This window comes from Hemitrygon akajei, chromosome 1, assembly GCF_048418815.1.
Source record: "Hemitrygon akajei chromosome 1, sHemAka1.3, whole genome shotgun sequence".
Classification (NCBI taxonomy): domain Eukaryota; kingdom Metazoa; phylum Chordata; class Chondrichthyes; order Myliobatiformes; family Dasyatidae; genus Hemitrygon; species Hemitrygon akajei.
In genome coordinates, this window is record NC_133124.1 from 174,793,585 (window position 1) to 174,865,673 (window position 72,089).

The window sequence follows — 72,089 nt, forward strand, 5'->3', positions numbered from 1 at the left end:
GAACTCTTTTAAGCTCCAACCAATCACCATCTTTAAAGGCCCTCTTCTTCTGGTTTAGGAGGCCTTTGATGTGACTAGTGATCCAGGGCTTATTATTGGGATAGCAGCGAACAGTTCTAACAGGGACAACGGCATCCACACAAAAGTTAATATAGTCCGTTGTGCATTCAGTGACCTCCTCAACGCCCCCACAGAGCCCCCCTTGCAGTACATCCCAGTTAGTAGTACCGAAGCAGTCTCTCAGGGCCTGTTCAGCTTCAGGAGTCCACTTTCTAAAAGAGCGTGTGGTAGTGGGATGCCTCATCACAATTGATTTATATCTGGGCTGTAACAAAACCAGGTTGTGATCAGCTTTCCCCAATGAAGGCAGTGGGGATGCACTATATGCCTCCTCTACGTTTGCATACAGTAGGTCAATAGTCCTATTACCCCTGGTGTAGCAATCCACGTAGTGGGAGAAAGCAGGTAGTGTCTTGTCCAAAGTCACATGGTTGAAGTCCCCTGTAATTATCACCAGTGCCTCAGGGTGCTGTGTCTGAAGCCTAGCAACAGCGGAGCTGATGACGTCACACGCTACCGTTGCGTCGGCACGCGGCGGGACGTACACATCCACCACAATGACGCTTGCGAATTCTCGAGGCAGGTAATATGGCCTCATACTCACGGCGATCAGCTCAATATCTCTTTCACAAACGGAGATCTTTGTACTCACATGCCCGGGGTTACACCATCTTTCGTTAATGTAGAGAGCGAGTCCCCCTCCTTTCTTCTTCCCACACTTTTTGGCATCTCTGTCAAATCTTACCGTAGTAAAACCAGGTAATTCTACATTTACATCCGGGATGTTAGCCGTCAGCCATGTTTCGGAAAAACACATTAAACTACATTCCTTGTATGCTTTAACATTCCTTACTAGTGAGGCGAGCTCATCCAATTTATTTGGCAGCGAGTTCACGTTCCCCATAATGACCGAAGGAACAGCGGGTTTATAACGCTTCTTCATCTCCGTCCACTTATCCCTGCGCAGTTTTCCAGCCCTGGAGCCACGGAACCTCCGTTTAATTTCGTTTGGGATCTGGATCTGGTGCGCAACACTGACTTGCGCCTTTCTCAGCGCAAGTAGCTGGTTTCAAAGCAGCCAGCATTGTCAAAACCCCCACACACCCCGGACACTCTCACCTCTCCCCACCCCATCAAGCCAAGTCAAGTTTATTGTCATTTAATTGGATACATGTTTACCATCAAACGATACGTTCCGCTGGACCAAGGTGTAAAGCACAGTAGTACAAATAACACACATGCACAATAACCAAAAGGTTAAAATCTACAGATGAATTAAGCATAAATAAACAAAGTAAATTTGAAATATTAAATATTATAAGGCACAGACAGATTTGCCGGTGACACTTTGAATACGATACGTCAGGGAGTTCAGAAGCCTCTCTGTACTCCAACTCATCATCACTGCTGATGAAGATAACCAATGTTGTCTCATCTGCAAACTAGAGGACACGGTTTGAGTCACAGGTCAGGAGTGTGAATTCCAGTGGACTGGGCATACAGCCCTGGAGAGTACCCGAGCTCAGAGTAATGGGACTAGAGACATTGCTGCCTACATGGACTGATTGTGGCCTTTCTGTTAAGAAGTCCAGGATCCAGTTACGGAAGAAGGAGTTAAGACCTGGTGAAAATAGCTTCCCCGCTATTTCCTGAGGTATGATGGTGTTAAATGCCAAAATGAATTCTATAACAGCAGCCTGACATAGGAGACCCCTTTTTCCAATCGGGGCAGCACAGAGTGGAGGGCAGAGGTCAGTGGATCAATTCAAGGGAAAGGCAAACTGGAAAGGGTCCAATGTGGCCGGGATTAAGGCTTTAATGCGTTTCATGACCAGCCACTCCAAGCATTTCATAATGGTTGATGTTAATGGCACCGGACAATGGTCATTTTGACAGGTTACCATCACCTTCTTTAGAACTGGACTGAACGTTGCCATCTTGAAAACTGAGGGGACAATGAGCATTTCCAGAGAGATGTTGAATATATTCATCAGCACCTCAGTTGTCTAGGCTGCGCAGTCTTTTGGAACCTGACCTGGTCTATTATTGGGCCCGGCAGCTTTGCGTGAGTTGACTTGGCCAGGGTCTTCCTCACCTCAGCTTCTGCCAGATGGAGTGTCTGTTCCACTGGTGGGAGGGTGCCTTCCTCACCTGCACTTTCCTCTGTGCGTCAACCTGGGTGTAAAAGATATTCAGCCTGTCAGGGAGTGAGGTGTCCTGGTCACTGATGCAGAGTGTAGACTTGTGGTTTGTAATCCTCAGAATTCCATGAAACCACAGACCATAAATTACAGGAGTAGTATTAGGCCTTTTGGCCCAGCAAATCTGCTCTGACAATCAATCATGGCTGATACTTTTTTCCCCTCCTCAGCCCCACTCCCTGATGCTCTCCCCGTAACCACTGATGTCGTGTCCAATCGAGAACCAATTAAACTCTGCCTGAAATACACCCGTCAACCTGGTCTCCACAGCTGCCTGTGGTAACAAAGTCTAATCATTCACCACCATCTGGCTAAAGAAATTTCTCCACATCTCTGTTTGAAATGGACTTCCCTCTATCCTGGTGCTGTGCCTTCTTGTCCTCGACTACCTCACCATAGGAAACATCCTTTCCACAGCTACTCTGCTTAGGCCTTTCAAAGTTCAAAAGGTTTCTAAGTGATGCCCCCTCATCCTTCTAAATTTTAATGAGTACAGATGCCCCCTCATCCTTCTAAATTTTAATGAGTACAGACCCAGAGCTGTCAAATGTTCCTTGTACGATAACCCTTTCATTCATAGTATCATACTTGTGAACCTCCTCCAAACCCTCTCTAATGCTGGCACATCTTTTCTCAGATCAGGAGCACAAAACTGTTCACAGTACTGAAGGTGAGGTCTCACCGGTGCCCTATAAAGTCTCAGCATCACATCCCTGCTCTTATGTTCTAGACGTCTTGAAATGAATGTGAACATTGCATTTGCCTTCCTCACCACCAACTCTACCTGCAAGTAAATCTGTGGGTATTCTACACAAGGATTCCCAATTTACTTGGCATCTCAGGTTTTGGATTTTGTCCAAGTTTAGAAAATAGTCTGTACGTTCATTTCTACTACCAATGTACATGACCATACATTTTCCAACATTGTATTTCATTTGAAACTTTCTTGCCATTTCTCCTAATCTGTCTAATGCCTTCTGTAGCCTCTTGACTTCCTCAAAATTACCTGCTCCTCCACGTATCGTCACATCACCTGCAAACTTTGCAAGAACTCTATCAATTCCATCATTCATATCATTGACATATAATGTACAAAGCATCGGTCCCAACACAAACCCTAATGGAAGACCACTTGAACCAGCAGCCAACCAGGAAAGGTTCCTTTATTCCTAGTCTTTGCCTCCTGCCTATCAATCACTGCTTTATCCATCTCCAATCTTTCCTGCAATACCATGGATTCATAGCTTGTTAAGAGGCTTCATGTGTGGCTCCTTGTTAAAGGCCTTCTGAAAATCTAAGTGCACAATATCAACTGATTCTCCTTTGTCCATCCTGCTTGCTTATTCTGCATTCTGCATTCTGTTATTGCTTTACCTTGTTCTACTTCAATGCACTGTGTAATAATCTGATCTGTAGAAACAGTATGCAACACAAGCTTTTCAGTGTGTTGGTATATGAGACAGTACTAAATGATTTCAGTACCAATGTTAATTTTTAAATAGTTATGGATAAAGACAGTGCAGGATCACAGGTTCAAATCTGGAACTGGAGCAGTGTTCACTTGGAGGGTATTATGCAGGATCTAGCTGGGGTTGACTGGAATGTGGAAGGCTTTTATCAGGGTCATAACAAGAGTAAAGGGCAGCAAGTTCCTCTTAGGGTGAAGGGTAAACATACCAAGTTCAAATCTGAATCAGAATTATGCTTATTATCACTGACATATATCATCAGATGTGTTGTTTTGTGCAACAGTACAGTGTAAAACAGAAGAAATATAGTAAAAATTAACAGATATGGTGGGATAGTGTTCATGGGTTCATGGACTATTCAGAAACCTGACATCAAAGGAGAAGAGGATCTGACTAAAACATTGAATGTGGGTCTATTCAGTCTCCTGTACCTCCTCCTCGAAGGTAGCAATGAGAAGAGGGCATGTCCTGAATGGTGAGGTTCCTTCATGATGGATGCTGCCCTCTTGAGGCATCACCTTTTGAAGATTCAGATTCAGATTCAGTTTATTGTCATTTAGAAATCACAAATGCAATGCAGTTAAAAAATGAGACAACGTTCCTCCAGAATGATATCACCAAAACACATGACAAAACAGACTACACCAGAAAATCCACATAACGTTTGGCAATCCCCAATCCAGAGTCCGAAGAGGCTGCTGCGTATTAATATCGCGCTACCATCATAGCGCATTCCCCGGAAAGGAGCTCCAAATCCACCAGACAAACAAGACCAAAAACTATAGCTACAAGAACTGCACAAAACCACATAGTTATAACATATAGTTACAACAGTGCAAACAATAGCATAATTGATTAAAAAAAACAGACCATGGGCACAGTAAAAATAGTCCAAAGATGTTAAAAGACCATAAGTTCAAAAGAAACCACCACACAGTTTCCACAAGTCCCCAGGTTCCTGACAGACTCGCCATCCCATGCCGGCGGCAGAAGGGAATACCTCCGCTATGGACTTCCACGGCACCGCCCGACTCAGCCTCACAGACGCAGCACACACCGAAAGCGACCTGACCGCAGCGGACTCCGAGTCCGTCAAACCTCCGAGCCTCCGACCATCCCTCCGGCACAGCTTCTCCGAGAACCATCCTCTGCCGAGCGTATTAAGTCACCCCTGCCAACGGCCATCGGCAACGCGACCCTGAGGACTGGGGGCCTGTTTATTCCAGCAGAGTCCCGGACCTCACAGCAGCAGCAGCAATAAAGAAGGTCTTCCTGGAGATTTCCAGATGTTCCTCCGTGCTCCCACGTCTGTTTTTCATCCGATTATGATTGCGCACGGCACCCCGCTTCACAAGTAACAGATAAACAGCTCCGGAGTCCTCGATGCCCTTGATAGTGGGGATGCTTGTGCTGTGATGGAGCTGGCTGAGTCTAGAACCCTCTGCAGCTTTTTACAACTTTGTGCATACCAGACGGTGATGCAACCAGTCAGAATGTTCTCCACGGTACATCTGTAGAAACTTGCTCGAGTGGTTGGTGACACTCCAACTCTCCTCAAACTCCTATTGAAGTATTTCTGTTCATCAACATCTCAGAGCTTTGTGTGAGGGAGCTGAGAAGAAAGTGAAAACTCCAGTTATCCTCTGACTTTGTTCCCATGGATTGTCGTGAGGCAAATATCATGCCGCTCTGTAAGCTGGGAGAGATAAAACAGGGAACTATAGAGCTCTCAGCCTAATGTGATGAACAATTTATGTAGCCAAGCTGTCATAATGTAATTAATATGGCTCTCTGAGGTGGGTGGCTCTCTAACACGGGATATCAGACACCAAGGAAGATCTAAGCTACTCACACAAAATGCTGGAGGAACTCAGCAGGTCAGACAGCATCTGTGGAAATTAATAAACGTTTCAGACAAGACCCTTAATTAGGACTGTGAAGGAAGGGGTCAGAAGCTGAGGGGGAGGTTTGCAATCTGTCAGGTGATAGGTAAGTCCAAGTGAGGGGGTAGATGGGTGAGTGGGGAAGGGTGAATAAAGTAAGAAGCTGGGACGTGATCGGTGGAAGAGATGAAGGGCAGAAGATGGAATCTAATAGAAGAAGAGAGTGGGCCTCGGAAGAAAGGAAAGGTGGTGGGGAACGATATCAAGGTATTGGACAGGTCATGTGGGTGGGGGAGGGAAAGAGAAGTGGCTTAGAGGGCCACCAGTATGTGTAATGAGGAATACAACTAAAAAGCAGAGGTGGGGGGAGACAGAGGGGAATGGTTACCAGAAGTTAGAGAAGGGCAACACGGTATCATAGTGTCAGCATAGCATATTACAGCACCAGCACCTGGGGGTCAGTCTGTGCTGCTGTCTGTAAGGAGTCTGTATGTCCACTCTGTGACCTCATGGGTTTCCTCTGAGAGCTCTGGTTTCCTCCCACAAAGACATTCAGGTGAGGGTGAGTAAGTTGTGGGCATGCAATGTTGGTGACTCTCGCGGGCTGCCCCCAGCACAATCCTTGGACTGTGTTGGTCATTGACACAATGGAATATTTTGATGTTTTGATGTACAAGTGACAAATAATCTTCATTTTGAGAAAGTTATGCTCAAGCCATCAGATTGGAATATGAGGTGTTGCTCCTGCAACCTGAATTTGGCCTCGAGCCATGGACAGACATGTCGGTGTGGAATGGGAAGTATGAAAAGGAGGATACAAAGAAGGCAAACACTTCTCCATCACTATCCACCACCTCAGGATGCCCTAAAACCTGACAGCCAGTGACGAATGCTTGATGTGTGGTCACTGGGAACCACAGAAGCCAGTGTGCACACACCTCAGTCACCACCTGAACAGCAGCAGTTCATGGTACTGGGACAACTCTACCTTCCTGTTAGGTCAGAACCCACATAATGAATAAGAAGAGAACACATCGGCGTTTGTGGTTCCAATTGATTTCAGTGGCCTCTATTTCCCTGTGCTCTGATTGGTCAGAAACACACTCAGGGGTACCTCCTGTATCAAATAGAGTGACCACTGAGTGTATGTCCATCGTCTCCTGCTGCTGTAGCCCATACACACAAGGTTTTACGTGTCGTGCATTCAGAGATGCTCTTCCCCAAGCCACAGTTGTAATTTCTCTCATTAAGAAGACATTTTACCCACAGAACGGCCGCTCACTGGATTTTTTTGTTTTGTTTTTCACACCTTCTCCGTAAACTGGAGCGTCTGTTGTACTTGAATATCCCAAGAGATCACAGTTTCTGAGATACTCAAACCACCCCATCTGGCAACAACAATCATTCCACGGTCAGAGTCACTTAGATCACATTTGAATTGAACCACACATTGCTCTGCGATGAACCCGATCACAAGCTGTATCGGCCCTTGCCCTTCCCTTGGACAACATCGGTAGCATGGAGAAGGGAGATTTGCAGCATGGGCAGCTGCCGGTCTCCCATACAACCCTGCTTGGAAACTGTCCAAGGTGCAAATCCATTGTATCTCGAGACTAATGGATGCCTACACAAGTGTTGTTTACACTTGAAAGCTGTGATCTCGCAGACTGTATTCTTTACTGTGATCTCACAGACTGTATTCTTTACTGTGACCTCACAGACTGTATTCCTTACTGTGATCTCACAGACTGTATTCTTTCCTGTGATTGCACAGACTGTATTCTTTACTGCAATCTCACAAACTGTATTCTTTACTGTGACCTCACAGACTGTATTCTTTCCTGTGATCTCACAGACTGCATTCTTTACTATGATCTCGCAGACTGTATTCTTTACTGTGATCTCACAGACTGTATTCTTTACTGTGATCTCGCAGACTGTATTCTTTACTGTAATCTCTCAGACTGTATTCTTTACTGTGACCTCACAGACTGTATTCCTTAATGTGATCTCACAGAACGTATTCTTTCCTGTGATCTCACAGACTGTATTCTTTACTGTGATTGCACAGACTGTATTCTTTACTGCAATCTCACAGACTGTATTCTTTACTGTGACCTCAAAGACTGTATTCTTTCCTGTGACCTCACAGACTGTATTCTTTCCTGTGATCTCACAGACTGCATTCTTTACTATGATCTCGCAGACTGTATTCTTTACTGTGATCTCACAGACTGTATTCTTTACTGTGATCTCGCAGACTGTATTCTTTACTGTGACCTCAGAGACTGTATTCCTTACTGTGATCTCACAGACTGTATTCTTTCCTGTGATCTCACAGACTGTATTCTTTACTGTGATTGCACAGACTGTATTCTTTACTGCAATCTCACAGACTGTATTCTTTCCTGTGACCTCACAGACTGTATTCTTTCCTGTGATCTCACAGACTGCATTCTTTACTATGGTCTTGCAGACTGTATTCTTTACTGTGATCTCACAGACTGTATTCCTTACTGTGATCTCACAGACTGTATTCTTTCCTGTGACCTCACAGACTGTATTCTTTACTGTGATCTCACAGACTGTATTCTTTACTGCGATCTCACAGACTGTATTCTTTACTGCGATCTCACAGTCTGTATTCTTTCCTGTGATCTCACAGACTGCATTCTTTACTATGATCTCACAGACTGTATTCTTTCCTGTGATCTCACAGACTGTATTCTTTACTGTGACCTCAAAGACTGTATTCTTTCCTGTGACCTCACAGACTGTATTCTTTCCTGTGATCTCACAGACTGTATTCTTTACTGTGATCTCACAGACTGTATTCTTTACTGCGATCTCACAGACTGTATTCTTTACTGCGATCTCACAGTCTGTATTCTTTCCTGTGATCTCACAGACTGCATTCTTTACTATGATCTCACAGACTGTATTCTTTACTGCAATCTCACAGACTGTATTCTTTACTGTGACCTCAAAGACTGTATTCTTTCCTGTGACCTCACAGACTGTATTCTTTCCTGTGATCTCACAGACTGCATTCTTTACTATGATCTCGCAGACTGTATTCTTTACTGTGATCTCACAGACTGTATTCTTTACTGTGATCTCGCAGACTGTATTCTTTACTGTGACCTCACAGACTGTATTCCTTACTGTGATCTCACAGACTGTATTCTTTCCTGTGATCTCACAGACTGTATTCTTTACTGTGATTGCACAGACTGTATTCTTTACTGCAATCTCACAGACTGTATTCTTTCCTGTGACCTCACAGACTGTATTCTTTCCTGTGATCTCACAGACTGCATTCTTTACTATGGTCTTGCAGACTGTATTCTTTACTGTGATCTCACAGACTGTATTCCTTACTGTGATCTCACAGACTGTATTCTTTCCTGTGATCTCACAGACTGTATTCTTTACTGCAATCTCACAGACTGTATTCTTTCCTGTGACCTCACAGACTGTATTCTTTACTGTGATCTCACAGACTGTATTCTTTACTGTGATCTCACAGACTGCATTCTTTACTGTGATCTCACAGACTGTATTCTTTACTGCGATCTCATAGTCTGTATTCTTTCCTGTGATCTCACAGACTGTATTCTTTCCTGTGACCTCACAGACTGTATTCTTTCCTGTGATCTCACAGACTGCATTCTTTACTATGATCTCACAGACTGTATTCTTTCCTGTGACCTCACAGACTGTATTCTTTCCTGTGATCTCACAGACTGCATTCTTTACTATGATCTCACAGACTGTATTCTTTACTGTGACCTCACAGACTGTATTCTTTACTGTGATCTCACAGACTGTATACTTTACTGCAATCTCACAGACTATTATTTACTGTGATCTCACAGACTGTATTCTTACTGCGATCTCACAGACTGTATTCTTTACTGTGATCTCACAGACTATTATTTACTGTGATCTCACAGACTGTATTCTTACTGCGATCTCACAGACTGTATTCTTTACTGTGATCTCACAGACTGTATTCTTTACTGTGATTGCACAGACTGTATTCTTTACTGCAATCTCACAGACTGTATTCTTTCCTGTGACCTCACAGACTGTATTCTTTCCTGTGATCTCACAGACTGCATTCTTTACTATGATCTTGCAGACTGTATTCTTTACTGTGATCTCACAGACTGTATTCCTTACTGTGATCTCACAGACTGTATTCTTTCCTGTGATCTCACAGACTGTATTCTTTACTGCAATCTCACAGACTGTATTCTTCCCTGTGACCTCACAGACTGTATTCTTTACTGCGATCTCACAGACTGTATTCTTTACTGTGGTCTCACAGTCTGTATTCTTTCCTGTGATCTCACAGACTGCATTCTTTACTATGATCTCACAGACTGTATTCTTTACTGTGATCTCACAGACTGCATTCTTTACTATGATCTCACAGACTGTATTCTTTACTGTGACCTCACAGACTGTATTCTTTACTGTGATCTCACAGACTGTATACTTTACTGCAATCTCACAGACTATTATTTACTGTGATCTCACAGACTGTATTCTTACTGCGATCTCACAGACTGTATTCTTTACTGTGATCTCACAGACTATTATTTACTGTGATCTCACAGACTGTATTCTTTACTGTCATCAGACTGTATTCTTTACTGTATTCTTTACTGTGGTCTCACAGACTGTATTCTTTACTGCGATCTCACAGACTGTATTCTTTACTGCGGTCTCACAGCCTGTATTCTTTACTGCAATCTCACAGACTGTATTCTTTACTGTGACCTCACAGACTGTATTCTTTCCTGTGATCTCACAGACTGTATTCTTTACTGTGGTCTCACAGACTGTATTCTTTACTGTGACCTCACAGACTGTATTCTTTCCTGTGATCTCACAGACTGTATTCTTTACTGTGGTCTCACAGACTGTATTCTTTACTGCAATCTCACAGACTGTATTCTTTACTGCGGTCTCACAGCCTGTATTCTTTACTGCAATCTCACAGACTGTATTCTTTACTGTGACTTCACAGACTGTATTCTTTCCTGTGATCTCACAGACTGCATTCTTTCCTGTGATCTCACAGACTGTATTCTTCACTGTGACCTTACAGACTGTATACTTTACTGCAATCTCACAGACTGTATTCTTTACTGTCATCTCACAGACTATTATTTACTGTGATCTCATAGACTGTATTCTTTACTGCGATCTCACAGACTGTATTCTTTACTGCGATCTCACAGACTGTATTCTTTACTGCGATCTCACAGACTGTATTCTTTACTGTGATCTCACAGACTGTATTATATACTGCGATCTCACAGACTGTATTCTTTACTGTGGTCTCACAGACTGTATTCTTTACTGCAATCTCACAGACTGTATTCTTTACTGTGGTCTCACAGCCTGTATTCTTTACTGCGATCTCACAGACTGTATTCTTTACTGTGATCTCACAGACTGTATTCTTTACTGTGATCTCACAGAGTGTATTCTTTACTGTGATCTCACAGACTGTATTCTTTACTGTGATCTTACAGACTGTATTCTTTACTGTGATCTCACAGACTGTATTCTTTACTGCGATCTCACAGACTGTATTCTTTACTGTGATCTCACAGACTGTATTATATACTGCGATCTCACAGACTATTATTTACTGTGATCTCATAGACTGTATTCTTTACTGTGATCTCTTCAGTGGTTTGAACAGGGCATGACTGTGCAAGCGCGTAGAGGTTGGCCAGTTAGATCAGCGGGAAGAGTCTAAAACAAGCAGCCTTACAGAGCAGGCAACAGAGTAGAGGGAGATAGAGTGGTAGGGCTTTGACTCAACAGGGCTTCGGCGGTAATGGGTCGAGGTGATGTAGGTTATCAGTCTGGACAGTAAGTATGTGTGTGAAGCTAGTTTTCTGTGCTTGGTGTCAGATGTGGGAGGTTCTGGAGACTCCCAGCCTCCCGGACGGCCACATCTGCACACGGTGTTTTGAGTTGCAGCTCCTTCAAGACCATGTTAGGAAACTGGAGCTCGATGACCTTGGTCTGGTCAGGGAGAGTGAGCAGGTGATAGAGAGGAGCTATAGACAGGTAGTCACTTCGGGGCCACAGGGGACAGAAGAATGAGTAATAGTCAGGAGAGGGAAGGGCAAGAAGCAGATGCTAGAGGCTACCCCACTGGCTGTCTCTCTTAACAAGAAGTACTCCTGTTTGAGTACTGTTAGAGGGGGCTACCTGGGGGAAGCAACAGTGGTTGTGCCTCTGGCACAGAGTCTGGCCTGTGACTCAGAAGGGTAGGGAAAGGAAGAGGATGGCAGCAGTGATAGGGGACTCTATAGTCAGGGGATCAGACAGGTGATTCTGTGGACGCAGGAAAGAAACACGGATGGTAGTTTGCCTCCCAGGTCCCAGGGTCCAGGATGTTTCTGATCACATCCACAATATCTTGAAGTGGGAAGGAGAACAGCCAGAGGTCGTGGTACATATTGGTACCAATGACATAGGTAGCAAAGGGGAGGAGGTCCTGAAAACAGTCTACAGGGAGTTAGGAAAGACGTTGAGAAGCAGTACCTCAAAGGTAGTAATCTCAGGGATATTGCCTGTGCCACGTGACAGTGAGTAAAGGAATAGAATGTGGAGGATAAATGTGTGGCTAAGAGATTGGAACAGGGGGCTGGGATTCAGATTTCTGAATCATTGGGACCTCTTCTGGGGGCAGGTGTGACTTGTATAAGAAGGACATGTTGCACTTGAATTCTGAAGAGACCAATATCCTGGTGGGGAGATTTGCAAAGGCTATTGGGGAGAGCTTAAACCAGAGTTTCTGGGGGTTGAGAACTGAACTGAAGTGACGGAGGAAAGGGAGGTTGGCTCACAAATAGAGAAACCTTGGAGACAGTGTGAAACGGAGGGTAGAGAATGGACGCACTCAGACCGAATGTTTGATTTGTATCTACTTTAATGCAAGGAGCATTATATAACAATATAACAATTTCAGCACGGAAACAGGCCATCTCGGCCCTTCTAGTCTGTACCGAACACTTACTCTCACCTAGTCCCACCGACCTGCACTCCGGCCATAACCCTCCATTCCTTTCCTGTCCATATACCTACCGAATTTTACTTTAAATGTCAATATCGAACCTGCCTCTACCACTTCTACTGGAAGCTCGTTCCACACAGCTACCACTCTCTGAGTAAAGAAATTCCCTCTCGTGTTACCTCTAAACTTTTGCCCCTTAACTCTCAACTCATGTCCTCTTGTTTGAATCTCCCCTACTCTCAATGGAAAAAGCCTATCAATGTCAACTCTATCTATCCCCCTCATAATTTTAAATACCTCTGTCAAGTCCCCCCTCAACCTTCTATGCTCCAAAGAATAAATACCTAACTTGTTCAACCTTTCTCTGTAACTTAGGTGCTGAAACCCAGGTACCATTCTAATAAATCTCCTTTGTACTCTCTGTATTTTGTTGACATCTTTCCTATAATTCAGTGACCAGAACTGTACACAATACTCCAAATTTGGCCTTACTAATGCCTTGTACAATTTTAACATTACATCCCAACTCCTATACTCAATGCTCTGATTTATAAAGGCCAGCATACCAAAAGCTTTCTTCACCACCCTATCCACATGAGATTCCACCTTCAGGGAGCTATGCACCATTATTCCTAGATCACTCTGTTCTACTTCAATGCCCTGCCATTTACCCTGTATGAATAAAGTGAATGAGGTTAGAGCATGGATCAGCACTTGGAGCTGTGATGTTGTGGTCTTTACAGAGAACTGGATGGTGCAGGGGCAGGAATACCTACTTCAAGTGCCAAGCTTTAGATGTTTCAGAAAGGAAAGGGAGGGAGGCAAATTAAGTGGGAGTTTGGCACTGCTGATCAAAGATAGTGTCACAGCTGCAGAAAAGGAGGAGGTCATGGAGGGGTTGTCTACGGAGTCTCTGTGGGTGGACGTAAGGAATAGGAAGGGGTCAATATCTACTGCGTGTTTTTTATAGACCACCCAATAGTAACAGAGACATTGAAGATAAGGTAGGAAAACAGGTTCTGGAAAGGAGTAACAATAACAGGGTTGTTGTGGAGGGAGATTTTAATTTCCCAAATATTGATTGGCATTTACCTAGAGTGAGTGGTTTACATGGGATGGAGTTTGTTAGGTGTGTTCAGGAAGGTTTCTTGACACAATATGTAGATAAGCCTACAAGAGGAGAGGCTGTACTTGATTTGCTATTGGGAAATGAACCTGGTGAGGTGTCAGATCTCTCAGTGGGAGAGCATTTTGGAGATATTGATCACAATTCTATCTCCTTTACCAAGGCATTGGAGAGAGATAGCAACAGACAAGTTAGGGAAACGTTTAATTGGAGTAAGGGGAAATATGAGGCTATCAGGCAGGAACCTGGAAGCATAAATTGGAAGTAAATTAGCTCAGGGAAACGTACGGCAGAAATGTGGCAAATGTTCAGGGGATATTTGCATGGGGTTCTGCACAGGGACATTCCAATGAGACAGGTTAAGGATGATAGGGTACAGGAACCATGGTTTACAAAGGCTGTTTAAAATCTAGTCAAGAAGAAAAGAAGAGCTTACAAAGGGTTCAAAAAACTAGGTAATGATAGAGATCTAGAAGAATAATAAGGCAAGCAGGAAGGAGCTTAAGAATGGAAGTGGGAGAACCAGAAGGGCCATGGGAAGACCTTGGCGGACAGGATTAAGGAAAACCCCAAGGCATTATACAAGTATGTGAAGAGCAAAAAGATAAGACGTGAGAGAATTGGACCAATCAAGCGTGACAGTTGAAAAGTGTGTATGAAACCAAAGGAGATAGCAGAGGTACTTAATGAATACTTTGCTTCAGTATTCACTAAGGAAAAGGATCTTGGCAATTGTTGGGATGACTTGCAGCGGACTGAAAAACTTGAGCATGTAGATATTAAGGAAAAGGATGTGCTTTTAGAAAGCACCAAGTTGGATAAGTCACCAGGACCAGACGGGATGTACCCCAGGCTACTCTGGGAAGCGAGGGAGGAGATTGCTGAGCATCTGGCGTTGCACTTTGCATCATCAGTGAAGATGGGAGAGGTTCCGGAGGATTGGGGGGGGGGGTTACAGATGTTGCTCCCTTATTCAGGAAAAGGAGTCGGGATAGCCCAGGATATTATAAACCAGTGAGTCTTACTTCAGTGTTTGGTAAGTTGATGGAGATGATCCTGAGAGGCAAGATTTAGGAACATTTGGAGAGGCATAATATGATCAGGAATGGTCAGCATGGCTTTGTCGAAGGCAGGTCGTGCCTTACAAGCCTGATTGATTTTTTTAAGGATGTGACTAAACACATTGATGAAGGTAGAGCCATAGATGTAGTGTATATGGATTTTAGCAAGATATTTGATAAGGTACCCCATGCAAGGTTTATTGAGAAAGTAAGGAGACATGGGATCCAAGGAGACATTGCTTTGTGGATCCAGAACTGGGTTACCCACAGAAGGCAAAATGTGGTTGTACACACATTGTCTCCCGTACCATCACTGCCCTTAACAACTCCGGACATTGTCTCCCATACCATCACTGCCCTTATCAACTGGAGACCTTCCATCCTCAGCCAAAAAAACTCATAATTCCCACACCCCGCACTGCTCGCTTTTACCTCCTCCCCAAGATCCATAAGCCTGACTGTCCTGGTAGGCCTATAGTTTCGGCCTTCTCCTGTCCCACCAAACTTGTATCTGCCTACCTCGACTCCATTTTGTCACCCATAGTTCAGTCCCTCCCTACCTACATCCGGGATACATCCCATGCCCTCCAGCTCTTCAATAACTTCCAGTTCCCCGGTCCCGGCCGCTTCATTTTCACAATGGATGTCCAATCCTTATACACTTTAATTCCCCACCCAGAAGGCCTCAAAGCCCTCCGCTACTTTCTGGACAATAGACCTCACCAGTTCCCCAACACCACCACACTCCTCAGGTTGGCGGAACTGGTACTCATATTTAATAACTTCTCTTTCGCTCTTCCCACTTTCTCCAGACCAAGGGTGTAGCTATGGGCACTCGCATGGGCCCTAGCTATGCCTGCCTCTTCGTGGGTTATGTGGAACAGTCTATGCTCCAAATCTATACTGGTACTGCTCCCCAACTTTTCCTTCGCTACATTGACGACTACATTGGTGCTGCTTCCTGCACCCATGCTGAGCTCGTCAATTTCATCAACTTTGCCTCTAACTTTCACCCAGCCCTCAAATTCACTTGGTCCATCTTGGACACTTCTCTCCCCTTTCTCGATCTCTCGGTCTCCATCTCTGGAGGTAGACTGTCCACTGACATCTTCTATAAACCCACTGACTTTCATAACTACCTTGATTATACCTCTTCCCACGCTGCCAAATGTAAAAATTCTATTCCCTATTCCCAGTTCCTCCGTCTCCGCCGCATCTGCTCCAAGGATGAGGCTTTCCATTCCAGGACATCCCAAATGTCCTCTTTCTTTAAGAATCGTGGTTTCCCTTCTGCCGTCATCAATGATGCCCTCACCCGCATCTCCTCCATTTCCCGCACTTTAGCCCTCACCCTGTCCTCCCGTCACCACAACAGGGACCGTGTCCCCCTTCTCCTCACCTATCACCCCACCAGCCTCCGGATCCAGCATATTATCCTCCGCAACTTCCGCCACCTTCAACAGGACCCCACCACTAAGGACATCTTTCCCTCTCTACCCCTCTCTGCTTTTCGCAGGGATCCTTCCCTCCGCGACTGCCTCGTCCACACGTCCCTCCCCACAGATCTCCCACCTGGCACTTAACCCTGCAAGCGTAAGTTCTACACCTGTCCCTACATCTCATCTCTTACCACCATTCAGGGCCCCAAACAGTCCTTCCAGGTGAGGTAACACTTCACTTGTGAGTCTGTTGGGGTAATCTATTGCATCCGGTGCTCCCGGTGCGGCCTCCTCTACATCAGCGAGACCCGACACAGATTGGGGGAACACTTCGTCGAGCACCTACGCTCCGTCCGCCACAACAGACAGGATCTCCCGGTTGCCACTCACTTCAACTCTCCTTCACATTCCCATTCGGATATGTCCATACAAGGCCTCCTCTACTGCCATGATGAGGCCAAACTTCGGTTGGAGGAGTAACACCTCATCTACCGTCTGGGTAGTCTCCAGCCCTTTAGTATGAACATCGAATTCTCCAACTTCCAGTAATTCCCTCCCTCTCCCTTCCCCCATCCCACCTTCACTCTGTCTCCTCTTCTAGCTGCCTATCACCTCTCTCATGAATCTGCCTTCTTCTACTACCCATAGTGCTTTCCTCTTAGATTCCTTCTTCACCTCTCCTGCTTATCCCCTCCCTGCTTCCCCTCTCCTACCCCTTGATCTTTCCTCTGATTGGTCTTCCACCCTCCCCCCACCTTCTTTATAGGGCCCCTGCCCCCTCCTTCTTTAGTCCTAATGAAGGGTCTTGACCCGAAATGTTGACTGCTTCTTTCAGCAGATGCTGCCTGACCTGCTGAGTTCATCCAGCTTTTTTGTACGTATTAAAATGTGGTTGTAGATAGGTCATGTTCAGCATGGAGGCTGGTGACCAGTGGTGTACCTTAGGGATCTGTTCTGGGACCCTTACTCTCTGTGATTTTTATAAATGACCTGGATGAGGAAGTGAAGGGATGGGTTAGAATTTTGCTGATGACACAAAGGTTGGGGTGTTGTGGACAGCGTGGAGAGCAGTCAGAGGTTACAGCAGGACATTGGTAGGATGCAAAACTGGGCTGAGATGTGACAGATAGAGTTCAACCCAAGTAAATGCAAGGTGGTTCATTTTCAAATATGATGGCAGAATATAGTACTTATGGTAAGATTCTTGGCAATGTGGAGGATCAGAGGGATATTGGGGTCTGACTCCATAGGACACTCAGACTCCGTGGTTAAGAAGGCACATGGAGCATTGGTCTTCATCAATCGTGGGATTGAGTTTAGGAGCTGGGAGGTAATGTTGCAGCTATATAGGACCCCGGTTGGACCACACTTGGAGTACTGTGCTCAATTCTGGTCGCCTCACTACGGGAAGTACATGCAAACAATAGGAAGAATGCAGAAGAGATTTACAAAAATGTTGCCTGGATTGGGGTGCATGCCTTATGAGAATCGGTTGAGTGAACTCGGCCTTTTCTCCTTGGAGTGACAGTGGATGAGAGGTGACCTGATAGAGGTGTACAAGTTAATGAGAGGCACAGATCGTGTGGATAGTCAGAGGCTTTTTCCCAGGGCTAAAATGGCTAACATGAGAGGGCATAGTTTTAAGGTGCTTGGAAGTAGGTATAGAAGAGAAGTCAGGGTTAAATTTTTTAAGCAGAGAGTGGTGAGTGCATGGAATGGACTGCCGGCAGCAGTGGTGGAGGTGGAAACAATAGGGTCTTTTAAGAGACTCTGGATGGGCACATGAAGCTTAGAAAAATAGAGGGCTATGGGTGAGCCTAGGTAGTTCTAAGGTAAGGAGAAGTTCGGCACAGCTTTGTGGACCGAAGGGCCTGTATTGTGCTGTAGGTTTTCTATCTTGCTATGTACTCTTTACTGCAGTCTCACAGACTGAATTCTTTATTGCAATTTCACAGATTGTATTCTTTATTTTGTGATTTCACAGTAGGAAAATCCCAATAACTGGACACCCTGTTTCATATTTGGACAAGGTAAGAAAGTTAGCAGGTCCCTGTCAAACCCTACAAAATTTATTGATGCACAGATAAACCATTCTAATGGATACATCATGGCTTGGAATGGCAACGGTTTGGTTTGGCCCATGAGCCAAGAGTTGTGGACATACGTAGCTCAGCACATCTCCGAAACTACTTTTCCCTCCATGGATTCTGTCTACACTTCCCACTGTCTCAGTAATCAAGGACCCCACCCTCCTTGGACATACTCTTTTATAGCCCCTTCCATTGGGTGGGAGAGATGAAAGCTTTAAACACGTACAGTATCAAAAGCTTCAAAGGCAGATCCTATCTCACCTTTGTAATAAGATTAAATAGTTCCTCAGCTGTTACACTTTATTCTGAATTGTTATTGTTTTACCTTGTTTTACCTCAATGCACTGTGACAATAGTAAACCAATACCAATACACGTGGATCCCATTCTATTCTCCCACTTTCCCAACGACTACCCCCACCCTCAGATTCTACCGCTCACACACACTCTGTCCAATCCCAATTGCAACTCCACAGTGAACTGAGCAGTCCATTCGTAAACAGAGCAAGACCAGACAATATTCAGATACCAGAGACGGCAGACGCTGGGATATGGAGCACTCGCCATCTGCTGGAGAATTTAGCGAGTCCAGCAACATGTGTGGTGGGGAAGGAATGGTCAACGTCTCACGTCCAGACCCTGTATCAGAACTCAGAGTGGACGGAGAGAGAGTACTCAGGGTGAATGGGGTGGTCGGGTCCAGAGGTGGTTAAGAAGATTGGCTTTATTTGTCAAATGTACATTGAAACATGCAGTGAAATGCGTCATTTGCGTCAACGAGTAACATTGTCCGAGGATGTACTGGGTCAGCCCGCAAGAGTCGCCATGCTTCTACCGTCAGCATAAAAAGCCCACAACTTACAAACCCGAACTCGTGAGTCTTTGGAATGTTCCAGCAAAACTGGAGCACACGGAGGAAGCCCACCCGGTTACGGGGAGAACATAAAAATTACCTTCCGCGGCGGAAATTGAACCCCCTTCCAATTCCGTCTCCTGTCTCTGTATTTCTGCTCTCTTCCCTCTCCACCAGGCAGTCAGCCCTGTCAGAACCCCCACTGTACGTCTCCAAGACTCATGGATAGGTATCTTAGCCAACCTCAGGAGTAGAATAACGAGGACATCCTCCTCCCTCCCTACTCCCCTCTTTACTGGATGACCAAAGATAACGATGTCGGAGTAAAATGCGACCACAAAGCGAGAAACAGCCCCTACAGATGTTTGAATAGGGACTGCAGCCTTGCACACTCCCTGTTTATATGGTACACGGTCTCTTCCAGCCTGTGGAATCAACGGGTGGCCGGGAGATCCTTGTAGAAAGTGATGAACTTGTTGCAGAGCACAGCTCTATGGAGCACCCTGTACCCCAGGTCCCTGGTGTACATGGGAAGGACACCCTCGTAAATAAATGTCCACTGGGGACATGGCCACTCACCGCACCCGCCTCAACTCCCACGTGGAAAAACTGACCGCGCTACGTGTTAGGTCGCCACATTTTTTTTTTGGTTTATTCTTGTGTAAAATGTTTATTACAAAGTTCGTTCGACAATACGACAACAAACACAATAACTAGTGTAACATAAAAACTCACACCGATTAAGTTAAACAAACTGGTCCTACAAATTACATTCTACGTTACTACAATAAATATCATTATTTAGATAAACACAACCACAGACTAAATTAAACTAAGATATTCCCATCCTGATCTAGGATGACATTTACCCCCTACAGTTCCCAATGGCCCCGGAACACCTCAGTGGTACCCGTGGACACCACGTGATACCTCTCCACAGTTGGCGGATCTTGGGTAGGAGGTAGAAATGGGAAGTGCAGGGTGTGGGAACTATGAGGTTGGTGAAACCCACTGAAATCCACAAACCTGCCTGTCCAGGTCTCAGCTTGCTCCTGCCCCACCAAAGTCATTTCTGCATACCTTGACAATGTTTTATCCCCCCTCATTCAATCCCTTCCCACCTATGTTTGTGACACTTCTCATGCTTTGAATTTTTTCAATGATTTTAAGTTCCCTGGCCCCCACCGTCTTATTTTCACCATGGACGTCCAGTCCCTATATACCTCCATTTCCCACCGAGATGGTCTCGAAGCTCTTCGCTTTTTTTTGGATTCCAGACCTAACCAATTCCCCTCTACCACCACTCTCCTCCGTCTAGCGGAATTAGTTCTTACTCTCAATCATTTCTCCTTTGGCTCCTCCCACTTCCTCCAAACCAAGGGTGCAGCCATGGGCACCCGCATGGGTCCCAGCTATGCTTGCCTTTTTGTTGGCTTTGTGGAACAGTCCATGTTCCAAGTCTATACCGGTATCCATCCCCCTCTTTTCCTTCGCTAAATCGACGGCGGCATTGGCGCTGCCTCCTGCACGCATGCTGAGCTCGTTGACTTCATTAACCTTGCCTCCAACTTTTACCCTGCCCTCAAATTTACCTGGTCCTTTTCTGACACCTCCCTCCCCTTTCTTGATCTTTCTGTCTCCATCTCGGGAGATGGCTTATCTGCTGATATCTACTATATAAGGCAGATAGATCCCCAGGGCCAGATGGTCTGCATCCCAGAGTGCTTAAGGAAGTAGCCCAAGAAATAGTGGATGCATTAGTGATAATTTTTCAAAACTCTTTAGATTCTGGTTTAGTTCCTGAGGATTGGAGGCTGGCTAATGTAACCCCACTTTTTAAAAAAGGAGGAAGAGAGAAACCAGGGAATTATAGACCGGTTAGCCTGACATCGGTGGTGGGGAAAATGCAAGAGTCGGTTATCGAAGATGAGATAACAGCACATTTGGAAAGAGGTGAAATCATCGGACAAAGTCAGCATGGATTTGCGAAAGGAAAATCATGTCTGACGAATCTTATAGAATTTTTTGAGGATGTAACTAGTAGATGTTACTAATCTACTAGTAACATTAGTAGATGTTACTAGTAATGTAATTTACTACATTACTACTAAATGTAGTAAATGTAACTACATTTACTAGTTACTAGTAAATGTAACTAGTTACATTTGGATGTAACTAGCCAAATCCGGCCCGCGGTGGAATTATCTTTGGCCCGCGAGATAATATCAAATTACTATTAAAGCTGGCCCCAGTAATCGAAGCGCCTATGGCGTATGATATGGCTAATGCTGAGTTTATTCAGTTACCAGGTTTTCAGGGTTTTTAGTGTTTATTTGGCAGTCTTGCTCAGCAGTCTTCTTCATAAGAAACAGAATTTGTAAAGTGAAACACTTTGTAGTTATAGCAGAGACTGAGACACATGAGAGCAGGCTGAAAAAACGGAGGCAACGAAAGCTGCGTTCGCACGCGTCCGACTGATCCGGCCCGCATGAAGCTGCATTTTGCTCAATCCGGCCCGTGACCTAAAATGAGTTTGACACCCCTGGGATAAAGAATTGGTTGGCAAACAGGAAGCAAAGAGTGGGAATAAACAGGACCTTTTCAGATTGGCAGGCGGTGACTAGTGGGGTACCGCAAGGCTCAGTGCTGGGACCTCAGCTGTTTACAATATATATTAATGATTTAGATGAGGAAATTAAATCTAAGTTTGCAGATGACACGAAACTGGGCGGCGGTGTTAGCTGTGAGGAGGATGCTAAGAGGATGCAGGGTGACTTAGATAGATTAGGTGAGTGGGCAAATTCATGGCAGATGCAATTTAATGTGGATAAATGTGAGGTTATCCACTTTGGTTGCAAGAACAGGAAAACAGATTATTATCTGCATAGTGGCCGATTAGGAGAAGGGGAGGTGCAACGAGACCTGGGTGTCATTGTACACCAGTCATTGAAGGTGGGCATGCGGGTACAGCAGGCAGTGAAAAAGACAAATGGTATGTTGACATTCATAGCAAGAGGATTTGAGTACAGGAGCAGGGAGGTTCTACTGCAGTTGTACAAGGCCTTGGTGAGACCACATCTGGAGTATTGTGTGCAGTTTTGGTCCCCTAGTCTGAGGAAAGACATTCTTGCCATAGAGGGAGTACAAAGAAGGTTCACCAGATTGATTCCTGGGATGGTAGGACTTTAAAATGATGAAAGACTGGATCGACTAGGCTTATACTCACTGGAATTTACAAGATTGAGGGTGGATCTTATTGAAACATATAAAATTTTAAAGGGATTGGACAGGCTAGATGCAGGAAGATTGTTTCCAATGTTGGGGGAGTCCAGGACAAGGGGTCACAGTTTAAGGATAAAGGGGAAGCCTTTTAGGACCGAGATGAGGAAAAAACTTCTTCACACAGAGAGTGGTGAATCTGTGGAATTCTCTGCCACAGGAAACAGTTGAGGCCGGTTCATTGGCTATATTTAAGAGGGAGTTACATATGGCCCTTGTGGCTAAAGGGATTGGGGGTATGGAGAGAAAGCAGGTACAGGGTTCTGATTTGGATGGTCAGCCATGATCATACTGAATGGCGGTGCAGGCTCGAAGGGCCGAATGGCCTACTCCTACACCTATTTTCTATGTTTCTATAAGCCTGCAGACTCTCTCAGCTACCTGGACTCTTCCTCTTCCCGCCCGGTCTCTTGAAAAAATGCCATCCCCTTCTCACAATTTCTCCGTCTCCGCTGCATCTGCTCTCAGGATGAGGCTTTTCATTCCTGGACGAAGCGGATGTCTTCCTTTTTTAAACAAAGAGGCTTCCCTTCTTCCACCATTAACTCTGCTCTCAAACACATCTCTCCCATTTCCCGCACATCTGCCCTCACCCCATCCGCCCGCCACCTCACTCAGGATAGGGTTCCCCTTGTCCTCACTTACCACCCCACCAGCCTCCAGGTCCCACGTATAATTCTCCGTAACTTCTGCCACCTCCAACGGGATCCCACTACCAAACACATCTTTCCCTCCCCCCTTTTCTGCTTTCCGCAGGGATCTCTCCCTATGTGACTCCTTTGTCCATTCATCCCCCCCCATCCCTTCCTTCCCACCGATCTCCCTCCTGCCACTTATCTTTGTAAGCGGAACAAGTGCTACACCTGCCCTTACGCTTCCTCCCTCACCACCATTCAGGGCCCCAGACAGTCCTTCCAGGTGAGGCAACACTTCACCTGTGAGTCGGCTGGTGTGGTATACTGCGTCCGGTGCTCCCGGTGTGGCCTTTTATATATTGGTGAGACCTGACACAGACTGGGAGACCATTTCGCTGAACACCTACACTCTGTCCGCCAGAGAAAGCAGGATCTCCCAGTGGCCACACATTTTACTTCCACATCCCATTCCCATTCTGATATGTCTATCCATGGCCTCCTCTACTGTAAAGATGAATCCACACTCAGGTTGGAGGAACAACACCTTATACACCGGCTGGGTAGCCTCCAACCTGATGGCATGAACACTGACCTCTAACTTCCATTAATGCCCCTCCTCCCCTTCTTACCCCATCCCTGATATATGTAGATTCCCCCCCCCCTCCTTTTTTTCTCTCTTTCTGTCCATCACTCTGCCTGTTTTCCATTTCCCTCTGGTGCTCCCCTCCCCCTTTCCTTCTCCCGCGGCCTCCCGTCCCATGATCCTTTCCCTTCTCCAGCTCTGTATCCCTTTCACCAATCACCTTTCTGGCTCTCAGCTTCACCCCACCCCCTCCGGTCTTCTCCTACCATTTTACTTTTTCCCCTCCCCCTCCTACTTTCAAATTTCTTACTAGCTTTCCTTTCAGTTAGTCCTGACGAAGGGTTTCGGCCCAAAACGTCGACAGTTCTTCTCCCTATAGATGCTGCCTGGCCTGCTGTGTTCCACCAGCATTTTGTGTGTGTTGTTGTTTGAATTTCCAGCATCTGCAGATTTCCTCGTGTTTATTTTCATATATCTGAGAGTCATTTAAATGTCACTCATGAATCTACTTCTACCCCTGTCAGCGTGTTCCACGCACCCAACACCTGGACATTTCGTAAAATAAATTATCTGTGGTAGTAAAGGTAGTGTCAGGGGAATACCTAGTTTGAAATGGGGTATATAATAGACCCTATGAACTGTGCTGCTATTATGAGAGAGAGAGGGAGGGAGAGAGAGAGAGACAGACAGAAACTGCTCAAAAGATTGATGTTATGGTTTCTCTGCCGATTGTTTACCTTTTCCCCAAGGTCACTTGCCAGCTTGTAGAGTTCCTGCAGAAAGTGGAAGGCGGAGCAGGTTTTTGGACAGTTGGTGTCCGACATGGAGAGATAAAAGCCAGGTCCGCTGTTACACAGACACACCACGAGCCACACAGTGCGGACACTGAACAAGCTTTGTTGCACCCACACGAAGGTGGGAGTTTGGAGGATCGATTCGGGGAAAGGTGAAAAGGTGAAGTGTGAAAAGGTGTGACCGGTGGGGAATTATTTGTGTGTCCATCCTTGGCCTGGGTGATAATTCCACCACTGAAGAACAGTCGTACGTATCATGGTCATAGCCAGTGACCACAACAGGACTTCAGAAGACAATGGGAAGATTGACAGCATCACCTCTCTCTCTCCAACGTTACTCAACTAACTACCTCGAACTGAACTGAACTCTCTTCATCATATCGTAAGACTACCCATTTACCCCTACATTTGCAAGAGCCTAGTTTTATTCCTAATTATATATATCAATCATTGCTAAGCTGTACATTATATTTGCATTTATATTACTGCATTGCTTATTTACTAATAAACACTATTAGTTTATAGTAATACCAGACTCCTAACTGTTTTCCACTTCTGCTGGTTCTTTAACCCGGTCACGGGGTATGTGACAAAATTGGGGGCTCATCCAAAACTCCCACCTTCGTGTGGGTGCAACAAAGCTTGTTCAGTGTCCGCACTGTGTGGCTCGTGGTGTGTCTGTCTGTGTAACAGCGGACCTGGCTTTTATCTCTCCATGTCGGACACCAGCTGTCCATCAACCTGCTCCGCCTTCCACTTTCTGCAGGAACTCTACAAGCAGGCAAGTGACCTTGGGGAAAAGGTAAACAATCGGCAGAGAAACCATAACATCGATCTTCCCAGCAGTTTCTGCCTCTCTCTCTCTCTCTCTCTCTCTGAATAGAAGCACAGTTCATAGGGTCTATTCTGGACGCCGCTTCAAACTAGGTTTTTCCCTGACAATATAAACATACATTGTAGCGACGTACTACATACAGAGCTAGAAACAAATACACGCAGTCGGTAAATCGTTTGGAGACTAGTTTATTCAAATTTCGCGGAGCTGGTTTTTAATCCCTAGCGCCCGCCCTCTCCGGGCGGAAATGACGTCAGAGATGCATTACCAAAGGCTATTTGCATTACCAAACTGGCTATTTGTGAGCCGGTTCGCCTGCGCAGAAAGTGGGTCGCCACATTAACCCCCCCAGAACCGGCGATACACCCCCCAATGTCCTCAGTCTGGGTCGGACTCTGTTTGGGAGGTCTGCCTCTGCGCCGCGGTGCCTGAACCTCGACCGGCTGCGCCAAGTCCACATGGGCTGGTTTGAGTCGGTCCACCGTGAAAACCTCCTCTTCCCCCCCAGTGTCCAGACGTACGTGGACCCGTTGTTGCTGATCACCTTGAACAGCCCCTCGTACGGCCGCTGTAGCGGTGCCCGGCGTCCGCCCCTTCGTACAAACACAAACTTACAGTTCTGCAGGTCTTTGGGTACATGGGTCGGGGTCCGTCCGTGCTGTGAAGTTGGTACGGGGGCCAGGTTGCCGAGCCTTTCGCGTAGTCTGTCCAGGACTGCTGCGGGTTCTTCCTCTTGCCCCCTTGGGGCTGGTATAACGCCCCTGGGACGACCAGGGGTCCGCCGTACACAAACTCGGCCGACGAGGCGTGCAGATCCTCTTTGGGCACCGTGCAGATTCCGAGCAGGACCCAGGGAAGCTCGTCCACCCAGTTAGGCCCTTTGAGGCGGGCCATGAGAGCCGACTTCAAGTGACGGTGGAAGCGTTCCACTAGTCCGTTCGACTGTGGGTGGTAGGCAGTTGTGTGGTGTAGCTGCGTTCCCAGCAGGCTGGCCACAGCCGACCACAGGCTGGAGGTGAACTGGGCGCCTCTGTCGGAGGTAATGTGGGCCGGTACCCCGAAGCGTGCTACCCAGGTTGCAATTAGCGCTCGGACGCAGGAATCGGCAGATTTGTCGGTGAGCGGGACCGCCTCTGGCCACCTCGAGAACCGGTCTACCATAGTTGGGAGGTACCGCGCTCAACGTGACACTGGTAGGGGGCCCACGATATCCACATGAGTGTGGTCGAACCTCCTGCGGGTGGGTTCGAACTGCTGCGGCGGGGCTTTAGTGTGCCGCTGCACCTTGGCTGTTTGACACAGAGTGCACGTTCTGGCCCATTCGCTGACCTGTTTGCGAAGACCAGCCGGACGGTTGTCCTGATAGATGGGTGCGCCAAACCGTGTATGGAGTCGAAAACTCGCCGCCTCCAGGCTGCCGGGACGATGGGGCGAGGTTGGCCGGTAGCCACGTCGCACAACAGGGTCCTCTCACCTGGGCCTACGAGAAAGTCTTGCAGCTGCAAACCCGAGACTGCGGTCCTGTAGCTGGGCATCTCGTCGTCTGCCTGCTGCGCCTCCGCCAGTGCTGCATAGTCCACCCCTAGGGACAGGGCATGGACAGCTGGTCTGGAGAGTGCGTCCGCCACGATGTTGTCCTTTCCCGAGACATGCCGGATGTCCGTCGTGTACTCGGAGATGTAGGACAGATGTCGCTGCTGGCGAGCCGACCAGGGATCGGACACCTTCGTGAACGCGAAGGTCAACGGTTTGTGGTCCGTGAACGCGGTGAACTTCTAAGAAGTACCTGAAATGCTGGATTGCCAGATACAGTGCCAACAGCTCCCGGTCGAAGGCACTGTACTTGAGTTCGGGTGGTCGTAGGTGCTTGCTGAAGAACGCTAGGGGTTGCCAGCGCCCCTCGATGAGCTGCTCCAGCACCCCACCGACTGCTGTGTCGGATGCGTCCACCCTAAGGGCGGTCGGAACGTCCATTCTGGGGTGCACCAGCATCGCGGCATCTGCCAAGGCTTCCTTGGCTTTAACGAAAGCGGTTGCGGCCTCTTCGTCCCAAGTAATGTTCTTGCCTTTACCGGACATCAGGGTGTATAAAGGGTGCATGATACGGGCTGCTGAGGGGAGGAAACGGTGGTAGAAGTTCACCATAGCAACGAACTCCTGCAGACCTTTGACCGTGTTGGGCCAGGCAAAGTGGCGGATCGCGTCTACCTTGGCGGACAGAGGTGTTGTCCCGTCTTTGGTAATCCTGTGACCCAGGAAGTCAATAGTATCGAGACCGAACTAGCATTTGGCTGGGTTGATCGTGAGGCCGAAATCACTCAGGCGGGAGTAGAGCTGGCGGAGGTGGGACAGATGCTCCTGACGACTACTGCTGTCTATGAGGATGTTGTCCAAATAGATGAACGCAAAGTCCAGGTCGCGTCCCACCGCGTCAATCAACCGCTGGAACGTCTGTGCGGCATTCTTCAGGCCGAACGGCATTCGGAGAAATTCGAAAAGGCCGAACGGGGTGATGTGCTGTTTTGGGGATGTCTTCAGGGTGCACCGGGATTTGATGGTATCCCCGGACGAGGTCTACTTTGGAAAAGATTCTTGCCCCGTGCAGGTTTGCTGCAAAGTCCTGTATGTGCGGCACGGGGTAGCGGTCTGGAGTTGTAGCCTCGTTCAGTCTGTGGTAGTCACCGCATGGTCTCCAACCCCCGGCTGCTTTGGGCACCATGTGCAGGGGGGAGACCCATGGGCTGTCAGACCTCCGTACGATCCCCAATTCCTCTATCCTCTTGAACTCCTCCTTCACCAGGCGGAGCTTTTCCGGGGGGAGCCTTCGTGCGCGGGCGTAGAGGGGTGGTCCCTGGGTCGGGATGTGATGCTGTACCCCGTGTCTGGGCATGGCTGCCGTGAACTGCGGTGCCAGAATCGATGGAAAGTCCGCCAGGATTCTGGTGAATTCGTTGTCCGACAGCGTGATGGAGTCCAGGTGTGGGGCCGGCAACTTGGCTTCACCCAGGGAGAACGTCTGGAAAGTCTCGGCATGTACCAGTCTTTTCCCTTGCAAGTCGACCAGCAGGCTGTGAGCTCTCAAGAAGTCCACCCCCAGGAGTGGTTGGGCCACCGCGGCCAGTGTGAAGTCCCACGTGAACCGGCTGGTGCCGAACTGCAGCTGTACTGTGCGGGTGTTGTAGGTCCGTATCGTGCTGCCGTTTGCGGCCCTCAGGGTGGGTCCTGGCTTCCTGGTGCGGGTGTCGTACCCCGTCAGGGGCAAGACGCTGATCTCCGCTCCGGTGTCGACCAAGAAGCGGCGTCCCGACTATTTGTCCCAGACGTACAAGAGGCTGTCCTGGTGGCCAGCCGCCATAGTCATTAGCGGCAGCTGGCCCTTGCAGGGCGGGCGACAACGGCGGGCTTCTGTGTCCCACCGCTGGTGGTAGAAACACCACTGTTCATTGGCCTCCTCACTCCTGCCTCTGTGTTGTGTGCGCTCCGTTGCCGGGCCTGGTCTGGTCTGCCGTGGGGCGCGTGGCTCGGTAATCTGACCGACGGACGCCACGTTCTCCGTCTTGGCTTTCCACAGCACGTCTGCACGGGCCGTCACCTTCCGGGGGTCACTGAAATCTGCGTCGGCCAGCAGAAGGCGTATGTCCTCGGGCAGTTGCTCCAGGAACGCTTGCTCAAACATAAGGCAGGGCTTGTGTCCGTCAGCCAGGGCCAGCATCTCGTTCATTAATGCTGACGGCGGCCTGTCTCCCAAACCGTCCAGGTGAAGCAGGCGGGCACCTCGCTCACGCCGTGAGAGGCCAAAGGTCCCAATGAACAGCGCTTTGAATGCTTCATATTTGCCTTCTTCCGGGGGCGACTGTATAAAATCTGCAACCTGGCCGGCCGTCTCCTGGTCAAGGGCGCTCACCACGTGGTAGTAACGCGTGGAATCAGAGGATATCTGCCGAATCTGGAACTGGGCTTCTGCTTGGCTAAACCACACGCGTGGTCGCAGCGTCCAGAAAGTCGGCAGTTTTAGCAAAACTGCGTGAACAGATGAAGAGTCAGTCATCTTTGGTCCAAATCCCGTTTGGACCGTCGGGGTCACCAACGTAGCGATGTACTACATACAGAGCTAGAGACAACGACACGCAGTCGGTAGGTCGTTTCGAGACTAGTTTATTCAAAATTTCGCGGTGCTGGCTTTTAATCCCTAGTGCCCGCCCTCTCCGGGCGGAAATGACGTCAGAGGTCCAGTATCAAAGTCTCTCCCCACGAGCGGGCTATTTGTGAGCCGGTTCGCCTGCGCAGAAAGTGGGTCGCCACAACATCACATTTCTTTGTGTCATCACACGTGTGTGAGTGGGACCGGTGAATACCTGCTCCTCCCATGTGCAATGATACATCTGTGTTTAGAGACGAGTGCTGGGCAATGTCCACTTACACTCCACACTGAGGGTGATGGCCCTCTCCGCTGTCCCGTGTTTATTCTCTGCCACACACTGATAGTCTCCGGCCTGCTGGGGTGTCACTTGAGGAAACACCAGCCACAGCTTGTTGCTGGAACTTGTTGTGTTCAGTGTCACCCCGAGATGTCTCCACCTCAGGTTCGATGCTGGGAAACTCTGGACGGAGCAGAGGATCGATGTAGGAATCCCTTCCTTCATATTCATCCAGGAATTGTTCACGCTGTTGGTAGAAGTGATTGAGAAATTCTGTGGGGCGTCTAAAGTCAAACAGATGGTGAACAGTGCAACAGTTTTGAGGCAATAAAAGATCGTACAACACACACAAAATGCTGGAGGAGCTCAGTCGGCCAGGCAGCATCTATGGGAAAAAGTACAGTCGATGTTTCGGGCTGAAACCCTTCAGCAGGCCTGGCTGAAACATCGATTACTGTCTTCCATTGATACTGCCTGCCCTGCTGAGCTCTTCCAAAATTGTGTGTGTGTTGTTCAGATTTGCAGCGTCTTCAGATTTTCTCTTGTTTGTGATAAAAGATCATAAATCAGTTTTAAATAATGAGTGGGGCCTGTTGAGACATATCTGCGGAGCACGAGAGAGTTGAAGATAGTTCTTTGTGGATTTGCGTGGATAAGGAGTATTTGATGGCTTTAGGCTGATACTTTTCAAGAATGAGGAGGAATCTAATTGAAACTATCGAACACTGTAAGCCTATGTCGAGAGGATGTGGAGATAATGTTTCCCATAGTGTGTAGGCTGTGGACCAGAAGGAACAGCCACAGAACAGACGGATGTCCATGTAGAAAGCAGATGAGGAGGCATTTCTTTATCCAGAGGGTGATGAATCTGTGTAATTCATTGCGAATGATGGCGGTCGAAGCCAAGTCACTGGGTGTATTAAAAACCAGACGGATATCCCAGCCTATCAACTCCTATTTTCCCTCCCTCTCTGAACTGTTGCTTTTTGAGAGATTAGTTGCTGGCGCCCCGTTGGGTTCAGAGTTGTGTAGCTGTCGAATTTCAGACTGAATAGTGACCGTCATGTCAGACTGCAGCTCCGAGATGTTGGTCACAGTCGAATGCAGAGGATGCGGGCTCTGAAGGTACATCTCGCGAAGTGGGTCACCCTTTCAAATTAATGGCTCTGAAAACAGGGGTGTCAAACTCAAATACACAGTGGGCCAAAATTTTAAAAATCAGTACAAGTCGAGGGCCGGTCTGGTTCAGCGTTTATTGCAAAACTTATTGAAATGAATTTATTACACATATTAACCTGGAACTAATAAAGCTTAGGTTATTGCCTACAAAAACAACATTGAACATTAAATAAATAAAACATCAGTTGCATTTATTTCTTATGGCTTTATCTGCAGCTTTTCCGGAGTAATTTCTAATGAAAACATTTTTCCACAGGCCAACACTCTGTGATTCACACTAGTCTAAGCCAGATTCTTGGCATCTCATCTTGGATGCAAGTTCATCAATGTTTGGAGTTAGGCTCTGAGCTGAGGAAATCCTCAGAATTGAGTGAAGGTGGTCATCAGAAAGACGACTCCTGTGTGATGTTTTGTTTATCTTCATCAAAGAGAACAGTTGTTCACACAGATATGTGCTGCCAAACATAGAGAGCATTTGAGCAGCTTGGGTACGCAGCTGGGGCATTGTGTCGGGAATGAAACGTAGAAACTGTGCAGCGCCCACCGAGTCATACTTTGCCTTGAGTGTGTCACTACATTGGAATTCAATCAGCTCCATTTGTATGTTGGTTGGTGCGCTTTCCACGTCAGCTGCAAATGGATTATTGAGCAGTTCAAGCCTGCTTTTTTGGGGTTCAAAGTCGGCAAATCGCCGTGTGAAGTCGGCACCAAGTATGCTAAGTTTTTCCAGCAAATTTTGCAAGTGGGAACACTGCGGTAGAATCCTGCTCTTTCATAGTTTGGCAACACGGAAAATGGCTCAAGTTTTCTTGCTACATCTGCGTCTCCCACAGGCGCAGCTTGGTTTTAAAAGCCCTCACTGCAGCGTACATGTCTGTGATCACACGACCCCGCCCCTGAAGCTGCAGGTTGAGCGCATTGAGATGGCTCGTGATGTCACACAGAAACGCCATTTCACAAAGCAACTTTTTATCCCGGAGCTCTGTTGTGTCTTTCCCTTTGCTTTCCATGAACTGACAGATCTCCTCAAGCAACTCGAAACATCTTTTCAGCACTTTTCCTTGACTTAACCATCGCACCTCTGTGTGATAGGGCAAATCATTATATTCTGAACCCAACTCCTCCAGAAACGACTTGAACTCGCGGTGGTGCATGCAATATACCAGCTCTAATAGAAAAATTTATTCATTAATGATATTCAGGAAATAAACCAGGGAAACCGAATAAACACTAAAAACCCTGAAAACCTGGTACCTGAATAAACTCAGCATTAGCCATATCATACGCCATAGGCGCTTCGATTACTGGGGCCAGCTTTAATAGTAATTAGATATTATCTCGCGGGCCAAAGATAATTCCACCGCGGGCCGGATTTGGCCCGCGGGCCTTGAGTTTGACATATATGCTGTACAATGTACTGTACCGACTTCAGTCAGTAGGAATGACGCTGAGAATATGGCTGAGATGCCGGGGGAGGGGGTAGGACTTCAATACATTGTTGCATCTGAGAAATTGAACAGGAATTCCATTTTCGATATGTTTAGACTAATTTGTAAACAGCAGGCTGCTAACTCGATCACGAAGGCATAAACTGATGTGGCTGGGCCTTCCCCCGCTGCATCATCATTCTGTTCCTCCTGTCGCCCCCACCCCCACTTCTTTTCCCCGTGCCTGTGGCGATGGAGGTCGGTGATGGGCGCAGCACGGATGAAGGTGAGGAGTGGGTTTAGGAAGGAAGATAAAGAGAAACAAGAAAAATCTCGAGACTTCTTCCCCTGCAAAAGGGCGGGCAGTTGCTGTCAAAACCCGACCCGGAGGGCCCAAGGCATCGGAGCTCCAGTTACGGTCGGGAAAGGGGAGGTGGTGCCGGAGGCAGCGGACGCATCCGAAATGGAGGTCAGCGTACCACTGCACATTTGTGGTCTGAAGGCGACCAGGGATCACACGAAAGGACAGATTTACCCTCCGATTAAGGCCGTGTGCTCAGACTATGTCTCCCCAAAGCTGGAGGACAGTCCTACCATCCAGGAGCCCGCAGCTGCGGCGGCCTCCGGGCTGGTGAGTGGCGCCTCAGTGCCGGGGCCGTGCGGGGAGACAGACTTTCCTCCGGTTGAGGCTGCGCGACCAGAGCGCGTATCCTCCGGGAAGGGGAAAAACCCTGAAGAGCAGGGATTGCCTGTGGGTGAAATGTTTAGTTTCCCAAATGAAGTCTCAATGGAGGCCAAGCACCCTGCCGAGGAGCGTCCAGCTCTGCCGCTTCATCCCGCGCAATTATTCAAAAGCAGGGTGTTCAGACAGGTGTGAGGAGGTAGGGGACTCTCCTAGTGCAGCTTCCAGGGAAGATAACAAAAGGGTGTACAGATGGTCACTGCGCGCACGGCCCGTGTCCTCTGCTCAAACTCCAGAAGCTGCCTACTCCGAGTTCGGGCTGTATGGTACTGGGTGGTGGCGGTGAGCGGGGAACAAGCTCTGCCGGACGTCGGGAGGGGGGTAGGGTGGGGGCACTGCTTTGATAAAGCTGCAGCTTCTTCTACCTCAGGCCACGAACTTATCAATCACCCCTGCTGTGGACACTTCCTGGAGGTCCAAGTTCCGTACACTCCACGACCGCTGGACTAAGTGTGTAAATGTAGGAGTAAATGTATGTTGAAAAATAAATGTGCTAGGTTTTCTAAAACTGACTCATACTACCTTGGGCCACAAACTTATCGATCACCCCTAGTACATGAACCAGAGGTGATCAGGGAGCTAAGGTAAAGGACCACTTAAGATGGAGTGATAACAATATGATAGAGTCCAACTTGAAATTTGATAGGGAGAAAATAAAGTCTGACAGAGCAGTATTTCTCTAAAGGAAATTACAGTGGTATGAGAGAGGAGTTGGCCAAAGTAAATTGGAATGAGATGCTGGCACACATGACAGCAGAGCAACAATGGTTTGAGTTTCTGGGAAAATGAAGAAGGTGCAGGATTGGTGTATTCCAAAAACAAAGAAATACTCAAATGGCAAAATAGTACAATCATGGCTGACAAGGGAAGTCAGAGCTAATTTAAAAGCTAAAAAGAGGGCATACAACAAAACAAAAATTAGTGGGAAGATAGAGGATTGGGAATCTTTTAAAAACCTACAGAAGCAACTAAAAGAATCATTAGGAGGAAAACTATGAAATATGAAGGAAAGCTAGCAAACGGTATCAAGGTGGATAGAGAAAGCATTGTCAAGTAGAAAGCATTTTCAAAGAGAGATGAGATTGGATATAGAACTGTTAGAAAATGAGGCTGGAGAAATAATAGGGGACAAGCAGATGGCAGATGAACTAAATGAGTATTTTGCATTAGTCTTCATTGCAGAAGACTCTAGCAGTGTGGCAGGTGTTTACGGGTGTGAGGGAAGAGAAATGAGTGCAGTTACTATTCCAAGAGAGAAGGTGCTCAAAAAGCTGAAAGACCTAAAGTCACGTAAGGCACCCGGATCAGATGAACTGCAACCTAGGGGTCTGAAAGAGGTAGCAGTACAGATCGTGGAAGCATTAGTAATGATCTTTCAATAATCATTGGGATCTGACATGGCTCCAGAGGACTGAAAATTTGTAAATGTCACTCCACTCTTTAAGAAAGGAGGGAGGCGGCAGCAGAAAGGAAATTGTAGAGCAGTTAGCCTAACCTCAATGGTTGGGAAGATGTCGGTGTCAATTGTTAATGATGAAGTTATAGAGTACTTGGTGACTCAGGACAACATAGGACAAAGTCAGCATGGTTTTCTTCAGGGATATTCTTACATGATGAAGCTGTTGGGATTCTTTTGAGGAGAATATAAGTAGGATATATAAAGGGGAAGCAGTGGATGTTGTACATTGGATTTTCAAAAGTCCTTTGACAAGGTGCCACACATGAGGCTGTTTACCAAGTTAAAAGCCCATAGTATTAAGAGCCCAAGTTACTAGCATGGTTAGAGCATTGGCTGATTGGTAGGAGGCAGCGAGTGGGAATAAAAGGATCATTTTCTGGTTGACTGGCAGTGACTAGTGGTGTTCTGCAGGGGTCAGTGTTGGGATTGTTTCTTTTTATGCCGTAAATCAATGATTTAGATAATAGAATAGATGGCTTTGTTGCCAAGTTTGCAAATGATATGAATATTGTTGGAGGCACAGGTAGCGTTTGTGAAACAAGAAGGCTGCAGAAGGAACGAGACAGATTGGAAGAACGGGCAAGAAAGTGGCAAATGAAATATAATGTTGGAAAATGCATTGTCATGCACTTTAGTAGAAGCAACTATCTGCAGATTATTTTCTAAATGGGGAAAAATTCCAAAAATCTGAGATGCAAAGGGACTTGAGAGCCCTTGTGCAGAACATCTAAAGGTTAACTTGCAGTTTGAGTCAGCAAGGCAGGCAAATGCAATGTTACCTTTCATTTCAATAAGTCTAGAACATAAGACCAGGGAATTGATGCTGAGAGTTTATAAGGCATTGGTGAGGCCTCACCTTGAGCATTGTGAACAGTTTGGGCTCCTCAGATAAGAAAAAATATGGTGGATTTGGAGAGTTTTCAGATGCGGTTAACAAGGATGATTCTGGGAATGAAAGGGTTATCATGCGAGGAATGTTTGATGGCTCTCTACATGTATTTGCTGCAATCTTTAAGAATGAGGGGGATCTCACTGAAACCTTTCGAATGTTGAAAGGTCTAGACGGAGTAGATGTGAAAAGGATATTTCCCACAGTGGGGGAGTCTAGATCAAGAGGGCACAGTCTCAGGGTAGAGGAGCCTTCATTTAAAACAGAGAGTGTTTTAGCTAGAGGGTGATGAGTTTGTTACCACGAGCAGCTATGGAGGTCAAGTCATTGGGTGTATTTAAGGCAGAGATTGAGAAGTTCTTGATTGGCCATGGCATCAAAGTTTATGGAGAGGAGGCGAGAAAGTGGGGCTAAGGAGAGGAAAAAGGATCAGCTAGGATTGAATGGTGGAGCAAACTCGATGGGCCAAATGGCCTACTTCAGTCCCTATGTCTTATAGTCTTGTCATGGATATTCAGGGCAACGGTTGTTACTAAATAAATTATTTGGTTATCCTCACACTGAAATTTGCAGAATATTTCTGTGTACTCTGCAGGGTATTGCTGTACCTGTATGATAACTGATCCCCATACTTACACTGCACAGTTAGTGTGAGGCTCTGCTCCGATGAAACAGATGGGTATCTGACTCTGCAGGTGAGATTTTGCCCGTGGTGTTTGAGCGCTGGTGTCATGGTCAGGACAGAAGTATATGTCAGAGTGTTGTGCCACCGAGTTACACTGCTTGAGACTGATGGTGGTACATCCGTGGGGGTGACCCAGGTTAAGGTGGGTGAAGTTCCATTACACGTGGTGTTGAAGATGCAGGTTATGTTCACGGACTTTCCTTCAACAATTTCAGCAGCGAATATCGTGGGTTTATCTGTGAAATCTGACACAGAGAAATGATTCCTTGAACCTGCACATAACTCTGAAAACCTCTCATATCGATGTCATTGGTGCTACAATATGATTGGGAACATAGATTTGCTTTCATAACATAGCAACAGTAAATATGCTGAAAGTACAGAGGCTACATTGGGAATAAATTGGAAGTTTCCTGAAAATAGGTAGTTGTGCCGATGTGAATATGGACCTAATACAAGTGTATATTATTCCCTACTGACTGCTGAATGTCTGCTGTTGAATGACTACACAGAACACCTACCGGAATCATGCAGCTGTGTAGCAGGGAGATAGCTGTAATGATTCCTTTGGTCAAATTCAATCCCGAAAAAGTACAGCCCTTCATCTTCCTGATTGATGTCTATAACCAGGGAACAGTCAGCATCTTTCAAGTCTCCAGACAGATGGATTCGAGATTCCTGGGCTTTGGCGAGCTTATTCTTAGTTTTTATTTCATATCCCTCAGTATGTGATTCTGTGATCCATTCTGATTGGTATTGATCCTGTTTAAAATAATAATCACTTCCTGTTTGTTCTTCAACGTGTCACTGTCTCTGCTCCTTCCGTCCATCTACTACATTGGATCTATCAGATCTTATGGATCTAGGAATGAATGTGGATCACTTTTATCTAAGTGATCTCAGTGGCTCTCCCACAGGTACAAGGATGCTGACATCCCTGTGATCGAGTACCACAGATGCTGGTGACAGACAGACTGGAACAGGGGTCCGTACTGACTGTTCGCACCCTAACAGTGCAGCATTCTCACAGACCGTCCCATTCAACAACGCAGCAATCCCACCTCAAAACCCTGCTGATACTGCAGCCAAGTTAACGTGTAATGTCACAGTATATCACACTGCAGCGATTTGAATCTGCAGGAAACCAAGAATCTATCAAGAGAATCTATCAAAATTTAAATCGCAGCAAGAGGCGGAGAGGGAAGCGGTAAAAGAAGCTCGGAGAGAAGCTGTTTTTTTAACAGATCGCGGTAAAGAGGCTAGATTGCGCAGGCGCGTGACGTAGCGCGCCAAAGGTTTAAAAAGAAAGATCGTCAGAGTGGACTGAGGCAGAGCGGGATGGCTTTGGCTCAATCAGGCTTCGGCGAGAACAGGCAGAGGTGAGGTTGAACGGGGCACGACTGCGCAAGCGTGTGAAAGTCGGCCTCTGAGATCAGCGGGGGAATATAAAAGGCGAGCAGAGGCTGAGGACGAGCTTCACTCCAGGTGAGGTAAGGCCAGGTAAGCTCCTTTAATTAATCTAATTAGCTTATGAGTAGGTAATGGAGGCAGCAGTTAAAGCAGTTGAGTGCTCCGTTTGCAGTATTTGGGAAGTCAGGGCGAGCACAGTTGTCCCTGATGACTACACCTGCAAAAGGTGCATCCAGCTGCAGCTCTTGACAAACCGTGTTAGGGAACTGGAGCTAGAGCTGGATGAACTTCGGATTATTCGGGAGGCAGAGGCAGGGAGATAGTCACCCCTAGGAGTCAGCAGACAGGTAGTTGGGTGACTGCCAGGAGAGGGAAGGGGAATAGACAGGAAGAGCAGAGCACCCCTATGGCCGTTCCCATCAACAATAAGTATACCGATTTGAATACTGTTGGTGGGGACGATTTACCAGGGACAAGTTGCAGTGGTTGCGTCTCTGGCACTGAGACTGGACCCTCAGCTCAGAAGGGAAGGAGGGAAAAGAGGAGAGCAGTAGTGATGGGGATTCGATAGTTAGGGGGACAGATAGGAGGTTCTGTGGAAGAGATCGAGAATCCCGGATGGTCTGTTACCTCCCTGGTGCCAGGGTCCACGATATCTTGGATCGAGTTCTCAGTATTCTCAAGAGGGAGGGTGAGCAGCCGGATGTCGTGGTCCATGTAGGGACCAATGACGTGGGTAGGAAGAGTGAGGAGGTCCTGAAAGGTGAGTTTAGGGAGCTAGGTGCCAAGTTAAAGGACAGGACCTCCAGGATAGCAATCTCAGGATTGCTACCAGTGACACGTGCAGGTGGGTTTATAAATAGTAAGATAGTGCAGATCAACACGTGGCTGAAGACATGGTGCAGGTGGGAGGGGTTCAGATTTATAAATAATTGGGCAGTTTTCCAGGGAAGGTGGGACCTGTTCCGGTGGGACGGTTTACATCTGAACTGGAGGGGGACAAATATTCTTGCAGGTAGGTTTGCTAGAGAGGCTCTAGTGGATTTAAACTAGATATGAGGGGGGAGGGGAACCAGAGTGTAGGAACAGATGTATGGGAGAAGGAAGAAAAAGAAGACAGTAAAGTTCTTTGTACTGTTAGAGATAAACAGAGAGGAAGAGGTGGAAAATTTCTTAAATGCATTTATTTTAATGCTAGGAGAATTTTAAGAAAGGTGGATGAGCTTATAGCATGGATTGATACCTGGAAGTATGATGTTGTAGCTATTAGTGAAACATGGTTGCAGGAGGGGTGTGATTGGCAACTAAATATTCCTGGATTTCGTTGCTTCAGGTGTGATAGAATCGGAAGGACAAGAGGGGAAGGTGTTGTGTTGCTTGTCAGAGAAAATATTACAGTGGTGCTCTGGCAGGATAGGTTAGAGGGCTCGTCTAGGGAGGCTATTTGGGTGGAATTGAGGAATGGGAAAGGTGTAGTAACACTTATAGGGGTGTATTATAGACTACCTAATGGGGAGCGACAATTGGAGGAGCAAATTTGCAAGGAGATAGCAGATATTTGTAGTAAGCACAAGGTTGTGATTGTGGGAGATTTTAATTTTCCACATATAGACTGGGCAGACCATACTGTAAAAGTGATAGATGGTTTGGAGTTTGTAAAATCTGTGCAGGATAGTTTTTTGCAGCAATACATAGAGGTACCAACTAGAGAAGGGGCAGTGTTGGATCTCCTGTTAGGGAATGAGATAGGTCAGGTGACGGAGGTATGTGTTGAGGAGCACTTCGGGTCCAGTGATCACAATACCATTAGTTTCAATATAATTATGGAGAAGGATAGGACTGGACCCAAGGTTGAGATTTTTGATTGGAGAAAGGCTAACTTTGAGGTGATGTGAAAGGATTTAGAAGGAGTGGATTGGGATAATTTGTTTTATGGGAAGGATGTAATAGAGAAATGGCCGTCATTTAAAGGTGCAATTTTGAGGGTACAGAATCTTAATGTTCTTGTTAAGTTGAAAGGAAAAGTTAAAAGTTTGAGAGAGCCATGGTTTTCAAGGGATATTGGAAACTTGGTTTGGAAAAAGAGAGAGATCTACAATAAATATAGGCAGCATGGAGTAAATGAGGTGCTCGGGGAATATAAAGAATGTAAGAAGCATCTTAAGAAAGAAATTAGAAAAGCTAAAAGAAGATACAAGGTTGCTTTGGCAAGTAAGGTGAAAATAAATCCAAAGGGTTTCTAGAGTTTTATTAATAGCAAAAGGATAGTGAGGGATAAAATTGGTCCCTTAGAGAATCAGAGTGGACAGCTATGTGTGGAGCTGAAAGAGATGGGGGAAATTTTGAACAATTTCTTTTCTTCGGTATTCACTAAGGAGAAGGATATTGAATTGTGTAAGGTAAGAGAAACAAGTAGGAAAGTTATGGAAACTATGACAATTAAAGAGGAGGAAGTACTGGCGCTTTTAAAGAATATAAAAGTGGATAAATGTCCAGGTCCTGACAGGATATTCCCTATGACCTTGAGGGAGGTTAGTGTAGAAATAACAGGGGCTCTGACAGAAATATTTCAAATGTCATTAGAAACGAGGATGGTGCCGGAGGATTGGCATATTGCTCATGTGGTTCCATTGTTTAAAAAGGGTTCTAAGAGTAAACCTAGCAATTATAGGCCTGTCAGTTTGACATCAGTGGTGGGTAAATTAATGTAAAGTATTCTAAGAGATGGTATATATAATTATCTGGATAGACAGGGTCTGATTAGGAACAGTCAACATGGATTTGTGCATGGAAGGTCATATTTGATGAATCTTATTGAATTTTTTGAAGAGGTTACAAGGAAAGTTGATGAGGGTAAAGCAGTGGATGTTGTCTATAATCAGTAAGGCCTTTGACAAGGTTCCGCATGGAAGGTTAGTTAGGAAGGTTCAATCGTTAATTATTAATATTGAAGTAGTAAAATGGATTCAACATTGGCTGGATGTGAGATGCCAGAGAGTAGTGGTGGATAACCATTTGTCAGGTTGGAGGCCGGTGACTAGTGGTGTGCCTCAGGGATCTGTACTGGGTCCAATGTTGTTTGTCATATATATTAATGATCTGGATGATGGAGTGGTAAATTGGATTAGTAATTATGCAAATGATACTAAGGTAGGTGGCGCTGTGGATAATAAAGTAGGTTTTCAAAACCTACAGAGAGATTTAGGCCAGTTAGAAGAGTGGGCTGAACGATGGCAGATGGAGTTTAATGCTGAAAAGTGTGAGGTGCTACATTTTGGAAGGAATAATCCAAATAGGACATACATGGTAAATGGTGAGGCATTGAAGAATACAGTAGAACAGAGTGATCTAGGAATAATGGTGCATAGCTCCCTGAAGGTGGAATCTCATGTGGATAGGGTGGTGAAGAAAGCTTTTGGTATGCTGGCCTTTATAAATCAGAGCATTGAGTATAGGAGTTGGGATGTAATGTTAAAATTGTACAAGGCATTGGTAAGGCTGAATTTGGAGAATTGTGTACAGTTCTGGTCACCGAATTATAGGAAAGATGTCAACAAAATAGAGAGAGTACAGAGAAGATTTACTAGAATGTTACCTGGGTTTCAGCACCTAAGTTACAGGGAAAGATTGAACAAGTTAGGTCTTTATTCTTTGGAGCGTGGAAGTTTGATGGGGGACTTGGTAGAGGTATTTAAAATTATGAGGGGGATAGATAGAGTTGATGAGGATAGGCTTTTTCCATTGAGAGTAGGGGAGATTCAAACATGAGTTGAGACTTAGGGGGCAAAAGTTTAAGGGTATCATGAGGGGGAATTTCTTTACTCAGAAAGTGGCAGCTGTGTGGAATGAGCTTCCAGTAGAAGTGTTAGAGGCAGGTTCGGTATTGTCATTTAAAGCAAAATTGGATAGGTATATGGACAGGAAAGGAATCGAGGGTTATGGGCTGAGTGTGAGTCAGTGGGACTAGGTGAGAGTAAGTGTTCGGCACGGACTAGAAGGGCCGAGATGGCCTGTTTCCGTGCTGTAATTTTTATATGGTTATTTGGTTATAAGAGTAGTGAACTTAACACAATACATCACAGGTACATCCCTCCCGACCATTGGAAATCTCTACAACAGGTGCTACCTCAAGACATAACGTCCATCGTCATACATCCCCACCATCCAGACCGTGCCATTTTCTCACAGCTCCCATCAGGCTGGAGGTACAGAAGCCTGAAGTCCCACATCACCAGTTTCAGGAACAGCTACTTCCCCTCCAATCATTTGGCTCTTAAACAGACATAATCACAACTCACAACACTGTGACCTCTTTGCATTACAATGGACTTTTTTGTTCTAATTGTATTCTTTCTTGTAAAATTGTGTATGATTAGTTTTTCCTCTGAATGTTGTGCACATCATGCTCTGTGTCTGCGATGCTGTCACAAGTAAGTTTTTCATTGTATCTGTGCTCACCTGTACTTGTGCATCTGACAACAAACTCCACTTTAACAACAAGTGCCTCTGACTGTGTCCCTCTCAAATACTTCACTATCTACAGTGCAGTGTTCATTCTCCACCACCCCTTTTCTGTTACAAAACTATTCACACAAAAATACAGGATTTACAGAGATAAAGTATTTACAAGACAGTGAACAAGTTCAAATTAAAATATTACTGTCTAAATGGCAAAATCCCTGGGGAGGCCCACTGCTCCAGAAATTACATACTGTACCCCTGGCAACCAAATGCTCCTTCTCGAAGAACACCCAGGCCTGAACACATCGCCAGAGGAGGGAGGCAGTCAGCCCAGACAGAACCCTTTATTGGTCCAGTGGATGGCCTTCACGGCCAGACCAGGAGCAAGCCAACTAGTAGATTTTTTGAGTGACCCACAACCACTCCCCCACTCCCCCCACCTCCCGTACTTGGTGCTCGTATATCAGGAGCGCAGAGCTGAAGTGCAGCTGAAACCTGGGGAAGAGTCCCTTCAGATATTCAAATAGGGACTGCAACCTCTCACACTCTGTATAAATCTGGTACATTGACTCCTCTCGGCCACAGAGTGGACAGGTGGACCGGATGTTAGTGACCCAACTTACAAACCTGTTGCACTGTTCCTCACATTATGTGGGTCCCTCTCCTGAGGGGATCCTTGGACCTGTGGTCCGATGAGCAGGTGTTAATACACCTTGGACGCTCTGGACACGCAAGCCTCTCGAACCCACCACAATGGGATGGGAACCAGACCTCTCACGACAGCAGTAATCTCCTACTGGTACTGGAGCTCCCTGACTAGATGTGACTAAATCCCAGACTTGCAACAGCTCTCGATAAAACTGAGAATGCTCCTGCAGAGTGGAATGGCTGAGGTTTGCCACTGAAGCAGTGTGACCTGCTGCAGCCAGTGTCCCAGTGGAGATAATGTGTCACTGGTTCATGACATCTCCGAGGGTGCTCGGTGTACAGATGCAGGGAGGGTCCTGATGTGGGGAGCCGCCGGCTGTGTACGTGAGCACATCAATGACTGACCACCCTCAGCAATCGGAAGACTCAGGACGGCAGCAGAGACCCAATGACTCCGATTGCCCCAGAAGTCCCCCAGCCTCCTCCGGGCCCTGGAGACAGAAACAGTGGCTGGACCACATTGACAAGATGGCGCAGGTTCATGGAGGAAACCAGCTGCTTTATTACCAGCACTCTCACCGGTATGAAATTCCCCAAAGCTGTTTCGACTGGGCAGAGACTTTTCTCCCCCAGTTCGCCAGCCAAGCCTCTTCAGTGGAACGACAGGTAGCAGAGGCGCATGTGCTCCAGCAAAGGGTCTTAACCCCTCCACCTGCCACTGACCCACCAAGAGGCCAGCTCACTTTTCCCAGTTGACACAGAGGATTCAGCCGAGAAGATCTGCTGGCAGTTTCACATCTTTGCAAGTCAACAGGGTCAGTGACCATGAGGAGGACATCATCGGCGTCAACCGGCGTATCTGGTTTGTGTAGAAACAAACCCATCAACCTCTTATGGAAAAGGCACAGGAACGACCTCACATAAACAGAGTACAACTATCCGGAGACAAGCATCCCTGATGCACTCCCTTCCAGCACAAGGGCGCTGTCAAGGAGCCATTGAGAATCTGAGGGAACACTTTGTCAGGCTCTGGGGATTTATCCATCCAATTTGCTTCAAGGCAGCAAACATCTCCTCCTCTGTAATCTGGATATTGTCCATATAGTGAAAGCCGCTCTTCCCCAATTCTATAGACTCTGTGTCTCTCTCCTGAGAAAATACAGATGCAAAAATTGGGAGTTATCCATCTATAGGCGGGAAAGTCCGTGTGATGGAACAACCTCAGCCCGTCCGTGCCGCTGCGTAAACGAAGGCATCTCGCAGACCAGTCCTCTCTTCCTCTGGTGTTCCAAAGTCTTCCTCACCCAGTCGCCCTGGGCTGGGCACTCTAAACGGGAGGGGTTTTCCCCTGTCATAAAATGGAATAAATACGTTCCTGCTCTCCACAAAGTTTAAAATGCCAAGAAGACATTCCGCAGTCTCAAAGCCTTCTGGCAGTCTCCAGAACTGTTCAACTAGGATTTTGCCACAAAGTTTTCAGCTTTAGGAAGAAGAGCTCTTACAGTGTGACCAGCCCCAGTACCAGCCCCCACTCTGTGACCCTCCATTAGTACAGCCTCCACATTGTGTGACACTCCCTCAGTAACGCCCCTCCCTCTGTGTGACCCTCCCTTCATACAGCCTTCACATTGTGTGACCCTCCCTTCATACAGCCTTCACACTGTGTGACCCTCCCGCGGTACCAACCCCCACTGTGTGATCCTACCTCGCACTTTTCGTTCAATAGTTTCCACAACCCTCTGAGCTAATTCTGATATGCGGGATTGAGCGCCTGACCAATATTGTATAAGAACTGCCCAGCATCAGCAGTTTGACACATTTCAACTCAACCAACACTGTTGAGTTGTCACTGACTATTCTTATCGAGCCAGTGATGTCTCTGTGAAGTTGTTCACCAATCAGCCGGGCTCTCACCCCATGCCCTACAACTGATCTAATTGCAACTGGTCAAACTTGTTAAATCTGCCTCTTCTACCCTTATGAGGCTGTTGCTGGGACCTGAGAGACTGAGTTATGGAGAGAGGCTGAACAAACAGCTTTAGAGCTATGGGGCCATAGAGTAATACAGCATAAACCAGGCCTTTTGGCCCTACTGGTCCCTGCTGACCACAGCTTCCTTCCTGCTACTCCCAGTTGCCTTAGTTTGGTTTGTAACCCTCGAAGACCTCCCCCTTTAGTGTTACTATGCAGATGCTTTTAAATGTTGCAATGGTGTCTGCCTGTTCCCCTACCAGCTCTTACCCAGTGCTCACTACCTTCCGTGTGAAGATAATGTCTCTCAGTCTCTTTTACAACTCCTCTCTCTTATATTGTATCCTTGCCTTCTAATTGTGGACTCCCCAACCGTGGGGGTTGGGGGGGGGGGAGTAACTATGACCATCCACCTTATCCACAGCCTTCATGATATTATAAACCTATGAGGTCACCTTTCATTCTCCTCTGTTCCAGGGAATACAGATTCAGTGTGGCTAAACTCTCCCTGTAACGTGGCCCCTTTCATCCAGGTAGAATCCTCATAAATCTCTTCTGCACCCTCTTCCGCCTGACAGTGTCTCTGACCCACACTGGCCTCCTGGTCCTGCAATGCCTCACCTTTATTATCCTTGTTACAACTACAGCTGAGCTGCTCAATCGCGACTGATCCAGGGAACCAACACTGTACATAATACTCCAAGTCTTGCCTCAACAGTGACTTACAGAACTGAAACATAATGGCCCTGCTGTTAGATTCAGTGCCCTGACTGAAGTCCAGTATGCTAAACACCATTCTTCACCACCCTGTATACTCATGCAGCCATTACCAGTGAACTGTGTACTTATACTCCCAGGCTCTTGTATTCCATAACATTCTCCAGTGCCCTGCCATTCACTGTAAATGTCCTACCCTGGTTTGAATGTCCAAATTGCAACACCTTACACTTGGCTAAATTTAAATCTGTTTGATTCCTCAACCCATCTCCCTAACTGATCAATACCCCTTTGCAATTCATTGCAACCTGCTTCACTTTTGCTGCTCTGAAGGTTTCCCTGACTGATGAGTGGTGTCATGATTGCCTCCCATGGGTCCTGCTCGGGCTCAGAACACCTCCAAAAGAGGACCTGCAGTTGTCCACGTCTGACTTGGTATATGGGCAGCTGTTGCGTGTGCCAGGTGATTTCATTCCTGACACCACGATGCCTGATTAGCCTCTCAGCGGTGTTCCACCCTCCTCAGGAAATTCAGCCCTCAACACAACCATTTCCGCAGCCCTGATCGATAAGCTACAGCTTCCCATCAGGGTTCTTTTACCTTAGGAACTCTAATCAAGTCCGGTTCGTTGCACAGCACACAATCCAGAATAGCTGATTCCCTTGGGGGCTCAGCCACAAGCTGCTCTAAAAAGTCATCTTGTAGGCATTCTAGAAATACCCCCACTTGGGATCCAGCACCACCCTGATTTTCCCAATCTACCTGCATATTGAAATCTCCTGTAACTATTGTTATGGAGGACTCTGAAGGAGGAGCTTAGGAAAATGATAGCACCCAATGGAGACTCCTTTGCTTGCATCTGCAGAAACAGCTCCATTTCTATCTTTAATATATTTTTCCCTTTCAGGGTCTTTTTGAAGACCCTAACCTGGAGTTACACTCTGACTTCAGTTCTTTGCAGGAATGGGACCCGCTCTCAGGGTCTCATGACTGCTCGCTGTTCGATATGACAAGGACGCAGCCTGAAAGACTAGCGCGCATTCAGGGTTCCAGGATTTCGTGGCTCTGGAGGCAGGTGGGCTGTTCTTCAGAAACAGAGCTCAGAAAAAGCAACACAACAGACTTTTTAACAACATTTGTTATTTCTCCCCTCTCGCTGTGAAATGAGGACACCTCTTTTTCCCTTATGAGGGAGAGTCTGCGTATGTCAAATTACCAGGTGAATGAGTAGTCTCTGGGATGCACGTCTGTGTCTTTATTGATGCTTTGCTGCACGCTTGAGTGCTCGGTGGGGGGGTGCTGATGCTTTTTTGCTGTTGGAGGGGAAGGTCGTCGTTTTACTGCTGCTTATACATGGGTTAGGGGAGCTGGGGTGGGTTTTGGGGTTCTGGCTTTTAACTGCCATTCATTCTTTAGGGCACTCCTTTGTTTACGTGGTTATTTGTGAAGGAAAAGAATTTCAGGATGTATAATGTATACATTTCTCTGACATTCAATGTACCTGTTGAAACTATTGAAACATTGCCTTTTGGCATGCATTTTCTACTTTGCATTGTCATTTGCAGACCACATCCTTACGACTGTTTGGGGATATGTTTATAACTCCCAACGGACTCTTTTTAACCTTGCAGTTCCTTACGTCTACCCACAATGATGCAACACATTCTGACCCTTTGTTACCTCTTTCTAAGGATTTGATTTCATTTTTTTATGAACAGAGTAACACCACACTCTCTGCCTTCCTGCCTGGCCTTTAGATACGATGTGTATCCTTGAACTTTAAGCTCCCAGTTATATTCCTCTTTCAGATGTGATTCTGTGATGCCTACAACATCATACCTGCCAATCTGCAACAGTGCTGCAAGTTCATCTACCTTATTCCATATACTATGTGCATTGAAATACCACACCTTAGTCCTGTATTCACTTTTTTAAAAATTTTGTCCACCTTTTACATTGCAACTCGTCCTGCTGATTGCATTTTGCTGTATCAGCAGCCTCTCCTCACCAAACACTGCCACTGTTTGTAAACCAGCTACCTCATCTTCAGCACTATTATCCATCTTTACTATGATACTTCTTGCATTGAAATATACGCAGCTCAGGACACTAGTCATGCCATGTTCAACCCTTTGATTCCCAACTTTATCTGAGGTCTTATCAATATCTGCCTCCACAATGTCTCCACTAACTGTTCTGACACTCTGGTTCCCAATCTCATGCAACTCTAGTCTAAACCCAACCATGCAGCATCAACAAACCTTCCCACTAGCATATTAGTCCCCTCCTGTCCAGGTGCAGACTGTTCCTTCTATATAGATCTCACCCTTCCTGGAAAAGAGCCCAATGATCCAAGTCTCTTACACCAAATTTAGCCACATTTTTCAACTGTATAATCTTTCCTCTTCTGGCCTCACTAGCACATGGCATGGGTAGCAATCCTGAGATCACAATCCTGGAGGTCCTGCTCTTTAAATTAACTTTAACTATGCTGAATATCGCCACTCATCCTACCCATTTCATTGGTATCTACATGGACCATGACTTCTGGCTGTTCACCCTCTCACTTAAGGATGCTTAGGACTTGAACTGAGATATCCCAGACCCTGGCACCCAGGAGATAATATACCATCCGGGGATCATTTGCATCCACAGAACCTCCTGTCTGTTTCCCTAACTAATAAATCCCCTATCATCACGGCATGCCTCTTCTCCCCTTTACAATTCTGAGTCATAGAAGCAGACAATGTCAGAGACCTGACCACCGTGACTTTCCTCTGTTAGGTCATACAACACCCCCACCCTGAGAGTATCCAAAGTGATATATATGTCGTTGGCCACAGGGGTACTCTGTACTGTCTCCTTAACTTCTTTCTCTTCCTGACTGTCACACAGTTTCCTATGGCCTGCACCTTGGGTGTAACTACCTCTCTGAATGTCCTATCTGTCACCCCTCATCCTCCTGAATGATCTGGAATTCATTCAGTCCCAGCTCCAAGTCATTAACATGGTTTGTTAAAAACTGCAGCTGGATGCGCTTCTCGCCGTTGTAGATTTCAGATACACTGGAGGTCTTCCTGCCTTCCCATGTCCCGCAAGAGTAGCATCCACTATGCTGCCTGGCATCTCTACTGTTCTAGCTGAGCACATACAAAAAAACTAACCAAAAAAACTTGAGCTTTCCTTTGCTTTTTCTGACTGAAGCTTTGAAGAGCTAAAACCTCACGATCATCACTCTGATTATGTCCACTCTTACGATGGCTGCTGTGCTTTTCCCTGCCATCCAAATTAACCATTTGCTAATCAATCCCAAATGCTGATTGGTCGCTAGTCTTTTTCACTGTAGTAACCCACTGCTGCCTTCTATCCTCTGGCAGTAGTCCTGATTGAGATCCCCTCCTCTCAAAACTTCCAATGTCCAGATTGGCTGCTGTTTTGACCCCTGACACTTGGAACTTCCACCACTCTTCCACAGTGAAGACTGATGCAAAATGCTAATTCAGTTCATCTGCCCTTTTGTTGTTCCACATTATTACCTCTCCGGCATCATTTTCCATCAGTGCAATATCCACTCTTGCCTCTCCTTTACAGTTTGTATATCTGAAGAAATTTTTGGTATCTTCTTTAATATTATTAACTAGCTTACTTTCATATTCCATCCTTATCTTCTTAATGACATTTTTAGTTACCTTCAGTTGGAAAGCTTCCCAATCCTCTAACGCCACTAATATTTGTTTGAATACATGCCCTCTCTTTGGCTTTTCCATTTTGCCTGGTCCTTCCAAGGCTACATCCAGTTACTCTCTGCATCTTCATCAGGACAATCTCATCCTTTGAGGAAATTTCATAATAATAACTACATAGCAGAAAAAATTCAACAGCTACTTGATCTGTCATCATGGAACAAGGCATTATAAAAAAATTCTTCCTAGGAATACTGGAGAACCAAGAGTCCAATGCAATAAAATTAGTTAAAGAAAAACAACTAAGCTAAAAAACTCATTTAAAAAAAACCTCCTTGGATTTTGTACCTTGTCGTTGGAAATTTAGAGTCATGAGCCATAGATGCAGCAGGCTGTCATGCAATACAAGCAAACACAATGGAGACTGAAGAAAAAGATTCGCTTTATTTGTCAAAGGTATACTTTACTTTATTGTCACCAAACAATTGATACTAGAGCGTACAATCATCACAGTGATGTTTGTTTCTGCGCTTTGCGCTCCCTGAAGTACCAATCAAAGTAAATATAATAAAAATTTAAATTATAAATCATAATTAGAAAATAGAAAATAAAAAAGGGAAAGTAAGGAAGTGCAAGTCAGGTCCGGATATTTGGAAGGTACGGCCCAGATCCGGGTCAGGATCTGTTCAGCAGTCTTATTACAGTTGGAAAGAAGCTGTTCCCAAATCTGGCCGTACGAATCTTCAAGCTCCTGAACCTTCTCCCGGAGGGAAGAGGGACAAAAAGTGTGTTGGCTGGGTGGGTCTTGTCCTTGATTATCCTGGCAGCACTGCTCCGACAGCGTGCAGTGTAAAGTGAGTCCAAGGATGGAAGATTGGTTTGTGTGATGTGCTGGGCTATGTTCACAATCTTCTGCAGCTCCTTCCGGTCTTGGACAGGACAACTTCCATACCAGGTTGTGATGCACCCTAGAAGAATACTTTCTACAGTGCTTCTATAAAAATTAGTGAGGGTTTTAGGGGACGGGCCAAATTTCTTCAGCTTTTTCAAGAAGTGAAGGCACTGGTGGGCCTTCTTGGCAGTGGACTCTGCTTAGTTAGACCAAGTCAGGTCATTTGTGATATTCACCCTGAGGAACTTAAAGCTTTTGACCTGTTCCACCTGCGCACCACCAATGTAGATGAGGTTGTGCGGTCCGCTACTCCTTCTGAAGTCAACAACAATTCCTTCGTCTTGCTGACATTGAGGGATAGGTTATTGTCTTCGCACCATGCCACCAGGTTCTTAATTTCCTCTCTGTACTCAGACTCATCATTACCCAAGATACGGCCTGCAATTGTGGTGTCATCAGCAAACTTATATATTGAGTTTGATAGAAACTTGGCTACACAATCATGGGTGTACAGTGAGTACAGCAGGGGGCTGAGTACACAGCCTTGTGGGGCATCAGTGCTCAGAGTGATTGTAGAGGAGAGCTTGTCCCCTATTTTTACAGCCTGGGTCCTGTCTGTAAGGAAGTTGAAGATCCAGCTGCAGATCTGAGTGCTAAGACCCAGGTTCCGGAGCTTAGGAATCAGTTTATTTGGAATGATGATATTAAAGGCAGAGCGGTAGTCAATGTAAAGGAGCCTTACATATCTGTCTTTATTCTCCAGGTGTTCTAAGGAGGAATGTAGTGCCAGAGAGATGGCATCTGCTGTTGACCTGTTGCTCCGGTAGGCGAATTGCAAAGCATCGAGGTTGACCGGTAGGTTATGGTTGATGTGTGCCATAACCAATCGCTTGAAGCACTTTATAGCAATTGATGTTAGAGCCACAGGTCGATAGTCATTCAGGCATGTCACCTTGCTTGTCTTCGGCACCGGGATTATCGTTGCCTTCTTAAAACACGAGGGGATCTTAGACTGAAGCAGGGAGCAATTGAAGATGTCAGCAAACACTCCAGCTAGCTTGCTTGCACAGGCCCGGAGAACCCGTCCCGGGATGCCATCTGGGCCCGTCACCTTCCTTGAATTTATCTGCAGGAAGGCTCTTCTAACGTCTTCCTCGGTGGTGATGAATCTTGATGCCTCCAGGTCTGGTTCATCCAGAGGGGGCGGGACGCCCCTCTTCTGCTCGAATCTTGTGTAGAATATGTTAAGTTAGTCAGGAAGAGAAGCGCTACAGTTATTAATATTCCCAGCCTCTTCTTTGTGCCCAGTGATCTCATTTAGACCCTGCCATAGTCTACTGGAATCCCTCTGGTTAGCCTGAGCTTCCAACTTGGCTCGATATTGCCTCTTGGTGCCCTTAATGGCTTTCCAGAGTTCACGCCTGGATTCCATGTAGCGACTGGTATCCCCGGACCTAAAAGCCACAGCTCTAGCCTTCAAAAGGGACTGGACCTCATAATTCATCCAAGGATTCCGGTTAGGGAATACCCGGATCATTTTGCGAGACATACAGTCCTCTGTGCATTTCCAGATAAAGTCCATGACAGCTGAGGCATACTCATTGAGGTTAGCTGCTGAGTCCTTGAATATTAACCAGTCCACTGATTCAAAGCAGTCACGGAGGACCTCATCCGTTCCCTCTGTCCAACACGACACCACTTTTGACACCGAGACCTCCCGCTTCAGTTTCTGTTTGTAAGCCGGGAGGAGGAGTACGGCCTGATGGTCCGATTTTCCGAAGTGAGGTCGTGGGACGGAACGGTAGGCTTCCTTGACTGCTGTGTAGCAGTGGTCAAGTATATTCGGGCCTCTAGCGGAGCAGGAGACATGTTGGTATAACTTTGGCAGCGCTTTTCTGAGGTTGGCTTGGTTAAAGTCCCCGGCTGTAATGAGCAAAGCCTCCGGATACCTGGTCTCAAGTTCACTGATGCTGGCATACAGTGTATTCACAGCACAATCCACGTCCGCCTGGGGTGGGAATGTAGACCGCTGTCAGTATGACCGAGGTGAATTCCCGTGGCAGATTAAAGGGACGACACTTTACCGACAGACGTTCCAGGTCTGGACTGCAGGAGCTTGTCAGTGCCACTGTGTCCGAGCACCACGTAGTGTTGATCAGTAGGCAGACACCACCTCCCTTTGTCTTGCCCGAAGACGCTGTGCGGTCCATCCGATGGATTGAAAATCCCTCTGGTCGGATGGCACAGTCAGGGGTGGCAGGGGAGAGCCAGGACTCTGTGAGTTCTGCATCTCCCTGCAGTAGGTGAGTCTCCCTTTAAGATCATCCACCTTGTTCTCTATTGCTTGCACATTGGCTAGTAGGATGGTGGGCAGAGGGATCCTAAAGTCCCTCCGCTTCAATCCGACCAGCAACCCAGCTCTTTTCCCATGCTTCCTCGGTAATTTGTGCATCTTTCCAGATTTCCATCGATGCAGTGTGTTGTTGGCAGCTCTTTGAGGTTGGTGGACGCGACGCGATCAGTTGATCGCATCGTCGGGCGCTCCAGGTCGGGCCGAGTGACGGGGGAGGCTCCGCTGCCACTTCCAACTGCCGGGGGCCCGGGCTGTCGATTGGGTCGGGCCCCGAAGCCGACACTTAATCCTGGAGGGCCGGGCTGCCGGCTGAAACAAGTCCGTGAACTGTGTCACGGTTGCGGAGGCCTCCGCTCCAGCCGAGCCCCGGGCTCGATTTCCGAGGTCGGCGGCGGAGGCCTCACTTCTGGCAGCTGTGGATGGCCACCAACGAGGCTTTACGGTGGTCACTCCGGGGAAGCGTCTGGGGTATCTTGAGGTCTTTGACATCACTTCTGTGTGCTCGTTTACTTCGGAGAGGTGCTGGTCTCCAGACGCTCCGACATGGTAGCAGGCCGCCGGTGTCCGGGAACGTGGTGGACCTCGGGCCAGGGCTCGACGATTGGGACCAGGTGTGGTCTGGAGTTGAAGCAATTCTGGCACGTCGATGGTCAGTAACTTCGTCAGGGTGTTGTTGATTTTGCTAGATGTGGCAAATTGGAGGATTAGAAGGGTTTCTCGGGTATAGGATAGTGTAGAGGGCAGTTTGCTCAGGAGAGCACACGCAGAGTCGCCAGATACCGGTGCCATCTTAATAACGGGGATATATATCAAAACATACAGCAAACTATGTTGTTTGTGTTCAATCAAGTGCGCTGGAGACTACCCACAAGTGGTACCAGTCATTACTGCTCTTTTGGCTTCTATGCTAGTATCCCCTCTGAATCAACTTTTGTGAGTTCCTCTTTCATGCCCCTGTAATTCCTTTACTCCACCGTAATGCTGATACATCTGACTTTAGCTTCACCCTCTCAGATTGCGGGGTGAATTCTATCATATTAAGATCACTGCCTCCTAAGGGTTCTTTTATCTTAAGCTCCCTAATCAAATCTGGTTCATCTTTAGATGTTTCAGAAAGGACAGGTTGGAGGCAAAAGAGGTGGGGGCGTGGCACTGCTGGTCAGAGTGAGAGTGCCACGGCTCCAGAAAAGGAGGGTGTCACGGAGGGGTTGTCTGTGTGTGTGGAAGTCAGGAATAGGAAGGGGTCAATAACTCCACTGGGTGTCTTTTATAGACCATCCGATAGTAACAGGGACATTGAGGAGCAGGTTGGGAGACAGATTCTGGAAAGGAGTAATAATAGCAGGGTGGTTGTGATGGGAGATTTTACTTTCCCAAATATTGATTGGTATCTCCCTAGAGTGAGGGGTTTAGATGGGGTGGAGTTTGTTAGGTGTGTTCAGGAAGGTGTCTTGACACAATATGTGGATAAGCCTGCAAGAGGAGAGGCTGTACTTGATCTGGTATTGGGAAATGAACCTGGTCAGGTGTCAGGTCTCTCAGTGGGAAAAACAAACACAGTGAATTATATCAGTATCTAAATGTGAATCAAAGGGCATGCCCTGGGTGCTGGACGCCCTTAATAATGGACACTGCCTTTCTTGGACACCGCTCCTTGAAAATTTCCTGGGTACTTTAGAGGCTAATACCCAAGATGGAGCTGACTAAATTTACAATTCTCTGTAGCTTCATTCAATCATGTGCAGTAGCCCCCCACCCCCATACCAGACAGTGATGCAGCCTGTCAGAATGCTGTCCACAGTACAACTATAGAAGTTTTTGAGTGTACTTGTTGACATACCAAATCTCCTCAAACTCCTAATGAAGTGTAGCCACTGTCTTGCATTTTTATAACTGCATTGATATGTAGGGACCAGGTTAGATCCTCATTGACAACCAGGAACTTGAAACTGCTCACACTCTCCACTTCTGATCCTTCTATGAGGATTGGTATATGTTCCTTCATCTTAACCTTACAGCAGTCCACAATCAGCTTGTCCATCTTACTGACTTAGAGTGCCAGGTTGTTGTTGCATCACCACTCCACTTGTTGACATATCTGGCTCCTGTACATCCTTTCATAACCACCTGAGATTCTACCAACAATGGTTGTATCATCAGCAAATTTATAGAAGGTATTTGAGTTATGCTCAGCCACACAGTCATGGGTATAGACTGAGTAGAGCAGTGGGCTATGAGGTGCACCAGAGTTAATTGTCAGCGAGAAGGAAATGTTATCACCAATCTGCACAGATTTTGGTCTTCTCGTTTGGAAGTCGAGGTTCCAATTGCAGAGGGAGGTACAGAGGTGCAGGTTCTGCAACTTCTCAATCAGGATTGTGGTAATGATGGTATTAAATGCTGAGCTATGGTCGATGAACAGTATCCTGACATAGGTGTTTGTGTTGTCCAGGTGGTCTCAAGCCGTGTGAAGAGCCACTGAGATTGCCTCTGCCATTGACCTTTTGTGGCGATAGGTAAATTGCAATTGGTTGAGGTCATTGCTGAGACAGGAATTAATTCTAGTCATGACAAACCTCCAAAGCATTTCATCACTGTAGATTAGAGTGCTACCGGGCAATAGCCATTAAGGCAGCTCACATTATTCTTCTTAGGCACTGGTATAATTGTTGCCTTTTTGAGGCAAGTGGGAACTGCCGCCCATAGCAGTGAAAGGTTGAAAATGTCCTTGAATACTCCCTCTAGTTGGTTGGCACAGTTTTCAGAGCCTTACCAGGTACTTTATCGGGACCTTCCTCCTTGCAAGGGATCACTCTCTTTAAGAACAGCCTAACGTCGGCCTCTGAGACAGAGAGCACACGCTTATCAGGTGCAGCAGGGATCTTCAAGGCTGTAGTTGTATTTTCTTTCTCAATCTTTTTTTATTAACTTTTGAATTGACATACATAACAATGATAATGATACAAAGAGATCGGGATTACATTAATAACGGTTAACGTATACAGACAAAGACTCCGAGTAACGTATGTCATGTAAGCCTCCCAATCTCTTATTAACTGATCATGAAAAGCAAAACAAAGACTGTGCTGCCATGTTTCAACAGTTAAAATCATTATTTGTCATTAACTCTATTCCTCTATACACAAACAAAAAGTTATTGAAAAGGATTTGGAAAAGGTCAGCTTACATCATATGAAAATGTTGAATAAATGGCCTCCAAATTTCTTCAAATTTAACGGAAGGATGAATAGTGCCACTCCTAATTTTTTCTAAGTTTAAACATGTTATAGTTTGGGAAAACTATTGAAATGTAGTTGAGGGATTAGAATCTTTCCATTTAAATAAAATGGATCTTCTGGCTATTAATGTAACAAATGCAATCAAATGACAAGCTGAAGGGGATAAATGACTAGAGGCCATCACTGGTAATCCAAAAATTGCAGTAATAGGATGAGGTTGTAAATCAATACGGAAAACTACTGAAATAACATCAAATATGTCTTTCCAATATTTTTCCAAAAGGGGTCAAGACGTATGTGTCAAGGAAGCTACCTCAGAGTTACATCTGTCACAGACAGGATTTATATGTCAATAAAAACAAGCTAACATATCCTTGGACATATGGGCCCTATGAACCACCTTAAATTGTATCAAAGCATGTCGAGCACACATTGAAAAAGTGTTAACCAGTTTGAAAATTTTCTCCCATTTCTCTATATGTAAAGATACTTGAAGTTCTCTTTCCCATTCATTCTTAATTTTATCAGATGTACCTAGATGTATTTTCGTAATTAAATCATAAATAATTGCTATTAAACTCTTCTGACAGGGGTTGAAATCTAAATTTTTTTCTGTAATTTCAGTTTGTTGTGGTATTGGAAAAGTAGGTAGAATAACATTCAAAAAGTTTCCAATCTGTAAATATCTGAAAAAATGTGATCCAAGCAAATTATATTTATTAGACAACTGTTCAAAAGATATGAGACAGTTATCCATGAATAAATCACGAAAACATGTTATTCCCTTTGTTTTCCATAAAAGAAAAGCTTGGTTAATTCTGGATGGTCGGAAGAAAAAAATGGATATAATAGGACTTGATAGGATAAATTTATTCAATCCAAAAAATTTACGAAATTGAAACCATAATCGTACTGTTTGTTTAGTTATTGGATTAGTCATTTGTTTATTCAGTTTAGTAAGTGCAAAGGGAAGCGAGGCCCTTCAAATAGAAGCCAGTGAGAACCCCTGTACAGATTCGCACTGGAGGTTCACCCATCGTGGACATTGAATTTCATCCAAATCTTGTGTCTAGAACATTAGATATTGAATATTAATTGCCCAATAATAGAATCTGAAGTTCGGCAATGCCAAACCACCATCCTTTTTTGATTTCTGTAAATATTTCTCACTTAACCTAGGATTTTTATTCTAGGTTATATATGAAGAAATTTTAGAATCAATAATATCAAAAAAGGACTGAGAGATGAAAATTTGTACCGCCTGAAATAGATACATAAATTTAGGTAAAATTAATCCGACCAATCAATGACAATGGGGATAATTTCGTAAGCAGTTGTTTAACATGATCAATTAAGGGTAAAAAGTTAACTTTAAATAGATCATTATGCTTCTTAGTAATTTTAACAACCAAATAAGTAAAATAATCAGTGACCAGTCTAAATGGTGAATGTCTATAGATTGGAACTTGCATATTTAATGGGAAAAGCTCACCTTTATTAAGTTTCAATTTATAACCAGAAAAACTACTAAACTGAGCAAGTAGTGATATTACTGTAGGAATGGGAGTAGACTCTCACATGGTGGATTGGATAGTGGACTACTTGACAGATAGACCTCAGTATGTGCGGTTGGGAGACTGTAGGTCTGACACGGTGGTCAGCAGCACAGGAGCACCACAGGGAACCGTACTCTCTCCGGTCCTGTTCACCCTGTACACATCAGACTTCCAATATAACTCGGAGTCCTGCCATGTGCAGAAGTTCGCTGATGACACGGCCATAGTGGGGTGTGTCAGGAATGGACAGGAGGAGGAGTATAGGAAACTGATACAGGACTTTGTGATATGGTGCAACTCAAACTACCTGCGTCTCAATATCACCAAGACCAAGGAGATGGTGGTGGACTTTAGGAGATCTAGGCCTCATATGGAGCCAGTGATCATTAATGGAGAATGTGTGGAGCAGGTTAAGACCTACAAATATCTGGGAGTACAGTTAGACGAGAAGCTAGACTGGACTGCCAACACAGATGCCTTGTGCAGGAAGGCACAGAGTCGACTGTACTTCCTTAGAAGGTTGGCGTCATTCAATGTCTGTAGTGAGATGCTGAAGATGTTCTATAGGTCAGTTGTGGAGAGCGCCCTCTTCTTTGTGGTGGCGTGTTGGGGAGGAAACATTAAGAAGAAGGACGCCTCACGTCTTAATAAGCTGGTAAGGAAGGCGGGCTCTGTCGTGGGCAAAGTACTGGAGAGTTTAACATCGGTAGCTGAGCGAAGGGCGCTGAGTAGGCTACGGTCAATCATGGAAAACTCTGAACATCCTCTACATAGCACCATCCAGAGACAGAGAAGCAGTTTCAGCGACAGGTTACTATCGATGCAATGCTCCTCAGACAGGATGAAGAGGTCAATACTCCCCAATGCCATTAGGCTTTACAATTCAACCGCCAGGACTTAAGAACTTTTTAAAAGCTATTATTAATGCTTTTTGAGATAGTGATTTAGATGCATATCATATTTTTTACTGAGTTAAGTATTGTATGTAATTAGTTTTGCTACAACAAGTGTATGGGACATTGGAAAAAAAGTTGAATTTCCCCATGGGGATGAATAAAGTATCTATCTATCTATCTATGGATTTCTCTGCATTAGAGATATATAGTAACAGGTCATCTGCATATAGTGATATCTGATGCGTCCCATTCCCACGAATAATGCCAAATATATCGGGTGAATCACGAAAAGCGATTGCCAAGGGATCCAAGGCAATATCAAATATTAAAGGGCTTAATGGACAGCCCTGTTTAGAACCTCGAAAAAGCCTGAGAAAGGGAATCCCTGATTATTGGTAAGTACAGAAACCAAAGGTGTATGATATATCAATTTAGTCCAAGCTATGAATTTTGGGCTGAAATTAAATTTCTCAAGCATGTTAAATAAATATTCCCATTCAACTCTGTCAAATGCCTTCTCGGCGTCAAGCGAAATAACACATTCTGGAGTTTTAGATGAAGAAGTATATACAACGTTCATTAACCTCATAACATTAAAATGCGAATACCGATTTTTAATAAATCCTGTCTGGTTGTCAGAGACAATTTGTGGCAATACATTTTCCAATATAATTTCCAATATTTTGGAAAGGATTTTGGATTCCACCTTCAACAAGGATATAGGTCTATATGATGCACAAACATTGGGGTCTTTATCTTTTTTACAAATTAGAGAGATAGATGCTTCATAAAAGGATTGTGGTAATTTACCTACAAGTAAAGCATCCTTAAAGATTCTACATAATTTGGAGAAGGAAGTCTGAGAATCAGAACCAGAGTGCTGCGGGAGCCATTTCGATTTTTTCTTCTCATCAGGGTTAAGAGAGGCGGGACTGCGCAGGCATGTGACATCAGGCAGTGAAGCACAGAAGAGTTAAAAGGAACACAGCCTTATACAGCGGGCAGCAGAGTGAAGGCTTAAGGGCTCTGGCTCAATGGGCTTAGGCGGAAACGGGCGAGGCAAGGTAGGTTTAGTTTTCAATTTTTCCTGTTATTTGGGAAAGGGGGAATTATGAGTGTGAGGGCAGCTTGTTGTTCTCGGTGTCGGATGTGGGAGGTCCTGGAGTCTCCTGGCTTCATATCACCAGGTGTGCCGAGCTCAGCTCCTAAGGGACCATGTTAGGGAACTGGAGCTGCAGCTCGATGACCTTCGTCTGGTCAGGGAGAGTGAGGAGATGATAGAGAGGAGTTACAGGCAGGTGTTCACACCAGGACCACGGGAGGCAGACAGGTGAGTCATGGTTAGGAGGGGTAAGGGAAAGAGTCAGGCATTAGAGAGTACCCCGGTGGCTGTACCCCTTGACAATAAGTACTCCTGTTTGAGTACTGCTGGGGCAGGACAGCCTACCTGAGGGAAGCAACAGAGGCTGTGCCTCTGTCACAGAGTCCGGCCCTGTGGCTCAGACGGGTAGGGAAAGGAAGAGGAAGGCAGTAGTAATAGGGGACTCGATAGTTAGGGGGTCAAATAGGCGATTCTGTGGATACGGTCAGGAGACCCGGATGGTAGTTTGCCTCCCTGGTGCCAGGGTCTGGGATGTTTCTGATTGCATCCAAGATATCCTGAAGTGGGAGGGTGAGGAGCCAGAGGGTGTGGTACATATCGATGCCAATGACATAGGTAGGAAAAGGGAAGAGGTCCTGAAAGGAGAATATAGGGAGTTAGGAAGGGAGTTGAGAAGAAGGACCGCAAAGGTAGTAATCTTGGCATTACTGCCTGTGCCATGCGACAGTGAGAGTAGGAATGGGATGAGGTGGAGCATAAATGTGTGGCTGAGGGATTGGAACAAGGGGCAGGGATTCAAGATTCTGGATTATTGGGACCTCTTTTGGGGCAGGTGGGGAGATTTGCTAAGGCTACTGGAGAGACTTTAAACTAGAATGGTTGGGGGGTGGGATTCAAATTGAAGAGACTAGGAGAGAGGAAGTTAGTTCACAAATAGAGAAAGCTTGTAGGCAGTGTGTGAGGGAGGATAGGCAGGTGATAGAGAAGGGGAGCGCTCAGACTGAAGATGTAGGAGAGAAGGAAAAAAAGAAGGTAGTAAAGTTATTTGCACTGTTAGGAATAAGCAAAGAGTAAGAGGTGAAGAATTTCTTAAATGTATTTCTCATAATGCTAGGAGCATTGTAAGAAAGGTGGATGAGCTTAGAGCATGGATTGATACCTGGAAATATGATGTAGCTATCAGTGAAACATGGTTGCAGGAGGGGTGTGATTGGCAACTAAATATCCTGGATTTCATTGCTTCAAGTGTGACAGAATCAGAGGGGCAAGAGGGGGAGGTGTTGCATTGCTTGTCAGAGAAAATATTACAGCAGTGCTTTGGCAGGATAGATCAGAGGGCTCCTCTAGGGAGGCTATTTGGGTGGAACTGAGGAACACGAAAGGTGTAATAACACTTATAGGGGTGAATTATAGACCACCTAATAGGGAGCGAGAATTGGAGGAGCAAATTTGTAAGGAGATAGCAGATATTTGTAGTATGCACAAAGTTGTGATTGTGGGAGATTTTAATTTTACACACATAGACTGGGAAGCCAATTCTGTAAAAGGGCTGGATGGTTTGTAAAATGGCTGCAGGGTAGTTTTTTTGCAGCAATACATAGAGGTACCAACTAGAGAAGAGACAGTGTTAGATCTCCTCTTAGGGAATGAGATAGGTCAGGTGATGGAGGTATGTGTTGGGGAGCACTTTGGGTCCAGTGATCACAATGCCATAAGTTTCAATATAATTATGGAGAGGGATAGGTCTGGACCCAGAGTTGAGATATTTGATTGGAGAAAGGCTAACTTTGAGGAGATGCGAAAGGATCTTAAGAAAGAAATTAGAAAAGCTAAAAGAAGATACGAGGTTGTTTTGGCAAGTAAAGTGAAAATAAATCCATAGGGTTTCTAGAGTTATATCAATAGCAAAAGGATAGTGAGGGATAAAATTGGTCCCTTAGAGAATCAGAGTGGACAGCTATGTGTGGAGCCAATCAAGTTGGGGGAGATTATGAACAATTTCTTTTCTTTGGCATTCACTAAGGAGAAGGTTATTGAATTGTGTAAGGTAAGGGAAACAAGTAGGGTAGTTATGGAAACTATGGTGATTAAGGAAGAGGAAGTACTGACGCTTCTAAAGAATATAAAAGTGGATAAGTCTCTGGGTCCTGATAGGATTTTCCCTAGGACCTTGAGAGAAGTTAGTGTAGAAATAGCAGGGGCTCTGACTGAAATCTCACCTGGTCCCTCAACACCAGCTCCATAGCAAAGAAAGCCCAGCAGCGTCTCTACTTTTTGAGAAGGCTGAGGAAAGTCCATCTCCCACCCCCCATCCTCATCACATTCTACAGGGGTTGTATTGAGAGCACCCTGAGCAGCTGCATCACTGCCTGGTTCGGAAATTGCACCATCTCGGATCGCAAGACCCTGCAGCGGATAGTGAGGTCAGCTGAGAAGATTATCAAGGTTTCTCTTCCTGCCATCACGGACACTTACACTACACGCTGCATCTGCAAAGGAAACAGCATTATGAAGGACCCCACGCACCCCTCATACAATCTCTTCTCCCTCCTGCCATCTGGGAAAAGGCTCCGAAGTATTCAAGCTCTCACGACCAGACTATGTAACAGTTTCTTCCCCCAAGCTATCAAACTCCTCAATACCCGAAGCCTGGACTGACACCTTACCCTACTGTCCTGTTTATTATTTCTTGGAATGCCTGCACTGTTTTTGTGCACTTTATGCAGTCCAGTGTAGATCTGTAGTCTAGTGTAGCTTTCTCTGTGTTTTTTTAATTACATAGTTCAGTCTAGTTTTTTGTACTGTGTCATGTAACACCATGGTCCTGAAAAACGTTGTCTCATTTTTACTATGTACTGTACCAGCAGTTATGGTTGAAATGACAATAAAAGTTGACTTGACTTGACTTGACTTGAAATATTTCAAATGTCATTAGAAACAGGCATGATACCGGAGGATTGGCGTATTGCTCATGTGGTTCCATTGTTTAAAAAGGGTTTTAAGAATAAACCTAGCAATTATCGGCCTGTAAGTTTAACGTCAGTGGTCGGCAAATTAATGGAAAGTATTCTTAGAGATGGTATATATAATTATTTGGATAGACAAAGTCTGATTAGGAACAGTCAACATGGATTTGTGCGTGGAAGGTCATGTTTGACAAATCTTACTGAATTTTTTGAAGAGGTTTCTAGGAAAGTTGATGTGGGTAAAGCAGTGGATGTTGTCTATATGGACTTCAGTAAGGCCTTTGACAAGTTTCCACACAGAAGGTTAGTTAGGAAGGTTCAATTATTGGGTATTAATATTGAAGTAGTAAAATGGTTTCAACAGTGGCTAGATGGGAGATGCTAGAGAGTAGTGGTGGATAACATTTTGTCAGGTTGGAGGCCGGTGACTAGTGGTGTGGCTCAGGGATCTGTACTGAGTCCAATGTTGTTTGTCATATACATTCATGATCTGGATGATGGGGTGGTAAATTGTATTAGTAAGTATGCAGATGATACTAAGATAGGTGGTGTTGTGGATAATGAAGTAGGTTTTCAAAGCTTGCAGAGAGATTTAGGCCAATTAGAAGAGTGGGCTGAAAGATGACAGATAGAGTTTAATGCTGATAAGTGTGAGATGCTACATTTTGGTAGGACTAATCAAAACCGGGCATACATGGTAAATGGTAGGGCATTGAGGAATGCAGTAGAACAGAGTGATCTAGGAATAATGGTGCATAGTTCCCTGAAGGTGGAATCTCATGTGGATAGGGTGGTGAAGAAAGCTTTTGGTCTGCTGGCTTTTATAAATCAGAGCATTGAGTATAAGAGTTGGAAAGTAATGTTAAAATTGTACAAGGCATTGGTGAGGCCAAATTGGTGTATTTTGTACAGTTCTGGTCACTGAATTATAGGAAAGATGTCAACAAAATAGAGAGAGTACAGAGGAGATTTGCTAGAATGTTACCTGGGTTTCAGCACCTAAGATATAGAGAAAGATTGAACAAGTTAGGTCTTTATTCTTTGGAGTGTAGAAGGTTGAGGGCGGACTTGATAGAGGTATTTAAAATTATGAGGGGGATAGATAGAGTTGACGTGGATAGGCTTTTTCCGTTGAGAGTAGGGGAGATTCAAACAAGAGCACATTAATTGAGAGTTAGGGGACAAAAGTTTAGGGGTTACATGAGGGGGAATTTCTTTACTCAGAGAGTGGTAGCTGTGTGGAATGAGCTTCCAGCAGAAGTGGTAGAAGCAGGTTCGATATTGACATTTAAAAAAAAATGGATAGGTATATAGACAAGAAAGGAATGGAGGGTTATGGGCTGAGTGCAGGTCGGTGGGTCTCTGGTTCCCCTCCACCCTTGTATCTACAAAGTAGTTTAAATACACTGGAGCCTCTCTAGCAAAGCTACCTGCAAGAATATTTGTCCTCCTCCAGTTCAGATGTAAACCATCCCATCGGAACAGGTCCCATCTTCCCTGGAAAACTGCCCAATTATCTATAAATCTGAAGCCTTCCCTCCTGCACCGTGTCTTTAGCCACATGTTGATCTGCACTATCATACTATTTCTAAACCCGCCTGCACGTGGCACTGGTAGCAATCCTCAGATTGCTGTCCTGGAGATCCTGTACTTTAACTTGGCACCTATCTCCCTAAACTCACCTTTCAGGACCTCCTCACTCTTCCTACCCCCGTCATTGGTCCCTACATGGACCACGACATCCGGCTGCTCACCCTCCCTCTTGAGAATACTGAGAACTCGATCTGAGATATCACGGACCCTGGCACCAGGGAGGCAACAGACCATCCGGGATTCTCGATCTCTTCCTCGGAACCTCCTATCTGTCCCCCTAACTATCGAATCCCCTATCACTACTGCTCTTCTCTTTTCCCTGCTTCCCTTCTGAGCTGAGAGTCCAGTCTCGGTGCCAGAGACGGAACCACTGCAACTTGTCCATGGTAGGTCATTCCCACCAACAGTATCCAAAACGGTATACTGTACCTATTGATGGGAATGGCCACAGGGGTGCTCTGCTCATTCTGTCTATTCCCCTTCCCTCTCCTGACAGTCACCTAGCTACCTGTCTCCTGACATTTAGAGGTGATTATCTCCCTGGAACTCCTGTTTATTTCTGCCTCTGCCTCCCGAATGATCCAAAGTTCATCCAGCTCCAGCTCCAGCTTCAGTTCCCTAACACGGTTTGTCAGGAGCTGCAGCTGAATGTACCTTTCGCAGGTGTAGTCATCAGGGACAATTGTGCTGGCCTTGACTTCCCACATACTGCAAACGGAGCTCTCAACTGCCCTAACTGCTGCCTCCATTACCTACTCCTAAGGTAATCAAATTAAATAAAGGAACTTACCCAGCCTTACCTCACTTGGAGTGAAGCTCGTACATAGCCTCTGCTCGCTTTTAAAATTCTCCCGCTGCCTCATGGGCCGACTTTCATGTGCTTGTGCAGTCGTGTCCAGTTCAAACCTCACCCCTGCCTGTTCTCGCTGAAGCCTGTTGAGCCAAAGCCGTCCCACTCTGCCTCGGTCCACTCCGATGAATGCCGCTGTATAGGGTGGTCTTTTTTTTAAACTTTCGGCGTGCTATGTCACACGCCTGCGCAGTCTAGCCTCTTTTCCCCAATTGGTTTTTAAAAAACGGCTTCTCTCTAAGAAGCCTTTACTTCTTCCCTCTCCGCCTCTTGCTTCGATTTTGTAGTTTCAAATCAGCCCAGATGAAAAAAACAAAACTAAGGATAGTTCTAACCCCCACCCACAAAAGCCCGAAAACTGGCCAAAAGACAGCCAGAAAGCTATCTAGAAATTCCCCAACCACCATTTCTCTTGAAGGCAAATCTTCAAAATTGAAAAAAAATGCAAAATACCTCCATAGTCAAAACATTGGGAAAAGAATGCCACATAAAAACACCAAACAAATGTTGAAAAAAACAGTCGTTTGCAAAACATCTTAAAAGGCGAGATCTTGAAAAGTGAAACAGAATACAATCTTATTAATATTTCAGGAAAAAAAAACAATCAATCACCAAACCTGATTCTTAAATATTTTCAAAAAATGAACAATTGAAAATAATAAAGTAAAATAATAAAGGGAAAAAAGGGAACTTTAACAAAAAAGTATGATAAACATCCATACTCCAAAACAAAGTATGAGTATTATCAAACCAAGGGCAAAATTCTTCAAACTTTAGAATTCCAGATCTATGAACTGGTTATTAACTTATAAACCAAATGAGTACAGACATGAAGAAACAGTATATTTATTAGACAGCTGATATTGAACGTTGATCCTCAAGGAATTGATCAGCTTCATCCACAGATTTAAACCATTTACCTGATTTATCAGGCAGAATAGCCCTTAGGCGAGCTGGAAATATCAGAGCTGGTTGGAACTTTCTTTGATATAGCTCAGACATCACCGGTTTAGAAAGTGATCTTTCTCGCATTACCTCAGGACTGTAGTCTTCAACCAGACGAAACTTGAGGTCTCCGTGTTCAATAATCCCTTTCCGACGGGCAATTTGAATTAAATGCTCCTTGCTATGCACATAATGGAATCGGAGTATAACAGGACGAGGCTTCAACTCTTTAGGAGGTTTTGCTCTTAAAGCCTGGTGAACACGATCAAGTATATGGGGAGTAGAAAAAACTTCAGAGCCGAACCCGTCCATTAAAAATTGAGAAAAGAACTTAGTAAGGTCACCACTCTCACCATCTTCATGCTATTCGCAAGTTCCATCTACGACTATGACTTTCCAGGTCAATAATCTTGACTTTATACTGTTCCAGTGTTTGAGTGGTTGAAATTAATTTCTTTTCCAACAAGTCCAGTCTACAATCTCTTTGTCTACCAGCTTCATCGAGTTCAGAAATCTTCCACTATTATTTTTGACTCTCCCACTTAAGTACTCCCAGTCTACCTTCGATCTCCTTTAACAACACTTCCAAAGTAGAAAATCTTTTATCAAATTTATCATCCAGGAGCTTTGATATAGCCTCCAAAGTGAGTCGAGACTGTTTAGGCTGTTTAGAATCACATTCTCTCCTTCCATTTCCATTACCGGCTTCCTTGCCTTTGGCTGATGCCTTTTTACCTCTGGTATCCATTTCCAGCAATTCAAAAATCAAACTTCAAGCATGTAAAAGTGTGATCAGACTTCCTGGTGAGGGCATGGAATAGCACGATAGGCATTCTTGATGGTGGTGTAGCAATGGTCCGGTGCGTTGCTTCCTCTGGTATTGCAAGTGATCTCTTGATGATAGATGCTTACTGATTTTTTTTCAGACTGGCCTGGTTAAAATCTTTCATACCGATGGTGAAGGCGTTAGGATGTGCTGTTTCATGTGTGTTGATCCCATTGCTCAGATCATCTAAAGCCTGATTGACATTGGGCTGATGTGGAATGTATATCGTTACCAAAATGATCCCGGAGAACTCTCGTGGGTAAAAAGGATGGCACTTAACTGCTAGATATTCCAGTTCTCGTGAGCAGAATTCAGATATTCACATTCAACAGTCTCTAGAGTTTACAGAGAAGGTGTGAAAAACAAACAAAAAAAATCCAGTGTGCGCCATTTCTGTGGGTAAAATGTCTTGTCAACAAGAGAAGTCAGAGGAAAATGGTAAGACTGGTTCAAGCTGACAGGAAGCTCCAGATTACAACTGTGGCTTGGGGAAGAGCATCTCTGAATGCACTTCACGTAAAAGCTTGAAGCATATGGGCTACAGCAGCAGAAGATGATGAACATACACTCAGTGGTCACTCTGTTTGATACTGGAGGTACCCTGAGTGTATTTCTGACCAATCAGAGCACAGGGAAATAGAGGCCACTGAAATCAATTGGGTCGACAATCACCGATGTGTTCTCTTCTTATTCAGTATGTGGGTTTTGACCTAACAGGAAGGTAGAGATGTCCCACTACCTTGAACGACTAGTTCATGTGGTGAGTCAAGTGTGTGCACATTGGCTTCTGTGGTTCCCAGTGACCACACATCGAGCATTTGTCATCAGCTGTCAGGTTTCAGGGCATCCTAAGGTGGTGAAGGGAGAAGTGATTGCCTTCTTTGTATCCTCCTTTGCACACTTCCCATTCCACACAGACATGTCTGTCCATGGCTTGAAGCCAAATTCAATTGGAGGAGCAATACCTCATATTCCAAACTGATGGCATGAGCATAAATTTCTAAAGATGAAGATTATTTGCCATATGTACATCGAAACATCAAAATATTCCATGAAATGTATCATCTGTGTCACAGTCCAAGGATTGTGCTGGGGGTAGCCCCTGGTGTCACCAACATTGCATGTCCACCCTCACCCATAGAACTTTGTGACAGGAAACCAGAGTGCTCGGAGGAAACCCATGTCATGGAGTGGACATACAGACTCTTCACTGACAGCAGCAGGGATTGAACCCCAGTTGCTGGTACTGTAATATGCTATGCTGACCACCATGATACTCCCTGGCTCTTAACCTATTCTTGATGAAGGGTGTTAGGGTTAATGTTAGGGTTAATTCGAGACTGCCATTACAGGTCAGGAGTGGCTCACGTAATATTAGGGGACCGGAATGCAAGGGAGGGGGAAAGCGAAACTGGGGATTCCGCTACACCGAAACTACTAGTGTCACGCGATTCAGTAAACAAAAGAAACAGGTAACTCGTGAGTGTATGGCATTGGGCCAATAAGATGGACACAAGTGCCCGATATTACCTAATATGTAGCGGGGGGTTGTGCTGGGGGGAAAAGGGGTATAAATAAGAGCAGATTGTAAGGGGAAGTCGGAACGCGCCTTCTCCAGCGACTCCGTGTATTCGCTGTGCCAGTTACGAATTCTGCAATAAACCCAAGTTTTGTAATATTCCGGTGTTGGTTGTCTCTCTTCCTAAACGAACACAGGGCAGAATTTCAAGCCCAACAAGGGTCTCGGCCCAAAACGTTGATTGTTTATTCATTTCCATTGATGCTGTCTGATCTGAGATCCTCCAGCATTTTGTGTGTTTTGCTTAGATCTTCCTTGGTGTCTGATATCTCGTGTTAGAGAGCTATGTTAATCCACCGAGAATTACATAATGGCAGCCTGGCTTCAAAGACAACATTTTCAAATTGCAAGAGGAGGCAGGAAATAGTGGAATATTTGGCTCTGGGCAAAGGTCACAAAATTGTACAACACATCACATTGGGCTGAGTGCTCTATAGTTCCCTGTTTTATCTCTCCCTCCTTAGAGAGTGGGACGATTTTTGCCTCACGACAATCCATGGGAAGAGTTGTGAAGGCAGAGGATAACTGGAGTTTTCCCTTTCTTCTCAGCTCCCTCACACAGAGCTCTGAGATGTTGATGAACAGAAATACTTCAATAGGAGTTTGAGGAGAGTTGGAGTGTCACCAACCACTTGAGCAAGTTTCTACAGATGTACCATGGAGAACATTCTGACTGGTTGCATCACCGTCTGGTATGCACAAAGTTGTAAAAAGCTGCAGAGGGTTCTAGACTCAGCCAGCTCCATCACACTATCGAGGGTATCTTCGAGGTGATGCCTCAAGAGGGCAGCATCCATCATGAGGGAACCTCACCATTCAGGACATGCCCTCTTCTCATTGCTACCTTCGAGGAGGAGGTACAGGAGATTGAATAGACCCACATTCAACGTTTTAGTCAGAGCCTCTTCTCCTTTGATGTCAGGTTTCTGAATAGTCTATGAACCCATGAACACCACCCCACCGTATTTGTTAATTTGTACTATGTTTTTATTGTAATTTATTTTTTATTGAAGTTCATCATCAAACAAACATTTCCATAAGAGGTATTTCAGACATTGTACATATATATCATATAATCATATATATCACAAATCTCCACAAAGTATTTATCTGAGGTATACACTTATAGAAAAAAGAGGAAAGAAAAAACAAGCAAAAGGGAAACACTATGTACAAGTAGGGAGTGATCTTTTTTTTACAACAGATTCATTGATTTGTGAGAATAAAATCAGGCCTATGAGGTATTATGTAGTTAAACCATTTATCCCAGTATGAATCAAATTGTTCCAAATTGGATAAAATTCTCTTACGTTTGATTGGATTTAATAGCCCATTGACATTAAAAGAAATGAATTTTACTTTGTCCTTAGCCATCTGTATTTATCTGTCAATGTATAATTGAAATTAGCAGAATAAAACAATCAATCTTACAAATAAGAACCAAGAAACGCAAATAATAACAAAAATGGTAATGAACGTGTGATTCCAAGGATGAGGTCACTAGTAGATGACCCTGCATTAAGCTAGAGTAAATGTCTAGCTGTGGGGGATAACCCCTCCTACTTGTAAGTTGAGGGCTCCCATTGCAGTATTCATAAAAGTCCGTGAACAAATCCATTACACAGAAAAGATTTCCCTGTATACGCGCACGCACACACACACACACACATATATATACTCTCATTTTGGTGGGGAAAAGGAGTAAGTGAGCGAATAAAGAATAACAACTAAGTAATATAAAATCCGCATTATAATAGGTATTTCTCGAGATAGGTATATCACCGTCTACTTTTGCTTCCGTTTAGTTTCTCAACATTTTTAAAGTTAGCCAAACCTTATGGCTGTTTGCGAGGGGGTGAGGACTGTCTTTGGGAAACTCCTGGTCTCTTCCTGATATACTTGTCTCGGCCTCCTCCCCTCCCCTGCTTTCTCGATTCTCGCACTATTTCCAAAGCGGAGTGGGATAATTCCTCTGCCAGGCTTTCCCTCTGTTTGATCACGCTGACGGGCAACCCTCTGGCCTTCACGTTTATAGTCGCCTCTTCCACTGTCTGGTACAACCGCGTCCCATCTCCATAAAACACTCAAAGTTTAGTAGGGTACGGAGTTTGAAATCTAATCCTTTCTTGCTTTACGTTTCTGCAGGACTGCGGAGGGGTAATCTTGGTCAAAATATATTAATTTATCATCTAAAAACACCCTCTTCTTACCCCAGGCCCTTCGTAGAATCTTGGCCTTGGTACTGTGCAGAAGGAATTTAATGATTATTGTGCGTGGCTTATCTCGGGTAGGTTTTGGGACTAGCGCACGATGCGTTCTCTTGATTTCCAGCTCCATAGTGAGGAAAGCTCCAGCGCATCCCGCAGTAACTTTCCAACAAACTCCGTCATAGACAAGCCCTCCGCTCCTTCGGGAACATTGTAGATTCTGATATTTTTCTGCCGTGATCTTCCCTCCAGGTCAAGCAGTTTACCTTCTTGGTGATTTAATATTTTTATCATCTTACTCAGTATCCATTCCACGTTTTGAACGCAATCTTCCACCTTCTCAATTCAAGTCTCTGCCACTGCTATTTTTTGATTGACGTTGGTGAGCTCTGACTTAATATCATGTAGCTGCTGCTTTATATCTTTCTGGAACTCCCTTATCTCTCTCAGAATTTCGATCATGTTCGCCGTTTCGCCTGAACGAGGCCCAGCGGCCGCCTCGCTAGCACGCAGTCGGGTAGGAGAGCCGCTCGCTGCACTCCTCTCGGCCGCAGGCTCCGTAGTGTCACTTTTTTTATTTCTATTCTTTTTCCCCATTCTTGCCCCTCTTTTCAGTTCAAATATTTTTCAAAAAATACTATATTTGATGGGTTAACGGGGCTTAATACGCATTTTTCTGGAGGAGCTAGTAACTTAAGCTGTCATTCTCAATGATGACGTCACCAGAAAAACCCTGATTTGTACTATGTTTCTTCTGTTTTCTGTGCATAACCATCAGGTTTGGCCAGTATGTGCTTGTCTAGGGGAAGACAGCCTTCTGGCCCAGCCAAACTGAGAAATCCCGTTTGTGTGGATGCTGTGTGATGTGTTGTCTGTTTACAAATCCAAACTGCAAAATATCAGACAGTACACCGTATGGAATTAAACGATTGAACGTTATAAATCTTAATCCGACTATAGGGTTCCCATCACTCCAAGTCCACTCCTTCCACCAGTCTACCAACTCCTTCCATTCGTGTCTCCTCTCTTCATCTTTCACCGTCAAAAGACCACTAAAGCCCTGCTCCCAGCCCCACAAGAAGGAACGGCATCTCTCTCGTTGGATAGCGCACATTCCAAAGCCTCTGTTATCTCTTGTCATAACCCAAACATTGCTGCTGCAGAGAAACCATTACCTAGGCAGTGAAGCATTACAGAGAGACCATTACATTAGCAGTGAAACCTTACAGCGCGTTCCACTCTCCCCCCCAACAAATTTAGTCATGTCCTCATGACGTTGAGATAAGTTTCCAACCCCTCCTGCAAAATACAAAGTCCAATCCCGGTGACATAGCTCCCCAAAATGGTTGGGGTCACACTCTGTTCCCCCGGTACGTAGGCCAGCCTATCTGGTAGACCTCCGTAGGCCCTCACCTAACACTTCAGGTTTAGACACTACTCCTGATACTTCCGGTCTGTCTGGTGATGCCTCCCCCATCTGCCCATCTGCAACTCAGACCCCTCAGTCCCGTGGCCAAGCCCCGCTTCATCCCTTGCAGGGACCCAGGATTTCCCCCCACTTCACCTGACTTAGCAGGCGAAGGGCTGAAAGTCTCTTCCTTAATCAGTGGGGAGTTACAAAAAGCCAGCTTAAATCAGAAATCCAGGTCCTCATCCTCTGAATCAGCATCACTCTCAGGGGTGAGGGCCGGCCTAACCACTCCTGTTGTGGGCCTTGCAGTCGCCCCGCGTTTCCGTGGAGTCCTCTTAACTAGGTGTAGGCTGCAAGTCAGGCTCTGGGTCGATCTGTAACTCTTGTTACAGGGGCAGCAGGTGGTTCCGATGGAGAATATTGACAGACACATTCCCATCCTCTGGTTTCACACGGAAAACAGATTTGGCATTTGACTTTCCTCCACAGAGGGCTTGGCCACCCAGCAGTCGACCAACTTATGTTTCCTGGGTAGCCAAACATTTCTTATGAAGTCCCGGTCTCCCGGCAGGAGTGGGAGAACCTCACCTTTTGATCATACCTCCTCTTATTTCCTTGATTCTGTTTGG

General features: G+C 45.6%; 1 protein-coding gene across 1 annotated transcript; it reads right to left on the bottom strand.

Annotated features, from left to right (window-relative positions):
* Positions 1–29,743: 29,743 nt before the first annotated feature.
* Positions 29,744–52,147, bottom strand: LOC140726574 (sialic acid-binding Ig-like lectin 12). Its single transcript, XM_073043177.1, has 4 exons — positions 52,022–52,147; positions 36,676–36,916; positions 36,106–36,399; positions 29,744–30,057 (listed from the first exon to the last, which is right to left on the bottom strand). Exons 1-4 carry the CDS (start codon positions 52,145–52,147, stop codon positions 29,744–29,746), a joined length of 975 nt encoding a protein of 324 aa, XP_072899278.1.
* Between the last annotated feature and the right edge of the window lie 19,942 nt (positions 52,148–72,089).

Coding starts and splice junctions, on each gene's coding strand:
- LOC140726574 (XM_073043177.1), bottom strand. CDS start 52,147: ATGGACCGCACAGCGTCTTCGGGCAAGACAAAGGGAGGTGGTGTCTGC. Junction 36,917..52,021: donor CAGACCTGGAACGTCTGTCG/GTAAAGTGTCGT, acceptor TATTTTAAACAG/GATCAATACCAATCAGAATG. Junction 36,400..36,675: donor TACACAGCTGCATGATTCCG/GTAGGTGTTCTG, acceptor TCTCTGTGTCAG/ATTTCACAGATAAACCCACG.